The following is a 72,089-nucleotide window of genomic DNA, read 5'->3' as shown; positions in this document are numbered from 1 at the left end:
CCCCTCCTATTAGTATGTTCCCTTGCGTATTAGCTACCTTCAAAAAGATATCTTGCATAAACTTTTGATCTTCTTCGTTAGGTGAATATATATTAAGTAGATTCCAAAGCTCTGAATATATCTGACATTTTATCATAACATATCTCCCTGCTGGATCTATTATTTCCTCTTCTATTTTAAATGGCACATTTTTGCTAATTAATATAGCCACTCCTCTTGCTTTTGAATTATACGATGCTGCTGTTACATGTCCTACCCAATCTCTCTTTAATTTCTTGTGCTCCAATTCAGTTAAGTGTGTTTCTTGGACAAATGCTATATCTATTTTTTCCTTTTTCAGTAAATTTAGTAGTTTCTTCCTTTTAATTTGGTTATGTATTCCATTAATATTTAGAGTCATATAGTTCAGCGTAGCCATTTTATATTTTGTTTATCTTCTCTTTCCGTTTTTCCATCATTACCTTTCCTCTTTTTCCATTTCTGTTTTCTTATTTTCAACTTTTTACCAGACAACATTCCTACAACATCCAACATTTTCCTTATTCTCCTATTTCTATCTTCTTTATCCCCAATCTCCCCTTCCCCTCCTGAGTTGCCCTTTATCCCTTGTCGGACAACCACATCTCCCCTCTCCATTTGGATTTGCGAATCCACTCGCAAGCGTCAACTGATTTTGCAGTGACCGCTCTTTTCCCCCACCCAGCCCCCCCCAGAAAAGATTTCGTTTTTTATATGTCACAAAGGTCACTCTTTTAGTTCCCTCCTTATTCTCTCTATTCCATTACCTTCCCTTATTAATTTTTGTCTATACTCTCTATGTTTTCCTCTAATTACAGATACTTTCACATATGCCCATTGTCTCTATTCACTCTTATACCTCTTTACCCGCATACATATCAATCGTGGTCATTTTTACCCTCCTTACCCGTCTTCATCCCTCAGTCTATTTTTGTCTTTACCCACATACATATCAATCGTGATAATTTTTGCTCTCATTACCCGTCTTCATCCCTCAGTCTATTTTTGTAATTGTTCTGCAAATTTTCGTGCTTCTTCTGGATCCGAGAATAGTCTGTTTTGTTGTCCTGGAATAAATATTTTCAATACCGCAGGATGCTTCAGTGTAAATTTATATCCTTTCTTCCATAAAATCGCTTTTGCTGCATTGAACTCTTTTCTCTTCTTTAGGAGTTCAAAGCTTATATCTGGATAAATGAAGATTTTTTGCCCTTTATACTCCAGTGGTTTGTTGCCCTCTCTTACTTTTTCCATTGTCTTCTCCAGTACCTTTTCTCTTGTAGTATATCTTAGGAATTTTACTACAATAGATCTTGGTTTTTGTTGTGGTTGTGGTTTAGGGGCCAATGCTCTATGTGCCCTTTCTATTTCCATTTCTTGCTGTAGTTCTGGACATCCTAGGGCCTTAGGGATCCATTCTTTTATAAACTCCCTCATATTCTTGCCTTCTACATCTTCCTTAAGGCCCACTATCTTTATGTTATTTCTTCTGTTATAATTTTCCATTATATCTATTTTTTGGGCTAGTAATTCTTGTGTCTCTTTAGTTTTTTTATTAGATTCCTCCAATTTCTTTTTTAAGTCTTCTACCTCCATTTCTGCTGCTATTGCCCGTTCTTCCATCTTGTCCATTTTTTTCCCCATTTCTGTTAAGGTCATATCCATTTTATTTATTTTCTTTTCTGTGTTGTTTATTCTTCTTCTTAAATCATTGAATTCCTGTGTTTGCCATTCTTTAAATGACTCCATGTATCCTCTAACAAGAGCAAGTACCTCCTTTACCTTGCCTTTCTTTTCTTCTTCTATTTCCCTGTACTCTTCCTCTTCCTCTTCTTCTTCCTCTAGGTTGACCATCTGTTGTTTCTTTGCTGCCCTTTCCTCCTCTTCTTTCTTGTTTCCATTGTCTTCTGTGGTCTCTTCTTGCTGCAGGTGTTCTGCAGCTGTCGTTGCCGGCTGTGGAGATCGACTCCCCAGCTGGTCCCCCCTCCCGTCGGTGTGTTTTTTTTCATGCGCATGCGCGGTTGCGCACTTTTACTCGGCTCTGTGAGCCATTGTTGTAGTTCTCTTTCTACCGACCTGAGGTAGTGGGGTCTTCTCTCCACAGCGGGCCTCTTCGGACAGGTAAGGCCTTCACCTTTTTCCTCCGTTGTCTTCTCTTCCTCTCTTCTTTCCGTTGATTTTGATTTTTCTCCTTTTGTCTCCATCTTCTTTCCACCTTTATACTCACTTTTCTTTAACTTGTATTTCTGTGCCTTTGTATTTTCTCTTGTTTTTCCCGACTTTTCTGGAGAGGGCTGGAGTTCACCGTCCGGCCACTACTCCATCACGTGACTCCTCCGACCACTGCCTTCTTACCACATTCCTCACATTCATTTATGTTACTTCATCAAACTTGCTCAAACCTTTGTCCAAACACTGGACTCAGGTTAACTGAACCTTTTCTTTATGAAATGGCCATTCCAATTTTCTTCTTTTAACTATTGCTTTACTTTGTCCCTTCGATCTGTCCTTTGGGGATGGCAAGGAACGAGAACTCTGTAAGGGCTTCCCAGGTTACAGAAGCCCTGAGTTAGTGAAATGGGACTTTATGTAAATTTTCCAAGAAAGTTTGTAGCAGTTTTCAAGAGAGAAACGTTCATTGTAGAAATGCAAACATTGTCAGGGGCTACGGAAGCAGCCAGCTAATTAAAAAATAGCACGTTTTCCAAACTTCTGCTTTCATGTAACTGCCACATATGCACCATTGACTTCAACTTGGCATTCCACATGATCAGAGCTCAGAAGCTGGTGGATAAGCTGTCCTTACTGGGGCCCAACACTCCTCTCTGCAACCGGATTCTGGACTCCTTGACTGAAAGACAACAGTGAGTCTGGGTAGGTAGTAAAACTGATGCACTTTAGGTATGTTTAGCCCACTATTTTTAACACTGCTGACCCACAACTGCACTGCCAGGTTCAGGTCAAAGAGACTCGTCAAGTGTGCAGATGATGGTGTCATCGATAACAATGATGAGGTCTGCTTCCAAAGAGTAGGTTGAACGGCTCATAAAAAGGTACAAGAACAACAACCTGAGTCTCAACGTTGGCAATACAAAGGGGATGATTGTGGGCTTTGGGAGGATGAATTTCAACCATTCTTAATTACAACATCATTGATCCCATCATGGAGAGAATGGAGAGCACAATGTTCCTTTGCATATAAGGAAGGACCAATCTTGGACCCACAATACCTCTTCATTAGTCAGAAAGGCACAGCAGCTCCTAGACTTCCTAAAGAGGTTGAGGAGGGCAAGGTTACCGGCCCCCAATCTTGACAACCTTTCAGAGGGGCACAATTGAGAATGTCGGACCATAACTCAATGCAAAGGATCATCTAAAGAGCCCAGAAGATCACTGGGGTCTCACTTTCCTCTACTGAGGACATTTACTGAGACAGATGCTTAAATTGGGCTCAAAGAATTATTGAGGACCCTTTCCAACCAGCACACAGGTTCCTTAATCCAATACCATCAAGAAGGAGGTACATAAGGCTATAAGACAAAGGAGCAGAAATAAGCTTTTCAGCCCATTGAGTCTGTCCTGCCATTCAATCATGAGTTGATCCATTTTCCCTCTGTGGTGATATGTTTCCTCTATTGTATATAGTTATGATTGACTACTGTATATTTGGAGCTGGCCCGCCCACTGATGACTCATACCCCATGACTCCTCCCCCGTGGTCCTGGGCCATAAAGGTCGAGCCACCTCTCCCTTCCCTCCATTCCTATACCTGGATCAGGCCAGCAAGGTTCTTCTGGATATTAAAACCTATTGTTCCCTCAGCCTGATCTCTGTGGGTACTGGTAGTGCCTAACAGTCTCTCAACACCAATGCCCAGCCTTCACCTTTGATGCCCTTATTAATCAAGAACTTATCAATCTCTGTCTTAAATACAAGAGCATCAAAATCAGGACTGCCAGACTGGAAAGTAGTTTCTTTCCACAGGTTGTGAGATTGATGAGCAATATTCTGTAGTTGAGCAAATCATCCCAACATATTTATATATTTATTTTAAATGCCCTGTATGTGTGTGATTATAATGTACTAAGCACTGTGTGTGCATCATGGTCTGGAGAAACACTGTTTTGTAGGGTTGCATTGGTACAGTCAGATGATAATAGACAAGAACATGAACTTGAATGCATTGTCTTTTACAATGCACCTGCCAGTTGACAGCAGGGGGGTCAGAGATTTGCTTAGGCAACTTGACAAGGCATTGTCAACCAATGTAACATCCATTGATTCATTAGCCCATCAAAACTAGCCTGTGGGATATTCTGATTCTATACCATTGAAATGGCATGTGAAGACAATAAATAAATGTTCATGTTGATCAACTTTCATCAAAATTGTTTCTGACTGACAGAAAAATCAATTTACAGACAATTCTCAGGATCGAACCCCAGGAGGGGTTACCTGTATAATAGTTTGTAAAGTTTATGTTAGATAAATAGTCGAAGGATACGTATGACTTTGGTCATTTAGAATCATAAGTGGGAATAGGTTATTTGGCTTTTTATCTCTGCTCCACCATTCAATAAGATCATGGCTGATGTTTTATTTCAGTAATTTTTTTGCACTAATCCCATATGCTTTGATTTCCTTAAAATCGATCTAAAACCTATCAATTTCAAATTTACTCAGCAACTGAGCCTTTCAAGCCCTTTAGGATACAGAATCCCATAGAATAATATGCCTCTGAGTGGAAAAAGTCCTTCTCGTCTCCATCCTGAATAGCCAAGCACTTACTTTAAAACTATGACACAAGGGTCAGGAGAAATAATATCCCCGCATCTTTGTCAAGGCCTGGCTGATCATTTGTTTTTCTGAATTTCGTATGTAATTTAGAAAACCAAGGGAGAAAAGTGGAGGAGAGAAAAAAAATGCAATGGTCTCATGAACATTTAAAATTAAAATACAACTTCCTGACCCAAGCTGCAACCAAGGTAAAAATCTTTGAATTATTTCTGGTTAGAAGAACAAACTCAATAAAAATAATTAAAACATTCTTTATATGTGGCTTAATTGAATTGTACTATATTAATTACAGAAGTAATAAAATAAAACACAATTTGTGCCAATTAGAATTCTGGCAGCACCATGATCTCAGAAGAAAGCAGTTCAATTTAGAACAGCCTTTCGCAAACACGTCAAGAGTAAGTGTATTACAGACTGAGCTTCAACAGCTTAAATTAATTAATTCAAGACACTTCAAAACAATCAAGGTCATTCTTGAATGATTTTAAATCACTGCAGCCCAATGCGAGGTAGCACGCAGAACAAAAGGGGCTCTTCGGATATTTTTTCAAATAACTGAGATGCAATCCAGACTTTTAAACACTGTACATTGGACATTTTTTCTGCCATCGTGACAACGAATCCATATCAATTTATCAGAACCCGACCGTGACAGGAAACATTCTGAAAAGGTTCATTTTGCATGGGGAAATTTAGCCCAATCCGAGCAGAACACTAATTAAAAGAACTGTTTAGGGAAATTGGTTTGAATTTGTCAATAAATAATTCCTCATTGTAGTTGTTTTTGAAGTGATTTTGGTGCAAAAAGGGCCATGTTTCATTTTCTTCCTGGGATTTGAAAAAAAGCAGTCATTAAACAAATTATACATGTGTGCCCTTGACTTGCTATTTCATTAATCACACAGTTACAAACCTATGAGGATTACTTGCAAATGAAATCACGTATGTTCTGTCAAGTCAATATACAATCTTAAAGTATAGTGATGACTGACATCAGTAAATGTGGTGTTTATAGGTGTTAATAAATACCAATAAAAAGCTCGAATATAAATAACAATTCTCTTTCATTTTTGCATAAGATGTTACTATGAATTTTCCTGCTTAGATATTAATGAAAATCAAATATATATATGTAGTACAGGTAATACAGGTACATACAAAATGCAGCACATTAGGACATGACACATTTTAATTGGAATCTGTCACTTTTCTTGAGCTACTGTACCGCACTTCAGTGCAGACTTTTGAAGGAGGTGTTTGTAACGCATCCCTCTGTTGAAGTAAATTTTCACAGGAGGGTTCCTGCTTCTAAAGGTTAACTGCCTCAAAATCAAGGCTTTGCGCATTTTTGGAAAGGTCACACTCATCAACATTACCATAGAGACCGGTGGGCAGGGCTATGGTAAGTAACGAATGATTGCAAAATGCTCAAGCTTTCAATCCCTCCACTAATAATACCACCTCAATCACTGTCGGTGTCACCAAGGGATAAGCTGTTACTGAATGACCTGCACACACTTGCTCAAAATTTAATTTGTACCTGACTTGAATCTCCGACACTTTTTTTTTTCTTTTCTGTGCCTGGAAGCAGTTTCGAAAGCTTCTGCTTTGAAATACCCTGTGCATCAACTAGCAGCTTAATAGATGGGATAGATTTTGATTAATGTAACAAGCTTGAAAAAGACAATAATGTAATTCATATCCCAGCAGAAACAGTGGGCTTTATACACACTTGAATAAATAAAGCCATACTAGCAGAATGTGCTCAAGCACCATGAGGGGAATATGGAAGTATTTATCTAAAGAATTTCACCTCATTGAATATTAATATGTAATATCATCAAGAATGTGTTTAATCTTTAATATGTTATAAATATTTTAAACCTTAGTCTTGAGAAGGCTCTGCTCATACTTTATAAAATTATTCTCTCAGATTTTCTTTTATATTTATTTTCAAATATAGGTGTGATTGACAATAACTGGTGTTTATTGCCCCAGACAAGGTGGTGCTGTTGTGGTCTGGCACACTGACTTCCACCTTGCTGGGATCAGACAACACCTCTCAGGCACCTCCTCCTATCTACCCTACCACAGGACACCACCACCACATATCAAGCCACTGTCTCCCACACCATCTCCAACATCCTCACCTCTGGTCACCTCCCTCCCACGGCCACTAAACTCATTGTCTCCCATCCTCACACTCCTCATCTCTACCTTCTATCCAAGTCACAGAAACCCAACCATCTGGGCAGACCTATTGTTTCTGCCTGCTTTTGCCCCACCAAACTAGTTTAATCTTACCTTTATCTTTTCTCCGCTGGTCCAATCCGTCCCCACCTATATCCACAACACCTCACATGCCCTCCATCTCTTCAATGACTTCAGATTCCCTGAACAGGACCGCCTCATCTTCATGATGGATGCCCAATTCCTTTATATTCCATCCCCCATACAGAAAGTCTTAAAGCACTTCACTTCTTTCTGGACCAAAGACTCGACCAGTCACCTTCAACCCTCCTCCACCTGGCAAAGCTTCTCCTCACTCTAAATAACTTCTCTTTTAACTCATCTCATTTCATTAAATCAAAGGCGTAGTCATGGGTATGCATATGGGTTCCAGTTAAGCTTGCCCGTTTGAAGACTTTGTGATGCAAGCCTACACAGGCAAGACCTCTCAACTCTTCCTCAGGTATATCAATGACTACATCGGGGCTGCCTCTTGGATCCATGATGAGCTTGTCAAATTCATCTACTTCACAGCCAACTTCTACCCTGATCTCAAACTCACCTAGTCCATCTCCGTCAAACTCTTCCCTTCCTGGATTTCTCTGTCTCCATCTTGGGGGACAACCTTACCTCTGGCACATACTACAAACCCACTAACACTCACAACTACCTTGACTACACTTCATCATACCTTTCCCTGCAAGGATTCTATCCCCTTCTCTCAATTTCTTCATCACTGCTGCATCTGTTCACAAGATGAGGTCTTCCTGTCCATATTTTCCAAAATGTCTACTTTCTTCCACAAACATGGTTTCCCCTCTACCACCATCAACTCAGCTTTCATCCACACTTCCTCCATTTCCTGCTCGTCTGCCCTGCCCCCATCACCAGAAGCAACAAACATAGAGTCTTCCTTATCCTCACCTAGCACCCCACCAGCCTCCGCATCCAACACATTATCCTCCAGGATTTCCGACACTTACAACAGGATCTTCCCCTCTCCTCCCCTCACTGCCTTCCACAGGGACCACTCCCTCTGCGATTCCCTCGTGCACTCATCCCTCCCCACCAATCTTCCCCCAGCACCATCCCCTGTGGTCACAGGAGATGCAAAATTTGTGTCGACACCTCCCCCCTCACCACGGTTCATGGCCCCAAACAGGCCTTTCAAGTGAAGAACCACTTGTGTATTTGTAGGATTGATTTACTCCATCTGGTGCTGCCTTTGTGGCCTTCTCTACATCAGAGAAACTGGGCGCAGACTGGGAGATTGCTTGACTGAACAACTTCACTCCATCTACTACAATGACAACCATTTCAGTTCTGTGACACACTCCCATATTCACATGCCCATCCATGGCTTTATTTTTTTTTAACTTTATTTATTCATTCAAAGTACAGATAATAAGCAACATATATAACAATAAACCATAAACATGAATGTTACCCCAACCAACCAATTTTCCCATGCAACCGCTGCAACCGTATCTGCCTGTCCCGCATCGGACTTGTCAGCCACAAACGAGCCTGCAGCTGACGTGGACATTTTTACCCCCTCCATAAATCTTCGTCCGCGAAGCCAAGCCAAAGAAAGAAGAAGCAATATATATAAGAAAGAAAAGAAAAAGAGAACCCCCCCCCCCCTTCAGCCAACTCTCCTAAGGAGAGCCATAAAGAGAAAAAAAATCAAGAAAAAATTAAATATACATATTAAGAACTAATCAATGTAAATCAAAATGTAAATATTCTGAATATAGCAACCACTTGTTAATAAAGAAACTATAGTTATCATGTGAAACATATGTAATTTTTTCCATTATTAAACAATATTTCATCTCATTATGCCATCTATTAATATCAATCATATTCGTATCTTTCCACGTACTAGCAATACATTTTTTTGCTACCGCATGAAAAAAAGTTCCAACAGAGTTAACACATCTAAAACACAAATGATTCATGAAAACCATACCTTTTTAGTTTTTCTGGTGTGAAGTATAAAAGATGTAAAAAATTATAATTAATCACAGAAACCCAACCATCTGGGCAGACCTATTGTTTCTCCCTGCTTTTGCCCCACTGAACTAGTTTAATCTTACCTTTATCAGTCTACTTACACTATCATAACAAATATCTAACCAATCATCCTCAGAGAAAATAAAACCGATATCCACTTCCCATTTACCTTTGGATTTATCCCAACCATTTTTATCCATACAATCCTATAGTATTTGATACATAAATGAAATATACCCCTTCTCTGGTGCCTTCATAAGAAAAGTCTCAAATTTAGTCTTTCATATCTCTACCAAACACATGTTTTACCAAAGATCGAATATGATAATAAAGAAACAAAGAATTCTTATCAATACCATAACTGACCCTCATCTGATCAAAAGATAAAAATTTACCTTCTTTAAAACAATTTCCCAAATTTTCCACACCTTTAAATCTCAAATATAATAAACTTCGATTATGTACTGAGAAAGAAATAAGTTGATTATTGTACAACAGAGTCAAGGCTGATAATTCACCCCTAGAACCTATCATTTTCTTTTTCTTTCTCCATAACTTCATTAAATGTTTTAATATAGGCACATTATGTTGCTGTAACAAATTTACATTCCATTTAAACAAAAATTGATGTATTTCAAATTCAGAGATATTTGCCATCTCAATTTTGGCCCAGCTAGGGCCTCAATGAACTAATAAATTTAAGTTGGGCTGCTTCATAATAATTTTGAAAATGTGGTAAACGTAGTCCCCCTAAGTCATATTTCCAAGTTAATTTATTCAAGGCTACTCTTGAAAATTTACCTCTCCATAAAAACTCCCTAACCATTTTATTCAAATCTCAAAAAAAATATTTTCAAGTAAATATGGAATAGATTGAAATAAATATTGCATACATGGAAAAATATTCATCCTAATTATATTTATTCTACCCAATAAATGAATATTTTTCCATGTATGCAATATTTATTTCAATCTATTCCATATTTACTTGAAAATATTTTTTTTGAGATTTGAATAAAATGGTTAGGGAGTTTTTATGGAGAGGTAAATAGGTAAATCTTTCCATTTAATCAAATCAGTTTTAATGTTTTTATTAATGGAACATAATTTAAGTTATATAAGGATTGATAATTAACATCCATAATTATACCCAAATACTTAATTGGAACCGTCCATTTCAAATTAAGAATATTCTTATAAGCTGAATAATCTCCTTCATTCACCGGTGATATTTCGCTTTTTTCCCAATTTACTTTATATCCAGAAAGACATCCATATTGCATCAAACACTCATTGTGATTGAGCTGGATTTGTTAGATACATCGGCAAATAAATTAATTTTATATTCCTCATCTAAAACTTTCATACCTTGTATCTGTGTATTTTGTCTCATCAACTGTGCCAAAGGTTCGATCACTAATGCAAACAAAGGTGGTGATAAAGGATAACCTTGGTGAGTAGATCAGGTCAGTTTAAACGGTTCCGAAATCAAACCATTTGTCAGTACTCGAGCTATCGGTTTACTATATAAAGCCTTAATCCAACCAGTAAACAAAGGACCAAACTTAAATTTCTCCAAAACTTTGAACAGAAAATTCCACTCAACTCTATCAAACGCTTTTTCAGCATCTAAAGATATCATCATCGGATGATATAACGTAAAATATAATCTGAGGCATATCTATTCTTTATAAAACCTGTCTGATCGATATGAATCAACAGGTAAAAACTTAGCCAATCTATTCGCTAAAATTTTAGCTATAATTTTATAATCTACATTCAACAATGAAATCGGTCTATATGAGGATACTTTCAAAGGATCCCTATCTTTCTTTGGAATTACTGTAATTAAAGCACTAGAACAAGACTCAGGCAATTCATAATGTTCTCCAACCTGACATAATACATCTCCAAACACTAGAGAAGTCATCATAAAAAATTTTATAAAATTCGACCGAAAATCCATCATCACCAGGTGATTTACTGTTTGGCATTTTCATCATAGCCATTTTAATTTATGAGTCAGTAAATGGTGCTTCAAACTCCTGTATATATATACCCTCTAATGTCAGTAAATTCAACTGTGATAAAAAAAGATAAATCGATCCATTTTCTTGTGTTCCATCAGATGTATAGAACTTTTTATAAATTGAACAAAATTCATCATTAATCTTATGAGGTTTATACGTAATAAGCGAATTCCATCTAACAGCATTAATAGTCCTCGAAACCTGTTCTTTCTTTAATTGCCATGCCAATACCTTATGTGCTTTCTCTCCCCATTCATAATATCATTGTTTAGTCCTGTTAATCATACATTCAAATTGATAAGATTATAAATTATTATATTCCAGTTTCAACCTAGACAATTCTATTTTCTGATCTTCTGTAGCATCTCTCTGGAATTCCTTTTCTAACTCACTAATCCGTTTCTCTAATTCAAGACTATGATTTAATCGATTATTTTTTCTTTTAGAAGTATAACTAATTATTTGTCCTCTCAAATAAGCTTTCATAGCGTCCCATAATACAAACTTACTTTGAACAGTTAGAATTTAAAAAAAAAATTAATTTGTTTTTTCAAAAAATCAATAAATTCCATATTTTTTAATAACATTGTATTAAACCTCCAACGATAGGCCACTTGAATTTTCTCAGAAGTTGCATAGGTAAAATATAACAAAGAATGATCTGAAATCGCCCTACTTTTATATTCCGCTTGTTGTATTTTCCCCTGTAAGTGTGCCGATACTTAAAAAAAGTCAATCCTAGAAAACGATTCATGTCTAGTTGAATAAAAGGAGAAATCTTTCTCTGTCGGATTAAGACGTCTCCAAATATCTACTAAATTAAGATCTTTCATCAACGCCTGAACCTGAACTGCCATTTTAGATTTCTTAACTTTCTTCGGAAATTTATCTAATAAAGGTTTCAAAACACAATTAAAACCACCACCAACTAAAACATTATCATTAGCCTGACCTAGATATAAAAATGTATCAGAAATAAATGTTTCATCATCTTCATTTGGAGCATAAATATTAAGTAAAGTCCAAAATTCACTAAAAATCTTACAATTCAATTTAAGAATACATCCTGCCTTTTCCTCCATTGATTGTAATGCAAAAGATAAATTCTTATGTATCAAAATTGCTACACATTTAGCCCTGGAATTAAATGAAGAAGAATATACATGCTCTACATAGTCCCTCTTCAATTTCATACTTTCTTTGACATTTAAATGTGTTTCTTGTAAAAAAGCAACATCAATTTTCATTTTTTTAATATATGCCAAAATGCGCTTACACTTAATCGGACTTTTTAAACCTCTAACATTAAAAGTAGCAAACTTCAACTTTGACATATCTACTGATAACCTCTAACATTAAAAGTAGCAAACTTCAACTTTGACATATCTACTGATATTATTAAGAACTAATAATATCGTAATATAAAAACTCAAAGCCATGTAAATAGTCCCTCCAATAGGAGAAAGAAAAACCACAAATTAAAGACTAAATAAAGTGAAAATTAAAAAAAAAAGAAAAAAAAACAAAAAAAAACTACCAAAAGATAGTAACCCCTAAACAAAACATGGGTGTGGATCACCCACCAGTGGCTGATGACTAATAGAACTTAGAGCCAATCTCTCCCTCCCCAGCTGAACATCAAAATATCATAATGACATATAAAATAAGGTAAGAATAAGTAAATTCTTCTATTCATCCAAGAGATTCCAAACTTGGAGACCCCATTTCCAGAGAAGTTGGACTCTTTCCATTCCAATGTCTCCCATTTCTGCCATTTCTTCCATTTCCAGAACAACCAGATTCTTCTTTAGGGGACAATGGTAGACTACGTCTTTGTCCTCTTGCATCTGGCAATGAATCAGCAAAAATCATTGGTTCACGATCATTCTCAAAAAACCGAGATTAAAATTCTCCATAGAACACCTTCAACACTGCCGGATAGCGAAAAGTAGACTTATAGCCTTTATGCTACAAAACTTCTTTAACTGGATTAAATCGACGCCGGCGCTGAATAATCTGGATTAAAAAAAACTCTACTCTTCTGAATCTGGATTAAAAAAACTCTACTATTCTGAATCAATAACGGAGCCTGTCGTTGTCTCACATTTTGCACTGCAAGACGAAGTATTGTTTCTCTGTCCAAATAATTCAAACATCGAATTATCACAGGTCTCGGTGGTTAACCAGGTAGAGGTGTTCTTCTTAAAGCTCTATGAGCTCTTTCCAATACCAAGCCTCCAGAGAAAAATTCTTGTCCCAATACTTGTGGAATCCATTCTTTAAAAAAATGAAGAGGATCTTGTCCTTCCATCTTTCTTCTCTTCTTTGGCTTGGCTTCGCGGACGAAGATTTATGGAGGGGGTAAAAAGTCCACGTCAGCTGCAGGCTCGTTTGTGGCTGACAAGTCCGATGCGGGACAGGCAGACACGATTGCAGCGGTTGCAAGGGAAAATTGGTTGGTTGGGGTTGGGTGTTGGGTTTTTCCTCCTTTGCCTTTTGTCAGTGAGGTGGGCTCTGCGGTCTTCTTCAAAGGAGGTTGCTGCCCGCCAAACTGTGAGGCGCCAAGATGCACGGTTTGAGGCGTTATCAGCCCACTGGCGGTGGTCAATGTGGCAGGCACCAAGAGATTTCTTTAGGCAGTCCTTGTACCTTTTCTTTGGTGCACCTCTGTCACGGTGGCCAGTGGAGAGCTCGCCATATAACACGATCTTGGGAAGGCGATGGTCCTCCATTCTGGAGACGTGACCCATCCAGTGTAGCTGGATCTTCAGCAGCGTGGACTCGATGCTGTCGACCTCTGCCATCTCGAGTACTTCGACGTTAGGGGTGTAAGCGCTCCAATGGATGTTGAGGATGGAGCGGAGACAACGCTGGTGGAAGCGTTCTAGGAGCCGTAGGTGGTGCCGGTAGAGGACCCATGATTCGGAGCCGAACAGGAGTGTGGGTATGACAACGGCTCTGTATACGCTTATCTTTGTGAGGTTTTTCAGTTGGTTGTTTTTCCAGACTCTTTTGTGTAGTCTTCCAAAGGCGCTATTTGCCTTGGCGAGTCTGTTGTCTATCTCATTGTCGATCCTTGCATCTGATGAAATGGTGCAGCCGAGATAGGTAAACTGGTTGACCGTTTTGAGTTTTGTGTGCCCGATGGAGATGTGGGGGGGCTGGTAGTCATGGTGGGGAGCTGGCTGATGGAGGACCTCAGTTTTCTTCAGGCTGACTTCCAGGCCAAACATTTTGGCAGTTTCCGCAAAGCAGGACGTCAAGCGCTGAAGAGCTGGCTCTGAATGGGCAACTAAAGCGGCATCATCTGCAAAGAGTAGTTCACGGACAAGTTTCTCTTGTGTCTGCGCCTGCAAGCTCACACCAAGACACAAGAGCAACTTGTCCGTGAACTACTGTCCTTCCATACCTTCTGGCAAACCAACAATCTTCTTCCAAATGTTGAGCAGATGGTGCAGTAGTGGTGAATTCCTATGTTGCACCAGCTTTTCATCCCACTTATATAGTATATGCTCAGGTATCTTCTCCCCTATTTTATCTAGCTCTAATCTAGTCCAATCTGGTTTTTCCCTTGTTTGATAAAAATCTGATAGGTATCTTAATTGTGCTGCTCTATAATAATTCTTAAAGTTTGGTAGCTTTAAGCCCCCTTGTTTGTACCATTCTGTTAATTTATCTAGCGCTATCCTCGGTTTCCCCCATTTCCATAAGAATTTCCTTATTATTTTCTTTAGCTCCTTGAAGAATTTCTCTGTTAGGTGAATTGGTAACGTTTGAAATAGGTATTGTATCCTTGGGAATATATTCATTTTAATGCAATTTACCCTTCCTATCAGGGTTAGTGGTAAATCTTTCCAATGTTCTGTCATCTTGTAATTTCTTCATTCATGGCTGATAATTTAATTTGTATAGATATTTTACAACCTTGATGTCATATTTGATCCAGATGTGCTATGGCCTCACATATCTATCGCATCACTAAGAATGACACTGTGACATTGTCCATTTCTTTACTATTGTCCAATCTGCACCCTGCTCAGCTCATACTCTGTTGAAATATTCATTACTTGTAATCTGAGGAATAATTCTCTGCCAAACTCCTGCATATTTGAGTGTCAGGTATCTCCGAATTTAGCCAGCCTATGATGAGTGGTTTTACGCACACAGTCCAATGTCCAACGTGCTGTAATAACAGTCCCAAATCCTCGCCATTCTACTTCCTCTTTCAAGATGCTCCAGAAAACTTGCTTTTGACTAAACCTGGTCCTATGCATTTCTGATGGTTACTACATTTAACATTAATATGTTTGACACGGTAGGATTTCTAATTATGTTTTATTCTCTTTCCTATACCTAGTACAACATAATGGTTTTTATGATTACATTCTTTTAGAATTCAGGTCTTCAGATTTTCCACAATAGCATCATTTGCAAGATGGGCATGGAGTGCATTCAACTTCTCCTGTTTTCACACAGACGAGGTGAATTGGAACAGCTTAGTGACTGTATTATTCTTATTCCTTTGTAAAGCTCAGCTCCTCAGTAATGAAGCTTGCTGACCAACTTGGAGGTGGTGGGGGGGGGGTGGGGTGGGGGGAGGGCTGCATTCCTCTTTCTGAAACACTTGTGCCCTTTATTTCATACCCACATTCAGAGAAGAGCTTTGGTAATCCAATTGCCCCTTGATGCTTTTCTTAAAATAAGTTACATCCAATTGAAAAAAGTAGTTATTATCTCATGGGTTCTGCATTACAGAGTAGGAGACATTTCTTGTGTGAAGAAGGGAGCAAGGTAGCATGATGGAAATTGTAGGCCTGACGTCAGTGGTTGGAATGTTGTTGGAGCCGATTGTAAAGGAGTACTTGGAGGCACAATACAGAATAGGCCAGCAGGTTTTCCTTAAGGGAAAATCTTGCTTGAGAAACCTATTGGAATTCTCTGAGGAAGTGACAAGCAGGCTGGATAAGAGAGATGGAGTGAATGTTGTGTATTTGGATTTTCAGAAGATATTTGACAAGATAAGACTACTTAACAAGATAAGAGCCCATGGTAAAACAGGAAACATACTGGCATGGGTAGAGCATTGGCTGTTTTGTAGGCTCTTCTTAAGTTGCTTATTAATGATTTGGATGATGGAATGGATGGCAGGAGCAGGTTGTGTAGAGGAAACAGAGAGGCTGCAGAAAGTCTTAGACCGATTGGGCAAATGAAATTACAATGTCAGAAAAACTACAGTCATGCACTTTGGTCAAAAAAAAAATAAAAGGACAGACTATTTTATAAATGGGGAGAGAATTGAAAATACAGTGTAACCATTGTTATCCAGAATTCAAACAACTGGCAAAAAAAAGGAAAATAAATAAATAGACTGAAACCATTTAAACAATGGTTTAAAATTGTGAATGTTCTCTGAAGTTACACATAAATGTTTAGTGAAGGTGGGAGCAAATATTCAGCCAGTGGAGAGCCTTGTCCATCCTATGCTTGTGGCAGCTGTTTGAATAAAGTTGAGTTTAAATAAATGGTGTCGCCCAGTATGAAGAGCTGGTTGATGCTGCTCGCCTTTGGCGAGACTCTCAACTCTCTTAAAAGTGTCTCCTTATCCATGCTTAGTAGGAATTAGGAATGTTTATCTTTAGAAATATATTATTAGGTATATTAGTAAGGTTTTATCTGTAAACTTGGGGGAGGGGGTTAATTATCTACAATGTTATTCTTTGAACTGGAGAGGAGGGAACCTGGCAATGCAGCGAAGGTCAAATATTTTCAAAGAATGTAACTGAAAACAAAATAAAATGCTTTAAGGTTTATATATTCATGCAAGTGAACTTTGTTCAGTGTAAGGTCAGTATAGTATGTTTGTCTTTTAAACTATTAATTCTTAATGCAGGTATATTCATTAGGCATTATAAGACTGAGTCCCAAGTAACTGGAAGACTCACTTATCCAGCATCAACCAAAGAACCATAGAACCTTAGAACATTATAACACAGAAAACAGGCCATTCTGCCCTTCTAGTCTGTGCCAACCATCATTCTGCTAGTCCCATTGACCTGCTCCCATTCCATAACCCTCCAGACTTTTCCCATTCATGTATCTATTATCTAATTTATTCTTAAAACTTAAGATCGAGTCCGCATTCACATCAGATGGCAGCTCATTCCACACTCCCACCACTCTCTCAGTGAAAAACTTTCTCCTAATAGTCCCCCTAAACCTTTCCCCTTTCAGCTTAAAACTATATCCTCTCATAGTTATCTCCCCCAATCTAAGTGGAAAAATCCTACTCGCATCCACTCTGTCCATATCTTTCATAATGCTGTAAACCTCTATTAAATCTCCCCTCATTCTTCTTCACTCCAAGGAATAAAAACATAACCTTTCACCATAACTCAGCTCCTGAAGACCCGGCAAGAAATCTTCTCTTCTCTCTTTCAATCTGTAGTACGGTGACCAGAACTGCACACTATATTCTAAATTTGGCCTCACCAATGTCTTAAACAGCCTCAACATAACATCCCAACTCCTAGACTCAATACTTTGATTTATAATGGCTAAGATGCCAAAAGTTTTCTTTACAACCCTGCCCACCTGCAACACCACCTTCAGGGAACAATGTATCTGTACTCCCAGATCTCTCTGCTCCTCCACACTCCTCATTGCCACACCATTCACAGTGTATATCCTACCTGGGTTTGCCCCTTACAAAATGCAACAGCTCACACTTGTCTGCATTAAACTACATCTGTCATTTAATGGCCCATCCTCCCATTTGCTCCAGATCCCTCAGCAAGCTTTGAAAATCTTCCTCTCCTATCTTTGATTCATCAGCAAACTTGCTGATCCAATTTACCACATTATCATCTATATCATTGATATAGACAACAAACAACAACGGTCCCGGGGGCGTGGCAAGATGGCGTAGAGTCTAGACGTGTAATCTCTACCTCTCTGGCCAGACTTTTAAGAACCCGTTTTTAACTCTTTGTTTTCAGGTTTAAATTTTTTTAAACTTAGTTTAAAGTATCAAAGAATTGTTATGGCTATTAATGGTAAAAAGATTAAACCTCAAGTACAGACGAAACTACATTTTCGGAGTGTTGAAGATTTAGAGCCTAAACAGTCTGCTACAACGTCAAGTTTGCTTTCTTTCAAGCCTAAACCACAGAGATTGCCTGTGGGAGCTGAAAAAAATGACTACTACTCACCAGGAGAAGGACATGGCTGGAATTACCCTTTCTCAGGAGGAAGGTGCGTGTGCCCCCAATGTGGATCCTGATTCTCGCAGCCTGCTGACTTTAACGGAGGGGGCATGCAAGAGGACGACTCCATGGCTTGAAATGCCCCAGGAAATACTCCAATCTGAATATTTTGGTCTTTTTTGTGAGTTTTTGAAGCAACAATGAGTTGCGGGGGGGAGACCAGCGTCGACCCCCTGAGGAAGTCGGGGTGCCGTCGCTGGGAGTCCAGACCCGCAGTAAAATTGTTAAACTGCCTGTTGTTGAGATGCAGCAGAAGCTGCAGTTACCTGGTTCTGCCACTACGCAAGAGAAAGCAGGGCTGAGCTTTTCTGAATTACAATGTAAATAGCTAAGCCTTATCATTCAGCCTATGCGGAATGAAATGTCTCAGAGGCTCTGTTTGGAACTGGATACAGTTAAAATACGTGTGGAAGCATCTTGTGAGGATTTTAAACAATTTCAGGCTGCTCTTTTGAAATGTCAACAGCAAGTGGCTTCTAATACTGAAAAAGTGTTGGAGGTGGAAGAATCCGTTAAAAAATTGTGAGAACGTGAGAAGGAGTTAGAGAGGAAAGTAGATTATTTGGAGAATCAAAGTAGAAGGAATAATGTGAAGATTGTTGGATTGCCAGAAGGTATGGAAGATCAAGATCCTCTTCGTTTTTTTACCGAATGGATTCCAGAAATACTGGGGTAGGAATTTTTCTCTGGAGGCCTGGTATTGGAAAGAGCTCATAGAGCCTTAAGAAGAAGACCTCTGCCTGGTCAACCACCGATACCCGTGATAATTCGATGTTTGAATTATTTGGACAGAGAAACAAATCTTCGTTTAGCAGTGCAAAACGCGAGACAGCGACAAGCTCCGTTAATGATTCAGAATAGTAGAGTTTTTTTCTATCCTGATTTGAGTCAAGAGGTTATTCAGCTTCGGCATCAATTTAATCCAGTTAAAGAAGTTTTGTGGCGTAAAGGTTATAAGTCTACTTTTTGCTATCCGGCAGTGTTGAAGGTGTTTTGTGGAGACTTTAAATCTCGGTTTTTTGAGAATGAGTGTGAAGAAATGAGTTTTGCTGACTCATTGCCAGATGTAAGAGGACAAAGTCGTAGTCCACCATTGTCTCCTAAAGAAAAATCTGGTTGTTCTGGAAATGGAAGAAACGGCAGAAATGGGAGAAATGGGAATGGAAAGAGTCCGTTTCCTTGCAATGGGGTCACTGAGTCTGGAATTTCTTGGATGAATAGAAGAACTTTTTTATTTTTATTTTCTTTTTATGTCATTATGATATCTTGTTGATTTTTTTTTGGCTGGGGAGGGAGAAATTTGCTCTATGTTCTACTAGTCATCAGCCACTGGTGGATGATCCACACCCAACTTTAGTTTAGGGATTACTACCTTTTGGTAGTTTTTTTTGGGGGGAAGGGTTTTTTCTTTTTATCTTTTTTTCTTATTTTCATTTCATTTAGACTTTAATTTGTGGGGTTTTTTTTCTCCTATTGGAGGGCCTATTTACATTGATCTGAGTCTTTATATATTGATATTATTAGTTTTTAGTAATATTAGTAGATATGTCAAAGTTGAAGTTTGCTACTTTTAATGTTCGGGGTTTAAACAGTCCAATTAAGCGCAAGCGTATTTTTATCAAGTTCTATCTTTGGTAAAACATGTGTTCGGTAGAGATATGATTTTACCTGAAATTATTAAATTTGAGACTTTTGGCATAATGAGATGAAATATTGTTTAATAATGGAAAAATTACATATGTTTCGCAGATAACTATAGTTTTTTTTTATTAATAAGTGGTTGTTATATTCAGAATATTTACATTTTGATTTATATTGACTAGATTTTAATATGTATGCTTTACTTTTCTTTATTTTTATTTTCTTTATGGCTCTCCTTAGGAGAGTTGGTTGAAAGAGGAGGGGGTTTCTTTCCTTTTTTTTCTTTCTTTTTTTAATATATATAAAATATAATGTTCATGCTTTGTTTATTGTTATATATGTTACTTATTATCTGTATTTTGAATGAATAAATAAAGTTTAAAAAAAAAACAAAAATGGTCCTAATACAGATCCCTGAGCCACACCACTCGTCACAGGCCTCCAGTCTGAGAAGCAATCATCTACTACCACTCACTATCTTCTCCCACACAGCCAATTTCGAATCCAGTTTACAACCACTCCATGGTGCCTAATGTCTAAACCTTCTGAACTACCCTCCCATGTGGGTCCTTGTCAAAACCCTTACTAAAGTCCATGTAGACAACATTCACAACCTTTCCTTCATCTACTATCTTGGAAACCTCCTCGAATAACTCTACAAGATTCACTTAACACAACCTATCACACAAAAACCCATGCTGACTGTCCTTAATCAGCCCATAGCTGTCCAAATACCTTTAAATCCTATCTCTTAGATCTCCTTCTAATAATTTACCTACTACTGACATCAGGTTCACTAGCCTTTAATTACCTGGTTTATTTTTAGAGCCTTTTTTAAAACAATGGGACAACATGAGCTAACATCCAATCCTCTGTCGAAGGACATTTTGAATATATCTGCCAGGGGCCCTGCAATTTCTACACTAGTCTCCCTCAAGGTCCCTCTAGGTGCCAGATACCAAGGGTTTAACTGAAACCAGATCCAAAGGGACCTGGGAGTCCTCATGCCAAATAGCCTTAAGGTAAACTTACATGTTGGTGGTGAAGAAGGCATTCATTTCAAGTGGAATCAAATGTAAAAGCAGGCTTGTTGAGACTTTCTAAGGCACTAGTGAGACTCATTTGGAGTATTGTGAGCAGTTTTGGGCTACACATTTAAGAAAAGATGAGGTGACGTTGGAACAGGTTCAAGGAGGTTGACCAGGATAATTCCAGGAATGGAAAGGTTCTCATATGAGGAGCATTTGACAGCTCTTGGCCTGTATTAGTTGGGATTTAGGAGAATGAGGGGTGATTTCATTGAAACATTTCAAATGTTTAAAGGCTGGACAGAAAAGTTGTTTCCCATTGTAGGAGAGTCTAGGACAAGAGGGCACAATTTCAAGATTAAAGCCATCCGCTCCCCCATGTATACAAACCATAAACAAGTCCTGGACCATCAAAGATCTGTCTGTATAGCTGTCATATCACATTTGTTGCAGTAAATATTGCTGTAAAATGTATCTGTACATGACAATAAACTCTCATCAATCGTAGAAGATTGAGAGGGGACTTGATAGAGGTGTTTAAGATTTTAAAAGGGACAGGCAGAGTAAATGTGGATAGGCTTTTTCAATTAAGAAAGGGGGAGATTCAAACTAGTGGACATGGTTTAAGATTGAAGGGGGAAAATTATAAGGGGAACATGAGGGGAAATTTCTTTACGCAGAGGGTGGTGGGGATGTGGAATGAGCTTCCGGCAGACGTGGTCGAGGCGAGATCATTGGTTACATTTAAGGAAAGACTGGATCGTTACATGGATAGGAGGGGACTAGAGAGGTATGGGCCGGGTGCTGGTCAGTGGGACTAGGAGGGTGGGGATTTGCTACGGCATGGACTAGTAGGGCCAAACTGGCCTGTTCTGTGCTGTAAGTGGTTATATGGTTGTATGGTTACATTATATCTTTTGTCCCTCTATGTCTTGCCTGTCTGTTTCTTAAATGTGATCATTGTTTTGGATTCCATCCCCTCCTCTGTCAGCAAGTTCTAGGCTTCAGTCACTCTCTCCATGAAAACTCATCCCTCCAATTCTCTTTAAAACGCCTTCCTCTCATTTTAAAGCTTTGCCCTCTTATTGTGATATTCCTGTTGGAGGTAAAAGATTCTATCTACCCTTTCTCCACCTCTGACTATTTTATACCTCCTATCAAGTCATCTTTCAGTCTCCTTCATGCCAACAAAAACCAGCCTTGTCATCCATAACTAAAATCCTCTATTCTGGACTATATCTTGGTGAATCTCCTTTGCATTCTCTCCAGCATGCACACCCTTTTTCACGTGTCGTCCAAATATTCCAAATGCAATCTAACTGGTGCAACGTTATGTTCCAACTTTATATCCCACACCCCAAGCTATGAAGACAAGCATGTCTTCTACCTTCATCACCACCCTACCTTGCAGACAAGTCTGGATTTGAACTCAAAGGTTTCTCTGTTCAGCAGGCCTTCCATAGCACCCTACCTTTTGCTATACTGTATATGTCTTAACATTTCAAAAATTCAACAAAAAACATAAACATTTCAGCAGAGATTGTTCAGAATATTGTGCTCTGGGTTAGCAGGTTATTTTCTGAAACAATTTTTTTTTAATCTGCGGCAAAGTTTTCATTTGCACTCAGCAGAAGATCAATACCCCACACATTGATTTTTCAGTGGGAGAGTTGAGAATTAAACTGTATTCCCAAGTTCAGTTTGCCTGATTTCCTGCTCAGTATTAAACAGCTGAGACACCATGTTATAGACATGGAGAAAGAAGATGGGGTGCAGAGTATAAACCAGGGGCCAAATCCATTCACTGAGCACCAATCTTCTCACCTCCTATGTGACACTTGGCAGCATCTGTTTAAGAAGCCATCAGGATTTAATACACTACCATTTGAAATCATTATCATATTTCATTCTGTGCTTATTCAACTTGTCGTGGCAGAGAAGAAGCTTGTGTGGTCCTGAAATCCCGAGAGCGATGCAATCTGGAGTTGTGCTCCTGGTAGGGCAACACATGACGGTAAGGTTGAGGGTGAGGTCCCTGACAAAGAACAAAAGCAACTAAGACCTCAATGATGGAGCAGGTGGACGAAGTATGGAGGGTTTTGGTGAGAATGCAGGTCAGTGGGACTAGGAGAGTATAAGTGTTTCGGCACGGAAAAGAAGGGCAGTGATGGCCTGTTTCTGTGCTATAATTGTTATATGGTTATATGGAACTCAATGGTTGTGAAGGCGGACGAAGGCTACAACAAATCCATCAGCTCCAACTGCCGTGGTTTCCATGCCTTTGGACTAAGTTGATTGATTTGTGAAATATCGAGTGCTTCTTGGAGTGCAACATCAAGTAAACATTAAACAAACATACATACAGGCTCTGTTGTTCAACAGAACGAAGGCCATCATCCTCGACCTCAGGGGATAGCCACGAAAAAGTTTCAAAGCAAGGATGAAACACTCTGCAGGATTACGTTTTGGTTCACGGTAAACAAAAGATGGTCCAGTTTCCATGCTAAGAGAGCTCAGGAGTATATTTATTTAAATGATGAAAGGCTTCAAATGCGGTGCTATAATGAAAAATAACTGTCAATAAAAGGATTTTATTCAAAAAATTGTAACAGAATAGCAATGCCTAATGCGGAACATCAAACAATCAAAGCTCTCATACAGGTACATTGGAGCTGAGATATCAAAGGTGTTTATAAATTCACTTCCTTTATAACTTTATGAAGGTAATTTTGTGCCAGAAGCACAATGGAAGCAAATTGTTTTCATTATTCATATATCAAAAGGAAGGGATTGCATTCATTATGTTGTGCGATTGCAATATTAGGTCTAATTTCTTGACAAGTTGCACAGCTCCTCGTCTTTCAGTAGATATAAGTTATCTGTGCATGGTTTTAAACACCAAATACACTTCTAGCGCATTGTTATTGAATTAATATTTGAATAATTTGTTGCTCATTTATTGGCATTTTCTTTTACTCCTGGAGAGAAATCCTGCTTCGAGGCCCTGAATTGTGACCCTTTTCTCGAGATCTGAGTGGTGGTTAGTGGCAGGTTTTCTCACGTAATCCTTGGCTCCAATTTGCCTCAGGTCATCTGCTTCTGTTACTTTGACGCTTAGCTCTTCTAGTGCACTGCTTGCTAGCCTCCTGTTTTCAATGTTCCATGATCTTAAAATTCCAAATAGGCCAGGCTCCCATGATCCAATCACTGCCCACTTCTGACGCAGCTGAACTGCAATTTTAAAATTCACTTTGTTCTGAGTTCCTCTCTGTCTCACATCCCATGTTCAAATTCAAGTTTATTTATTCATTTGATTATATAACCTGACCAAATAGTATTCTTCGGTTCTCAGTGCAACACACTGCAAACACACATATAGACAAATGATACATATGCACAGTACTTATATACAATATTGAAATAAATAAATATTATTGTTAAATAGTTGAGTCATGAAGGGTTTGTATGAGCAGACTCACCGCCCATGGGAAGAAGCTATTTCTCAGCCTGGTGATTCCTGCTCTACTACTCCTGCATCTCTTTCCCACAGGAGTAATTAACAGATCCTGTTCATGGGTGGTAGGAGTCCTCTGTGATTTTATGAGTCCTCTTTAGACAACGATCCTGGTAAATCCCATCGATGGGGGGAAAGTGATCCTCTCTGCTGCTCTTACTGTCCTGTGGATTAACCTCCGATCTGATGCTTTAGAGCGACGGTACCACGTGCAGCTGGCCAGGATAGTCTCATTAGAGCTCTGGTAGAAAGTTGACAGGATGGTAGCCAGCAGCTCAATCTTCTCAGAAAGTGTAGTTGTTGTTGTGCCTTCCTGAGAAGGGAGGAGATGGTTTGCATCCAGGATAGGTCACTACTTAAGTGGAGTCCAAGGAACCTAGTGCCCTCTACTCTCTTCACCTCCAAGCCATTAATGTCTAGAGAAGGATGGTGAACTCTGGCCCTCCTGAAATCCACATCATTGCCTTCATCTTGTCCACATCGAGACTCAGGTTTCACGGGATTTTGTGCATCTCTTCTCTATAGTGCAGCTCATCGTTGTTGCTAAGGAGGCCAACTACTGTCGTGTTACCTGCAAACTTGATGACACTGTTGGGGCTGGATCTGGCACTGCAGTCATAGGTCAGTAGTATGAACAAGAGCAAGCTGAGCCTAAAGCCCTGAGATGTAACCTCCATTAATTTCACGTCTCCAAGAAGCAAATGCTGCTCAGTTTCACCCTCTCACATTTAAGTGTTGCACCAGAGGTATCGGCCTTCACCCTTAATCTTCTCCCATTCAGGAATTCCCCAAACTTCTTTGTCTCTTTGCCTCCTTCAATATTTTATGAGGCCCATAAATCTACCTCTTTTGGCCAAATGTTTTTCAACTCCCTCCCCTGCTATCTCCATAGATGGTTTGTCTGAAACATTCTTTGTTCATTCATTTTCGAGATCTGAGCATCAATGAAAAGGCCAGTATTTATTGGCCATCCTTAATTGACTCTGATAGTGAGCTTCCTGGTGAAGGTAGTCCTCCAGTGTAATGGTGAAAGGAATTCCCAGTTTTAGAAAGATGAGTGACATATTTCTATGTCAGGATAACGTTTGGCCGGAAATGAAACTTGGTGTTGGCATGCATCTGAACATAGAATAGAGCACACATTGCTGCATAAGAACAGACCCTCCAGCCCACAACGTCTGCACTGAACCTGCTGCTCTTGTCCTTCTTGTTATTCATTTCCTGACATTTCAGGGCCATATATGTTATTTATCATTGATGAGCCTTCAGCCACATTGTAAGGCACTACCAGTAACCACAGAGACAAGGCTGAGGGAATGATAGGCTTTATTATACAGAAGAACCTTGCTGGCCTGGATTCCTTAGGAATGGAGGGAAGGGAGAGGTTGCTCGACCTTTATGGCCCAGGACCACGGGGGAAGAGTCATGGGGTATGAGTCATCAGTGGGCGAGCCAGCTCTATATATACAGTAGTTAACAATAGCTATATACAATGGAGGAAACATATCACCACACACATTTTATCTGTTTCATTTGCAATGAAATTGAACACTTTATAATGATCAACAAATACCCTCCTTTCTGACCTTATGATGAAAGGAAGGTCACTGTTGAAACAGCAAAGGATGGTTGGGTCCAGGACAATAACCTGAGCAACTCTAGCTATGGATTTGAGATGATCTCTGGCATCCGCAACTACATTAAAGGTCTAATATTAATCTATTGTTCATTTCAGTGCCTTTCAGTGCATGGATTTAAAATCAGTTAAAATGTAGTCCTACCTAAATGTACAACTGTTTTTTGCTTTCTTTGGTAAAATCCAGCAATTTGGTTCTAGATTATCTGCAAACAGTGAATAACGGTGGGTCTAACCAAGACCACCAGCCGCATTCTATCCACTGACTGTAGATCCGTCATTTCCCCTGCTCCTTCACTCAGCCAGTTTTCTGGTCTGTATTCCCTGACTACTGTATTAACTTGTCATCCCAGATGATGGTCTGAAATCTCTGGTGTGAGACGTAAACCTAATAATACCTCTGACTGAGAAACCAGATTACTACCAAGGACTCATATTTATGGGCAGAATATGAACTCATGATTAAGATCTTTAGCAACAAGGGACGATATTGTATCTTTCTCAGCCTAGGCCAGGAAGTCTCAAACCCTTCAAATTATATGCTTGCAATGTATTTTTAAACAGTGATAAAGAAATTGAGTCATGTGTATTGTTATCTGCTTGGTCTGCTTAATTGGCCAGGAAAAACAGAAGTGATATAATAAAAGCATGGCTGCATTGAAGGGTGCTTGCCAAATGCACAGCAGGATGTTTCAGGTCTGCCCCCTGCTTGAAACCTCACCACCGCACCCAGTCCCAAATTTTAGCCAATTAAAATTCATCCATTCATCTCTGTAGGTCCACAGAGAGTGGAGAGAGGGAAAGTTTGCATACTTCTGAATAATTATATTTTGTAATATAAAAGAATGTAAAATTTTAGTGTCATTAATTCCACGAAATTACCAGGCTGTCATAAACTCCCATCTGGTACATTAATATTCTTTCGGGTCAGAAATCTGCTCTTTCCCTGAGCTGTGTAACTCCAGACTTAGAGCAATGAGGTTCAATCCTAACTGTCCTTCAAAATTGCTTAGCAAGTCACTTGGTTCAAAAGCAATTAGGCATGATTTCCCAATGACACTAAATAGGGTGGGTTTCTGATTTGTGATGAGTAGCATGAAAGAATTTGACTTTCCTTCAAAACTAGCCACCAAATGCAAATGTTGTAGGTCCAGAGGGTAGTTAAGAAGCCTCTGGTTTTTATAGAGAAAGATTTCCAAGCAAAATAATTTGGGTACAGTGAACACACTCTGTACAATTCTACTTTCCTTATGTAAGAAAGTACATAATTGTCCGAGAAGAAGTGCAATGAAAGATTACCAGATTGATTCTTGAGCTGGTGAGTCTGCTGAATGAGGAGACATTAATTCAATTAGGTATCTATTCATTGGAGCTTAAGGAATGAAAGAATCAATTGAAACTTAGAAAATTATGACAGGACTCGAGAGATTATAAGTGGGGAGGATGTTTCCTCTGGTTGGGTTGTGGCGAATAAGGGGTCATAAACTCAGGTTAATGGCAAGAGATTTAGGATTGAGAAAGGAGAAATGACTTTAATCAGACTGCCGTGAACCAATGGAATTCATTACTATTAATGGCTATGAAGGCTATCGGTTAATATTTTAAAGAAAGATATAGATAAAATTTGATCTGCAAAATACATCAAGGAATATGGGAAGAGTGTAGGAATGTGGTATTGAGAAAAATAATTAACCATGATCATACTGAATGGCGGAGAAAGTTCAGAAGGTTGAAAGGCCTCCTCCTGTTCCTATGTTCTATGCTTCTAAGATAATAAATAATGGCCTTATTTACATAATGAGTAATAAAAGTTTATTGTCATATACACGAGTACAATGCTCAGAAATTCTTACTTGTTGCAGCTAAGTAGGTGATATTCCTACAACAATAGTGTCAATAAATTACCACAATATGCCAATACAGAAAAAGAGATAATAAATATCAAAGGATAAATAAACAAATATTCACTGCACAGCAAAAAAAAACAATTAGACAGAATGGGATTTAATTTTGAAATCGCTACAATTTTTCATGAAAATTCCAGTCTAAATAATATTTAATCTGAACTCAAACCCAGCTGAGTATTTGTGCACCTACTAACAATTATTAAAAATATTATCCTACAAAATCCAAAATGACACAACAATACATAATAGACAATGGAACCTATTGGACATCTATGTCAAAAGAGGGTCCCAACTCAAAGCAATCTTTTTCAATCTTTTTATTAATCATATTATATGTAAATAATACAGGAGGAGAATAGGAGAACATAGAGATTACAGAGTATTTTTTGTATAAATGGAATAATGGGTTCTTGATGAAAAAAAGCAGAAGTACCAATAATTAAAGCACTTCCTTTAAGGTATGGAGGAATTAAAAACCATCAAATACCAAAGATGTTGTTAAAACAAAATCAGCTTATTCCTTTTACTTTTTGAGTAATCCTTTTTTTTGATATTTTGTATAGTAAAGGTGTACAGAGAATGAATTTTTTTATGGCTTTTGAACAAATGAAAGAGAAATATGACATACCAAAAATACAGTTTTTACATACTCTCAGCTTGGAATATATTTAAAAGGGAAATTAGGTGCGAGTTTAAGACTGCAGGAACAGAGTCAATTTGAATATTTAATTACAGATACATTTATTGAGAAAGTTATTCCAACTCAAAGCATTGATCACTATATCCCTCCGTGAATGTATTCTGAGCTCTGCCAGCAGTTTATTTTTGGGCATCTATTTATTGGTTTCATCCTGGGAACCTTGTTAATAAGAACACTGTGAGTTGACCAAAAACATTGAATCATGGACTTTTCCTTTAGCACACCCAAGCAGGTCTCCAGGGTCTGCTTAATATAGTACAACTCCGATTATACAAAATCAGATTCTCCAAAATTCTCTTTTATCTGAAATTTTTCTGGAGCCGAACTGACCAGGGATGTTGGGCTCCTGGCGCCAGCAGCAGTGGACCTTGGGCTCCTGGGCAGGAGCAAGACCTACTTGGGGAGGTGTCAATGAACAGCTGTGGCCAGCATTTTTTCTTTTGGTGAGAATCAAACATTATTTTAAGCATTAAAATGATTTCCTGTTGCTACTGGGCTGTTTTTAAAAAATGACAGGTTCTCCAAAAAAAAAACGTTTATCCGAAATAGGTCCAGTCCAGTTATCCATTTCAGATAATCGGAGTTGTACTGTACGCTCAATAAAATGTGAGCCTGTGGAACAGAAAACAAAGACCTCACTATTTGGTTTATTGTGAATAATACCTGATTAATCGATAATGTTCACAATAATGATGGCATAAGAGTTAGCGTAAAGTTATTAAAGCACCAGCAGCCCAGGCTTGAATCCGCCATGTCTTTCAGAAGACATTCTTCCCATGACCATGTGGGTTTCCTCCGGTGTTCCATCTCCTCCCATGTTCCAAAGACACGGACCATCATTGGGCAGCGTGGGCTCGTGAGCCAGGATTTCTAAAGTAAATTTTAAAAATTAACTCTAGTTTTGGTATATGTCAAAACAATATTTTTTGATCTTGTTACTGTTTTAGGTCAATAATCATCTACAACATGAAGAGGTTATTAGGGATATTCACAAAAGGCAAGACAAAGCCAATCAATCAAGCTCATTTCCACCCAATTTGTACATGAGCAAAGTGATTGGTGATGTCATCTACTATCCTGTCACAGAGTTTGTACCAGAATGAGTTTGTGCTAGAATGAGTCTTAGTGGAGGGCATTAGGGGAACCAGGAGGGCACAGCCTAACAGTCGAAAACTCACTCAGTCAGAGGTGGGGGGAGGGGGGAGTGCTGGTGGTAGTACCTACCTGCCAAACGTGAATGATCTCTGACATTGCAGATGAACGTGCTGCTTGCTTTATGTTGAGAGCCTCTAGCATCACTAGCGTGAGTCAAGCGTCGTTAGCAGAGGGGGGGACGTTATGTGATGCCATGAGGGACGACATGTTACCTCACAACTCCCGTGGGATTAGTTTAAAAAGTACTTATTTAGACAAGTTTTTTTTTAAAAGAAAATTACTTTAAAGTTAGTATAGAGCATCTATCTAAACATTGGGGATGTCACCTAAGGGAAAAAAAAAATGTTTAAATGAGCTCCTAGTAAAAAGTCCGGAGAAGAAAGAAAAAGAAACTGGGCCTACCTTAGCATCGAGGTAGTCCCCGTATCCAGGAGAGGGACCTTCCTCCGGAACCTTTTTCCTGTCGATTCATTAAAATGGCGCCGGAGGAAAAACTAAAACTGCATCGCGCATGCGCGAGAAGTCGGGTATGCGCGGTGCAGTAGAAAAGGTCTCTTAAAGGGGCAGACTGGTGTGTCAACATCAAAACATGAAGGAGATACAAGCCCAGTGGAAGAAGCCTCTGAAGAGTATGAAAGTGAAGAAGATGCGTCAAGTTCAGAAGAGGAACAGACCAGATGGAAGAAAGAAACAAGTAGGATTGAATCAAAAATTGATGAACTTCAAATAAAAATTAATTTGTCTTTGGAAAATAGTTTTAAATTGTTGACTGAAGAATTGAAGCAAGTTAAAACAGATTTGCCGGTTAAAAAGGATAAGCGTCGCTACCGGCTAGTGACACAGGTGGGAGTGGGTCTGACGGTAGTCAGGGGGCGCAAACAGGTCTGACAATGGTCTGAGGTCAGGGGGGGTTACAATACCTCATTTGGGGGGGGTCGATGGCCACAAGCATGTGAGAGGGGATCACAATACCTCTTTCAGTGGGAGCCATGTCCACTACTGCCTCTGCCCATTGGTGCTAACTCTGCTTACCAGATCACATTATTCAATTGAGATTGCACCCAGCATATCGTGGTTCCAGAAATTTTCACTCCCGAACTGGTCCTGAAAAATGGATTTAAGAACTAAATTTCACAGGTAAGGTGAGCAACTGCCCATTAAAACAAGGTTCCGTGTAAATGAGTCACATCTGGGGAGCAGGGTCAAATTGAATTTGGTGGGGTTGAATCTCAGACAAAAGAAGGTAGCATCAATTGTTACAAATAAATCATCCTGCTCAGAGGATTTATTAGTTCCTCAGCCAAGTGTATTGGCCAAATCATCTTCATCAATGACCTTCCTTCCATCATAAGTGAAGGTGTATACACATAATTATGCAATTCCATTCCCAATTCTTTGGCCAATGAAGCAGTCCACAAGTTTCATGGAATAAGACCCGGACCACATTCATGCACAGGATGATCAGTGGAAAGTTACATTTATGCCATGGGAAAATCAGATAATCTCCATGGAGAGAACCCAACTAGTTACCTTAGTCAGCAGTGGCAAAACCATCAACAAGTATTCAACCATCCAAATCCTGAGACTGGGGATCATCTTTGGCAGAAATTCAATGAGACCAACCACATAAATACATTGGCAACAAGAGCAAGTGAGACATTGATGAATGAATCACTTCCTGTCATTCAAAAGGATGTAATTGTATTCACATCAAAACGGTCAACCAATTTACCTACCTCGGCTGCACCATTTCATCAGATGCAAGGATCGACAACGAGATAGACAACAGACTCGCCAAGGCAAATAGCACCTTTGGAAGACTACACAAAAGAGTCTGGAAAAACAACCAACTGAAAAACCTCACAAAGATAAGCATATACAGAGCCGTTGTCATACCCACACACATGTTCGGCTCCGAATCTTGGGTCCTCTACCGGCATCACCTACGGCTCCTAGAACGCTTCCACCAGTGTTGTCTCCGCTCCATCCTCAAAATTCATTGGAGCGACTTCATCCCTAACATCGAAGTACTCAAGATGGCAGAGGCCGACAGCATCGAGTCCACGCTGCTGAAGATCCAGCTGCGCTGGGTGGGTTACGTCTCCAGAATGGAGGACTATCGCCTTCCCAAGATCATGTTATATGGCGAGCTCTCCACAGGCCACCGTGATAGAGGTGCACCAAAGAAGAGGTACAAGGACTGCTTAAAGAAATCTCTTGGTGCCTGCCACATTGACCACCGCCAGTGGGCTGATATCACCTCAAACCGTGCATCTTGGCGCCTCACAGTTCGGCGGGCAGCAACCTCCTTTGAAGAAGACCACAGAGCCCACCTCACTGACAAAAGACAAAGGAGGAAAAACCCAACACCCAACCCCAACCAACCAATTTTCCCCTGCAACTGCTGCAACCGTGTCTGTCTGTCCCGCATCGGACTTGTCAGCCACAATCGAGCCTGCAGCTGACGTGGACTTTTACCCCCTCCATAAATCTTCGTCCGCGAAGCCAAGCCAAAGAATTGTATTCACATCATTGAAAACAGCTTCAGTTACACTCAAACACCTCCACCCTATTCAGGTCAAAGTAACTCACTAAATCTACCACCCTAAATATTCATTCAATTCACTACTGGTACATCTGAGTACAATTTCTAAGATGTACTGCAGTGACTCATTTAGGGTACTTTAAAAACACCTCCCAAATTATTGAAATCTATCCCCAAGCAGAACAATGGCAGTAGACATACCATTATCATTTTTTTTATTGTTTGGTCTAAATCCTGGATATCCTGCCCCAACATTGCAGAAGTATTTTACTGAAAGCTCTGCACCATCACTACCTGAAGCACAGGATGGCCAAGAGATCCCGGCCTTTGCAGTAGTGTCCAGGTCTCCTAAGGTAGATAGATAGATAGATAGATAGATAGATAGATAGATAGATAGATAGATAGATAGATAGATAGATAGGGTGAAATCATATGAGAACCATTGTTGAACACTACCAGTTGCCCCAATAATTACAGAGACAATGGCTGAGGGGAACAATAGGCTTTATTACACACAAGACTGCTGGCCCGGGTCCAAGCTAGGGAAGAGAAGGGAAGGAAGAGGTGGCTCGACCTTTTTGGCCTGGGTCACAGGGGAGGAGTCCAGGGAGGAGTCTAGGAGAGGATGTCATCAGGAGGGCGGGCCAGCCCGTGCCTGTACTGGTCAGTACATACAACCCTATCATTACAACCATACAATCAATGCAATAATTCATATTATCGTTTCTGCCTAATTAAAAGCCATTACCTAATCGTCATACAAATTTCCTAAGTACACACTTCACATTAAGACATTTCGCTCAGTAATGGTAGTTCAAGCCAAACTTTTCTCATAAAAACCCTACAACATTGCGCTCAATGTCACTAAAATCAACGAGCAGATTGTGGGCTTTACAAATGAAAAACCAGAGGTGTATAAGTCAGTGATCATTGGGCGATCAGAGGTGGAGAGGGTGAGTGAATTTAAATTTCTGGGAGTCACTCTCGGAGGAAGATTCCTGGACCCAACACATTTAATGTCATCGTGAAGAGAGCCCGTCAGTGCCTATAATTTCTCAGGAATTAGAGGAAGTTGGGCTCGACATTGGCAAGCTTCAACGGATGTGTAATGGGAAGTGTCCAACCGGCTGCATCATGGATTGGTGTAGGTGACCAATGGTTCTGATTGGAAAGCCCTGCAAATCTCCCCATCATTGAGAAAATCTATATGGAACACTGTCATCGGAGAGCAGCAGCAACGATCAAGGATCCACTCCGCCCAGGACGTGCTCTTTTCTCGTTGCTGCCATCAGGACAGGTATCGGTGCCACAATATATGTACCACCAGGTTCAGGAACAGCTGCTACCCCTCCACCATCAGACTCCTCAACAGCAAACTCAATCAAGGACTCATTTAAGGGCTCTTACTTTGCACATTATTTATTACTGAATATTTTTTCTGTACTGCACAGTCTGTTTGTTTACATGTTTCTCTTTTGTATACATATATTTTCTTGAGTACAGTTGTTTTGCATTACCGATAAATAAAAATTTTGCCACGCCCACAGGAGAGAGAAATCTTGTTTTCAGATTTATCCTTTCAGCCTAATCGCATTTTATTAAGATAACAGTAGGTAATTTCTCTCTGAGTTTACCTTCAACCACTTGATTACATGCTAAAAACATACGTAAGAATTATACTTTTTAAAAAAATTTAAATTAAAAATGAAAAACCCTGGGTTTCCTTTTATTCAGAGCTTCAAAAATAACGAGTTAAAATAAAACAGCTCCCTTTTATTAGCCATTTAATTTATATGTACATAGTGATCATGGATGAAGACTAAATGAGTGATAAGCACACAACTTCCTATCCAAATAATTACCTGATGTCATTTTATGACTTATCATGGGGGGATGTTGCATTACAGAATCAACATATTCTGTCATGTTTGAGTGTTTGACATGAAATCAGCTTAAAGTCTATGTTAAGGTCATGTGTTATCATGTAGTTCAGCTCTTAGTCAAATGCTGTGATATACTTAATGTTTGACTTTTTGCACAGTGGATGTATCTTCATTATCAGTGCTAGTGGCAGTGTAGATTTCATTGGTTTTAGTCATATTGAGCAAATAAGTTTTTTTTTAATTTATGGTGCCAGGCTGGGGCTGTGTCTTCTGCAAGGCTGCAGCAGAATATAAAAAGTACTTCTGTTCCAGACAGTCACTGTGTCAGTTAGTGATAGATCCTTTGTGCAAAAATTGAGGTTAAATAAATTGAGATGATGAAAGTTTCCTTGTGCAGCATTACAGTTGGAAAGGCATCAGCACCCTCCTGAAAACCCATGAAATCCATTGTACTGCTGTTTATAAATCAAACCTCTGCACCATTTGTACACAAAGTTATTTGCTTAAATCATCGACATTGTAAATACAGAAATCTTAAAGGATCATCTGGTCAGCGGGGAGCCTGATGGATTTAATATTGTAGTTAATGTGCTGTGGTCTTTCTGATTATATTCAATCAGATTTGCTTCTTTAAAAAAAATGTTTATTAAAACAGACAGAAACACAATGCACATAGCAACAAAAAAAACTCCTGCTTTTATGTCAAGAGCGGTCCTTTGTTGCAACATTTAATGCAGAAAAAAAATTATATATGTTGGTACTTTGGCCAAAATAAGATATTGGTAGTTCTTACTTCCAGGAAAACATATTTAGTTATTCAATTAAGTACCCCTAATTTTCACATTTTCAAATATAAATTGTTTGGGAATGATCAAAGGAGATATCGGAAGACTAAAAATGGATATCATTCCCATGTTTCAAAAGTGATCTCCATAAAATGGCTGTTAGATAGAATGACGTTATGAACTCCCATACGGTTCAGTGGATAAACACACTGCTTGCATTCCTAGGCAACACAGACTCCAAAGGCTATTCAATCAATCTTTTCTCATTCAAAGCTCTGATTGGGTATTTGCCGGGAGGTGGATGGAGAGCCACATTTGGCCTCAGTATCCTTGGGCAACATGCAAGCATGTAATTGGAGTTTTCTGTTTCAACCACTTGAAAACTATGTCCCATCTTAGGCTACATCATTTTAGTTTCAGAAGGAAATCATTGAAAAATAACCTTTGACTCTTCATGTCGCTTTCTGCACTCATTCAAATTGAAAGTAAAACTCAGCCATGATCCATTCACTAAAATTTCTGATACGAGTAAAACATGAAAGTCTGCAGACACGTGGTTGAAGTAAAAACACAACGCAGGTCAAGAGTCTACTTTACAAAGCAAAGATAAAGATACATAACTAACATTTTGGGCTTGAGCCCATCATATGCCTTGATGAAGGGCTCAAGCCCGAGACGTAGGTTATGTATCTTTATCAGTAAAGGACACTGTTGGACCTGCTGAGTTTCTCCAGCATTGTGTTTTTGAATATTTGATCCCATGTAAGCTTCACTGACGTTACAGTGGTTTGTACATTCTCCCCATGTCTGTGTGAGTTTCCTGCGGGTACTCCGGTTTTCTCCCACCCTTCAAAGGTGTATGGGGTTTGTAGGTTAATTGGTGTATTTAAAGTATACGCTCATGAGTCAAAAGGACAAGTTTCCACGCTGCATTTAATATTTCTAGCAACCAAGGAAACAAGACAGTGCAATGACACAACTAGTTGACCTGCAGCCTCACAGCTCCAGTTGTGTCTGAACGTGGCGTCTGCACCTTCTCTCTCTGGGTCCTCCAGTTTCCTGCCACAGCCCAAAGACATGTGAGTTTGTTGGATAATAAGTCTTGTAAATTGACCTGAGAGCACAAGGTGATCAACTATGAAGAGAAAACGAGTGAAGGGGATGAGTTTGCTTTGTGAGCCAACGTAGACTTGATGAGCCAGAATAGGCCACAATGGAGCAGCTGGTAGTTCTGGCTATGCCGAGATATCCCTGTGCTCTCCTTGTGAATATATGGGTGCTCAGACTTCCTCCCACATCCCAAAAAACGTGCGGGTTGTTGAATTAAGTGGCCACTATCAATTGTTTAGGTGAGTGGTAGGTTGTTGGAGGAAGTACAGTGAAACCTCAATTTAGCAAGACCTGATTTAATGCAAAATCGGATATAACGTGATGAGTCATTGGACTCAGGCATCAGGCTCCGGGCAGGAGCGGATGCGTCAGATTCCTGGCAGGAGTGGGGATGTCGGGCTCCCGGATTGATTTAAAATGCATAGTGAATAACTGGGATGGTCCAAATAAAGGAGAAATGGACATGATGTAGGTAGGTATGCAAATGGAAAAATACAGTGAAACCCCGATTTAGTGTGACCCCACTTTTTTTCACGATGAGAATTTATGGACCCCAACGATCGCATTATAACGGGTTTTACTGTAGATGGGATGCAGGGAGAGGCTGATGTGGGGAAATGGGGTTTTGTCGAAGATGCACCCTGCATCCAGATTAGACCGCCAGTCAGAGAAGTGAATTTTTAAGGTGCCAGTCAGATAACATGCTTGGTAATATCACTCCATTGAGTGTGGGAGCTAGGACCAAAAGTAGCAGCAGGAGCAGGTTATCAGTCCGACTTGCCTGGCCAGCTGTTTAATTGGGTGATTGTCATATTCCTCAAGTTCACTTTCCTTTCCTTCTCTTTATTGAATAAACTCTATCTTTCTCAGCCTTGCATGTACCTAAGGCTCTGCACTTACTCTGTGGCAGCGAATTCCTGTGTTGGAATTATCTGACAAAAGAAATTCTCTCTCACCTCATTCCATTGCTGAATATAGTTACCCACACCTAGAAGTATGTGCTTTTCGACCTCCGCTGTAATGACGCCCGGAGTAGTCCTGGCAAAACCCAAATGGGTCACTGGTGAGCAAGTAATTAGAATGTAAATGTAATCCTGCTAAAGACATCTTCCATCATTTTTACTGATGATCAAAAGTAGCCTGGTCTGTATAATTCAGCCCAAAATTGCATTGGATTTATTTTTCTTGCAGATGCAATTGGAGGGCAATGTTTCACGTTTCAAATAAGATGCCAGAATTGCAGCTGTTTCTGGAACAGCCTTTATGAAGAGATCAAGAATATGCATTATGATCAGGATGCTTTTGAGACCCATTGCCTTGTGGCATTTGGGTGTACTCAGTCATTCCTTGATGTTACATGGGGAAAGTTTAATTGATTGAAAGAAAAATAGGGAGTTATGGGTGTGTGGTCAGGGAGTGTTAGATTGTTGTGGAGTAGGTTTTTAGAAGCACAACAACGTGGGCAACGTGGTGTAATGTTCAACGCTCTGTGAAAAATCCAATGCTGAAGATAGCTCAGATGAATCATCTACTCAGTACCTCTGGGCAACAATAATGGCAAACCCTACAGCTTGTGAATATGTTGGGTACTGCCAACAGTGCAGATGGTGATGTTAATGGAACTCTCTTCTCTTCCTATTGATTGTATAATTGTTCATCGCCATAACCACCATAATTATTCATAACTGGATGTGGCTGGATGCCAGATCTTTTGTTGTTGATTGAGGATCACTTAGCTCTAGTTCAAGCAGGCCGCTTAAAGTGCTTATATTGAATGTAGTCCTGTCGTTTAATTTCCTCGGGCATTGGCATGACATTTTCAAATAGGCCTGGTATATCTTTTGACTTCCTTCCCCAGAAGCCTTAATGAAGCACTGATGATTATCAAGCTAGAATGTAAAGTGAGGAATGTTGGGTATAGGGAACATATTGTGGAGGAACACGACTCTCCTGCGGCTGAGGGCCACAACTTTGCTTGATTCTGAAAATAGCCAACACCACAAGATAGTTTCAGTGGCATGCTAGGAGTTTACTTCAACTGAAGCTCTGTGTAGACCAGACCTAGCAGTCACACCCGGGACAGATATATCACAGACAAATGGAAACATTGGAGTGAATGCTAAAATTCAATGTCATTATTTCTTTCACCAGCCTTCAGAGTTTGGCAACTGTGTCCTTTATAGTTCACGCTGCTCCAGGTTCTACTAAGTTATGCTTCATAATGGATCTCGTAAGCTCCTTGTTCCACGATAGTTTCCGTGCCTTTGCTGCGCTTGACGCTTATTCCATGTTCAAAATCTGAATACGTTGAGAGGTAATATGAGCAACATGGGTTTCCCTTCACTTCTTTGTCAAGAGGTGATAATCAGCAGGGAATTTCCTTTCCTGCATTTTATATGATGTCCAAAGTCTTGTGGAGTCTTTATTAAGGAATTCCAGGGACATCGCGTCTGACCTTGTTTGAGGTTGGTGAAGGAGGAGTTTTAGATACTGGTAGATTTAGTTCTGTAAATATGCTCATGTCAATCTATTGTCTGACTAATCTGTGCACCAGTTCCTCCAATTTAGCAAGGAGATCTTACAGCATTCACTCGGTCAGGTACGCCATTGTCCAATGACTAAGTCAATTTGTGTTACAATTAAACAAAACTTCATGATGACAGAGCTTGCATAGCACATTTGTTGGAAAGCAGAGCATTGGAATACTTTTCTACCAGCTGTCTAAAAGGCCAATGAGAATTGCAGAACCTTCCGTTCCATTGCTGTCAAACAAAGCACAAGGAGTATTGTTTCCTTTGTAAAACAATGATTGGATAACCTTCAGACGTCCCCCTCTCATGATCAGACAACCGATGAATTTCAGGCTTACAGATGTATGCTTATGCTCAAATGTGCCACGTCTGTTCATGCTGCATATTGAAGATCGTATAAAACTGGGAGCAGTGGTCTCCTGCCACACTCCAAACCTGGGAGCAGTGGTCTCCTGCCACACTCCAAACCTGGGAGCAGTGGTCTCCTGCCACACTCCAAACCTGGGAGCAGTGGTCTCCTGCCACACTCCAAAACTGGGAGAGTCTACTTTGAGACTGAGACCTCTATTTTAATAAAAACTGAAACCTGATATTGCACTGACCTAAAAATATATAATCATAGAAATAAATAGATTTTTTTTCTTTAAACAGCAGACAAAATATGTGATTATCACAGAAGCTTTGTAAAGTTAATTATGCTTGGCTGCAAGGCTGCAACTGAAAAACCTGTTTGATCCTTGACTAAATTAATTCCACAGCGTTTGAAACCTTAGGTTTTGCCAAGAGACTTCGTCCCCCGAGCCACCAATTATCTGCTATCAACTGGCAGATCTCTGAGTTGAGTTGATTTTTTTTCATTTAGATTTGCTAGTGTAGTCCGGTGACATTAAATGTTTCTCAGCAGGCAAATGATATCTTGCTGTTGACATGGTGGAATGAGAAAAAGAAAGAGGCCCAGGTTAAAAAGAGTTCAAGCTTCTACAGCGAGTTTTGAAAGAAGATTTGGGGTTTAATCTCAGCCTCTTAAAAGACAGTTCTCCAGTTACAGGTTGCATGATAACATGGCAGCCACTGCTATCTATCGATATGTGGATAATTTGATATCCATATTTAGGTAATTGAACTATCGTTTTGGAAATAAAATGTGAGTTATGAATTAGTCCCTTAGCCATGTAATATCAATCCCCATATGATATATCCAATTTTTTTTTTAGTTGTGTTTGTAGACTGGTAAACATAAACCAATGTAGAACGAGTGTATTTTGATTGCAACCCTTGCTAGTGAATGGTACAGATATTCATATAAAACATTTGCACACCTAAATTATATTATGGCTGTGTTTAATATTTATTTTACTAAATGGGTACATGGGTATAATTTTTCTATCGATATTTGGAGTTTTGACTCCGCAGAATCATGGATAATACCTGAGGTGGAGTTAGGGTAGGCAATTTTAAGCTGAAGTTCAAGCTTATTCTCATCTTATTGCACTTATACAACCCAATGAAACAACGTATCTCCGTACCATAGTGCACCACACAGACAAACAGTTTGCCATACATCCAAACGATATATATAAATAATATTCGGGCTTCTAGGATTGATCAACAGTCTCACCACCTGCGGGAAGAAGCTGTTTCCTGGTTTTTATGCTCCTGTATGTCTTCCTTGAAGATACTGCAAGCTGGATGATTAGAGTCCTCAATGATTCACTGAGCTCTTTCAACATATGACAGAAATACCAACTTTATGATCCAGCTGTTCTAAAGAATTGTATATGCATAGAACATAACAGCATCGAAACAGGCCCTTCGGCCTGTCTAGTCTGTGCTAAACTATTATTCTGCCTCATCCCACTGGCCTTCACCCAGTCCATATCCATCCATACTCCTCCCATCCATGTACTTGTCCAAATTTTTCTTAAATGTTAAAATTGAGTCCACATTCACCACTTCAGCTGGCAGCTCGTTCCACACTCCCACCACTCTCTGTGTGGAGTTTCCTCTAATTTTGCCCATGAACTTTTCCCCTTTCACCCTTTACCCATGTCCTCTGTTTATATCTCATCTATTGTCAGTGGGAAAAAAGGCTAATGCATTTACTGTAAACCTCTCATAATATGGTAAACCTCTATCAAATCTCTCCTCTTTCTCCTAAGATCCAGGGAATAAAGACGTAACCTGTTTAACCTTTCCCTGTAACTTAGTTCCTCAATCTTGGCAACATTCTAGTAAATCTTCTCTGCACTCTTTCAATCGTGTTGATACCTTTCCCGTAGTTAGTTGACCAAAACTGTACCCAGGTTCATTGATGACCTGTTGTCTCTTTACAGTAATGGTGGACCATTTTTAATTGAATAATGTTGAAACATGAAGATGGTAGTTATTAGACAATTTGATAATTGATTGTATATCAGTTTGGACTGTGATGTTGAACATGAAGTCATTGACACAAAAAGTTGATTCAAAAATGGATCACCCATTTGTTGTCACCAGTTTTTCAACATGGCCAAAATTCGAAAGAATCTACCTTTCTTAAAAGCAATTTTTTTGTGTGTTGATATAACCAACTGGCAAATGCATTGTCTGGCTACATTGAAGTATGAACAACAAAATAATCCCCTGTATTTGAATTGCTTTGGAACATACCTAAGTGCATTAAAAATACAGATTACAGTAGATATTTCTATTTAAAACTACGGTGAAGATTATTACAAATAAGCTTTATAACTGATGTTCTTATCCACAAACATAAGATATATCATTCAGTGCCAGACGGAGAACATTTGTAAATTGGAGGAACAACGTGTCATATTCCATCTGAGGGCTTCCCAACCGGGTGGCATTAACATTGACCTCCTCTTTCAGTTAGCTCCCACCTCCATCTTCCCCTATGTCTCCTTTCCTCTCCCTCTCTCTCTCTAACTCTCTCTAGCTCTTTCTCTCACATCCCTTTTCCCTCTATTTCCTTTCACAGAACCAAAAACTATCCCCCAACCCCCCCCCCCCCCCCTCACCTTCCTTCTCTCCTGTCCTCTTATCCAATTCACTCCTTTTGTCAGTTGGCCTCCCTCTTCCATTCTTCCCTTTTCACCAGCCTTTTAATTTGGATGCCTTGGCTGTTTTTTTACTCCTACTTGAGGAAGGGCTCGGGCCTGAAACGTTAGTAACATATCTTCACCTCCTACTGATGCTGTGAGATCTGCTGAGTTCTTCCAGCATTTCTCTGTTTTTACTTTATTTATGGACATGTTTTATCCAATTCTATCAATGCAGAAATGCACATAATGAAACAAATTAATTAGCTGCATTTTTACTGTAACTGAATATACAATTACGATATTTATTGCCAAAATGATTTTACATGTAATAAAAGCAGGGAATTTATGCAAGCAGAAGCTCCCCTATTGCTCAAGAGATCACAGGAAACATACAGACACTCCAGTCAACCAAGTCTGGTCGTTGTCTCACTACATTGGTAAAACAAGTCATGTTTTCTGCTGTTGAATGTTTTGGTGTAAACTTCACCTACTTGGTTAATTTCTGCTTAAGCTGTGGAAAGAAAAAAAATGAACCTTTAATTTTCAATTAATTTATTTTCCCAGAGATCAGTAAATACTCTTTGGCCCAGATATGAAGTGCTGTTTTCCTTACACAGGTTAGTATTCTGTGTTGTAATTATCCCTGTTGTTGTTCATATTTACTCAAGGCTTTTACAGGAAATGCAGATCTAAAAATTCTGAGAAGCGCATTCAGGATGTTTGTCTAAAACTGTTTATAGCTGCATTTACCTGATCTGGCTAAAAGTCTACACACAAATCAAAGAGCCACGAATGCATTTGGTCTGCTCTATTGGTATCATTCTATTTCAGAAAAATTATGTAGTTTCAAAAGAGAACAATTCTTAGAGGAATTTTCTATTGAAATCACATTGTCTAATTTGAAAATCAAGGTCAGAATTTTATTCAGTACTAATTCACTTCAAGTTTCTGTGGTGATGTACACAAATTCTCATTCCAAGACTCTGAGTAGAGAGAATGGAATTCATGAATAAGCCTATCTTAGCTGCAACATTTACAAGTTGTATCTTTTGGAAATGTTGTTCGGTTTATAGTAGCATTCCTTCCAGGGGTAATAAAAGCTGTTAGTTGGATTATTTATGAAAGGTTAGTGATAACAGCTGTGAGGAGGGAATATGCTATCAGGAAATGTTTCTTTCTAGAGATAAAGAAATAGGTCACATGTAAGGCCATGGACTGAGAGAAAGCATTTATTTTAGGTTACTAGATATGAGAAAAGCAAATATAATGGAGAGCAGCTGTAAATGTGATGCAAGAACTGGGCATAACCTCAGTGTTAATTAAAACTACTCTAAAATCCTACTCAATATAGAGCCATGGTCTTAAACTATTAATTTCTTATGACGAATTGGTCATTGATAGTTATTATCTTTTAAATAAGAACCATCAATCACACAATTTTATTTTCATGCCTTACATAATGAGCATCAGTTCAGAGTATAAAAACATTTCAGCCAATCAATAAGTATTCTGAAAAGCCTGTGATAGAACAAGAAATTTCAAAGTGATTTGAGGAAAATGAATTTTAACCATATTTGGTGTGTCTGCGTGGTAATATTAACAATTGGGACACAATAGAAAATGGTGCTTAAGCTGTTAAATTGTTACTCTCTTCTGTTGAACTTGCATTATAAATTGCCATTTAAGGCCACTTACTTTAAAAATGTGATGAATTCTATGTGGATTAAACTCAGTACCAAAATTGTTGACTTACCATGAAATAAGAGTTGTTTCCTTGAAAGCTGGGGCTTTGTTCCACAGCCTTTTGAGTCTTCAGAAGGAGTATCCATTTTTCCTGTGTAAAATGAAAAGATAAAAGCAACAAGATAAGAGTGTTACAATGTTCTAGAGACAAGAACAAATTGGCAGCAATATCAAAATACTAAAATCCTTGAGGCCCCAGGCATTTCCATTGATTGTTCTGGCCTTGCATACTTAATGTGAAGAACAAAAGAAAATCAGGGCAGGAAGAGGATGCTCAAACCCTCCGGCCTGCTCCCACATTAATATGACCATGGCTCATCTGCCCCAATCCTTTCCTCTGTGAAAAAGTCGAAACAAGCAACTCATTGAGGAACTTGGGGGGACATCCGAGGCGCTCTAGTATTTGCCAAAGCTTATGGCTCTTGTAGGATGGGTAAATAGTCTGCTTCTCTTGGCATATTGGCACAAGGTCACGCTGGGTTTAAACATTAATTTAAAAAAGGTGATTGATGCCTTGAACTCTAGAGCAGTGAACTCACCCTGCTTGTTACTCATTTTTCAGGATGCAGATGTCATTCACAAGGCCAGCATTTTCTTCTTATCTCTCTTCTTCTTTGGCTTGGCTTCGCGGACGAAGATTCATGGAGGGGTATGTCCATGTCTGCTGCAGGCTCGTTGATGACTTACAAGTCTGATGCGGGACAGGCAGGCACGGTTCCAGCGGTTGCAAGGGAAAATTGGTCGGTTGGGGTTTGGTGTTGGGTTTTTCCTCCTTTCTCTTTTGTCAGTGAGGTGGGCTCTGCGGTCTTCAAAGGAGGTTGCTGCCTGCCGAACTGTGAGGCACCAAGATGCACGGTTGGAGGCGATATCAGCCCACTGGCGGTGGTCAATGCAGGCACCAAGAGATTTCTTTAGGCAGTCCTTGTACCTCTTCTTTGGTGCACCTCTGTCTCGGTGGCCAGTGGAGAGCTCACCATATAACACGATCTTGGGAAGGCGATGGTCCTCCATTCTAGAGACGTGACCTACCCAGCAAAGTTGGGTCTTCAGCAGCGTGGATTCGATGCTTGCGGACTCTGCCAACTCAAGCACTTTGATGTTGGTGATGAAGACATTCCAATGAATGTTGAGGATGGAGCGGAGACAGCGCTGATGGAAGCGTTCTAGGAGCCGTAGGTGATGTCGGTAGAGGACCCATGATTTGGAGCCGAACAGGAGTGTGGGTATGACAACGGCTCTGTACACACTGATCTTTGTGTGTTTCTTCAGGTGGTTGTTTTTGCAGACTTTTTTGTGTAGTCTTCCAAAGGCGCTATTTGCCTTGGCGAGACTGTTGTCTATCTCTTTGTCGATCCTTGCATCAGATAATATGGTGCAGCCAAGGTAGGTAAACTAGTTGACCGTTTTGAGTTCTGTGTGCCCGATGGAGATGTGGGGGGGCTGGTGGTTATGGTGGGAAGCTGGCTGATGGAGGACCTCAGTTTTCTTCAGGCTGACTTCCAGGCCAAACATTTTGGCAGTTTCCGCAAAGCAGGACGTCAAGCGCTGAAGAGCTGGCTCTGAATGGGCAACTAAAGCGGCATCATCTGCAAAGAGTAGTTCACGGACAAGTTGTTCTTGTGCCTTGGTGTGAGCTTGCAGGCGCCTCAAATTGAAGAGACTGCCATCCGTGCGGTACCGGATGTAAACAGCGTCTTCATTGTGGAGGTCTTTCATGGGTTGTTTCAGCATCATGCTGAAGAAGATTGAAAAGAGGGTTGGTGTGAGAACGCAGCCTTGCTTCACGCCATTGTTAATGGAGAAGGGTTCAGAGAGCTCATTGCTGTATCTGACCCGACCTTTTTGGTTTTCGTGCAGTTGGATAACCATGTTGAGGAATTTGGGGGGGCAACCGAGGCGCTCTAGTATTTGCCAAAGCCCTATCCTGCTCACGGTCTCAGAGGCTTTGGTGAGATCAACAAAGGTGATGTAGAATCCTTTGTTTTGTTCTCTGCACTTTTCTTGGATCAGATGAAAACAGCCATACTGCAATCCATTGAAGAGGTATTGGGCTTCTCTTCCATGAAAAACAAGGACTGGTTTGACGAAAACAACCAGGAAATCCAGGAGCTGCTGGCAAAGAAGCGATCTGCCCACCAGGCTCACCTTGAAAGCCTTCCTGGCCAGAGAAAAAAGGAGCCTTCCGTCTCGCATGCAGCCACCTTCAGTGCAAACTCCGGGAGATCCAAAATGAGTGGTGGACTAGCCTCGCCAAACGAACCCAGCTTAGCGCCGACATTGGCGACTTCAGGGGTTTTTATGAGACACTAAAGGCGGTGTATGGCCCCTCACCCCAAGTCCAAAGCCCTCTGCACAGCTCAGATGGTGAAGTCCTCTTCAGTGACAAGATCTCCATCTTCAATCGATGGTCAGAACACTTCCAATCCCTTTTCAGTGCCAACCGCTCAGTCCAAGAATCTACCCTGCCCCAGCTCCCTCAACAACCCTTGAGGCTAGAGCTGGATAAGGACCTTACCCGGGAAGAGACATATAAGGCAATTGAACAACTGAAAAGTGGCAAAGCAGCAGGTATGGATGGAATCCCCCCAGAGGTCTGGAATCCTGGCGGCAAAGCTCTGCATACCAAACTGCATGAGTTTTTCATGCTCTGCTGGGACCAAGGAAAGCTGCCTCAGGACCTTCGTGATGCCATCATCATCACCCTGTCCAAAAACAAAGGAGAGAAATCAGACTGCTCAAACTACAGGGGAATCACGCTGCACTCCATTGCAGGCAAAATCTTCACTAAGATTCTCTTTAATAGACTAATACCTAGTGTCGCCGAAAATGTCCTCCCAGAATCACAGTGTGGCTTTTGCACAAACAGAGGAACTACTGACATGGTCTTCTTATCTCTAATTTCCCTTGAAAATCTGGTTGGGCGGCACTGATTTTAACTGCCACAGTTCTTCTGGTGAAGAGTCTCCCTCAAACCTTTTAATCTGAGAGTTCCACGAACTAATAAGGATGTAGTTCCAAACCATGATAGGAACATTTAGATGGCGGTGTTCTTAGTCACGTATTTCCGTTGTCTATCTTGGGCCTAGAGGTTAACAGGTTTGGGAGTTGCTGCCTGAGTAGGCTAGATAAGTAACTGTGATACTCCAGATTCTATCACCAATGTGTATATGTACAGATGGTAGTGTAGAATGACTGTGATTGGCTGAGAGTGTAGCCACACCTACTGGCAAGTCTTAAAGGATTGCTGCTAGCCAGACCAGGTCATTCTGGAGTGGATGACCTACTTGTGATTTGCTCCAGTCTTTTAGTTAATAAAAGCCTTGGTTTGGATCAACAAGTCTTTGGTTCTTTCGACGCGCACTACAGTAACTACAGTGTATTTTGTAGATGAAGCACACTGCAGACACTATGCTTCAGTTGTGAAAAGAATAAATGTTTAATGTGGCTCATATGCTCAATGAGGCATCTCTCAAATTCCTTGCTTTATCCAAGAGGCTGTTGAGCTTCTTGGCTGCTTTATGGAGTATTAGTCTTCATGACAACTCAACAGTATTCCATCAAACGTTATCATCAAGGGGAGCAGCATATAGAATTCTGCTCTGTAGTCTCAAGAGAGAATCATTCTTGTGTAAATGTTAATGATCCAAATGATGACCCAGTTGAAGTTGTTGCCCATTGATGCCACTGACTTCATTTTAATGAAGATAAAATGAGTGTATTTGGTCACACACGTAAAGTACAATTTACATCGACATCAAAATACTTCCTTTCTGCAGCCAAACAGGTATTTTTACACAGAGAATTATTCCAAAGAAAATTAACATGTCCCGATGAGGTCGTTTACACAGGGGCATTTTTACACAGCCTTCCTATGTTGCAGAGTTTATTGGAGGGAGAAGCGTCATATTCATTAGGCCTGTATCTTACGGAGTGGCTGCAATCAATTTACAATGCAGCCGCTCTATAAAAATGTGTAGGGGTCCCAGTGGAAAAATTATGGGACGGAATTTACATAATAAATTCCGTCTCAACATTTTTACACTGCCACCGGAGCAGAACATTTCAGGAAATGTTCTGCTCTACAGCGCCTGTGTAAAAGTGCCTACTGCTACAAAAACAATCACAGTAGTATACACAAATTACCCCAGTCAGAAATTAGACAATAAATATGAATGATTGTTAGATATGAAATATTCACAGTTACAGATAGTGCAAGAAAAAAATTCAGTAAATGCAATACAGTAGTGCAATGGTGCAGACAGGTCATTTTGCAGTCCTGAAGTAGTTTATGATTAAGGCAGAAAGGGGAGGTTGAAGACCCTGGCAGTCAATGAAAAAAAACTTTTCTTGAACCGAGCAGTGTTGATCTTCAGGCTTTGAAAGATAGCAGAGAAGAGGTGATGGTGTTCCTGCATTTTATTTGCTTTCTTCTTGAGGCAGTGCCTCACATAAATGACTTCAATGGACGGGAGGTCAGAGCCTGTGATAAAAACTAGCTCTGTTTGCTGCTTTCTGCAACCTCCTGCATTTCTGATCACTCAACAACCAGGCCATGATGCAACCAGTCAGTATTTTTTTGCCACAGTGAACCTGTAGATAACAGTGGTTCTCAATCTTTACCTTTCCACTCACATACCGCTTTAAGTAATCCCTATGTCATCGATGCTCTGTGATTTGTAAGGGATTGCTTAAGGTGGTATGTAAGTTGGAAGGGAAGGTTGAGAATCACTGGTCTAGATCCAGTTGTTACTGAAATACTTTGCTTGAGAAAAATTGTCATTGGCCCATTTCCTTTGGAGTTCTGAAACCGTGCACATAACGAGTCAATGAGGTACGATTATAACAGTGATTTTCAAACTTTTTCTTTTGACTCCCATACCACTTTAAGTAATCCCTTATTAATCACAGATATGACATATGAATTGCTTAAAGTGGTATGGGAGTGGAAATAAAAAGGTTGGGAACCACAGGTTTGAGAGAGAATTTGATGACCACCCAAAACTCTTCAGAAAGTGAAGGCGTTGGTGCACCTTCTTCATGGTTGCCTCAATGTGCTGGGTCCAGGGGAGGTCCTTTGATATGTTTTCTTCCATCTTCCATCTATATGGTCTCCCTTTCCTAAAATCCACAAGAAGATCCTTGTTTTTGTTAATATTGAGTGCAAGGTTGTTGCTCTGTTACCACAATACCTAAACACTATATATAGTCAATGCCTTAATGTCATCTCTTTGGTACATGAAGCATGACCATGATGAATTTTGGACCTATTTGCTTTTTAATTGTCCACCCCCATTCATGCCAAGGTGCTGAAGAGATTTTAATCCGATTCATTGCTTGTGTCATCATTTATCGCTGTTTATTGCTTGCTGCGTTTAATGTTCAATCTGCCCATCATCCTCTGAGGTAGGTCGGGAATCTGGTTATATTCTGACAGGGTTGACCGGGTCGAACCATTTCTAACTGCCAACTAACTGGGCTGCTAACTGGGCAAATTGCCCGGTTAACCCCATTTTACACGGCAGTTTGAAAGGGCCTAGTGAGTCACAGGGACAATTCTCAGTGGTCATGGTTCCAAAGTCATAACCTTCCTCTCCTGCAGAGCTTTCCTGGAGGAAAAAAAAACATCTGTGGAGTTACTCAGAATCATTTGTCGCGTCCATAGTGAATTCTTTTAAGATGGAATGCCATGAGTCTCATTGACAGCAGAGCCAGAAAATAAGCTCCTATTTTTCTGTTACACTAAGTTTTCTGATCTCTGAGCTATCAGAGAAATTGTATTAAAATGAAATAACCGCATTGAAACAAGCATAACAATTTCCAAAGCCGGAGGAATGTTGCAGGAACCAATAAAAAAAATCCATTAATGGACAATGAGCAGGCAGACAGCGCAACGGAAACCTACAGGCTGGTGAAAGATCAGATGCAGTAATAAAAGTGCAGCAATAAATTGAGACGTCAATAACATGTTCCTAGAACTAATTGGATTGTTGCTATAACTCCACAGAGTTTTTGATCCTGGTACCTTTACATAACTGATTATGTACATTGTAGCTTGATAGTCAAATTTGCAAAAGGGAAACTAGATTTGATTCTCCATCTATTAATTTGAGGAAGTACACTGCAGCCTCGCTGGATGAATGCTGGGAGGCAGGCACGATTAAATAGAGTACAGTATCATTTGCTGGTCAAGTCCTTTTATCCCCAGTAGCATCATTCGAATTATGCATGCTGTTTACTTGAAGAAAATGCAAAGTATACAAATCCACAGAAAATGAATACTTTGTCACTTGCGCATCTTCTGTATATTTTAATGACTTTGATCACATTACCAAAGGTGTGCCACTAAGCACCAGTAAAATGCCAAAATAATATAGTTTTGAATCATGAGATCAGGAGCAGGAGGAGGGCATCGGGCCTTGATCCTGCTCTGCCTTTCAATATGATCGTGGCGAATCTGGCTGTGGATTCAGCTACCTGTCTTTTTTTCTCCCCTAGAACCCTTAATTCCCCTTCGAGGCAAAAATCTACTTGTGTCATGAATATATTCACAGAGGCAGCCTCGACCACTTTCTTGGGCAGATGCACATCTTTCTGGGAAACGCACTTCCTCTTGGAAGAGATTTGGCAGTTCTATCCCAGTGTTCACCGAATTCCCACTGCAAAGAAGTGCTGGTAAAAATATTCTAAGTTAGAAAATAAACAATGGAAAAATCAATGTTACAAAATCTTATTTAAATAGTAGATGCACTGTGTTTCCCCAGGAAAGATTGGTGGTAATTCTATCTGGATGTCATAATCAGTCACACTAATCTCCAGCAGGGGTGTGGTGCAGCCAGAGCTCACTGGAGTGCCGCTCTTGCACCTTGTGAGACCAGACTGTTGAGTATTATTCTGGACATACAAGGAGCCTGTTTCTTCCACAACCTCATTCCTCATCCTACTGTTCCCTCTCAATTATACAACACCAACATGGCGGCCAGGTCACGCGAGACCACCTTGACGCCATTTCTGGTGAGCTCCAACACCTAAAGAGTTAAAATTGCATCCTCTCGAGGAGTATAAACTCTCCAGTCTTGTAGGGCTTCCTCCTTTGCAATTCAGAATCCAAAACCCAGATCGTTTTTAGAATTATACAGTCTATTCATTCAGCTTCATAGGCCATCATCTCATTCCCCAACATCTTGGACTGACATCCATCATGCACACTAACAACTGTGTAGAAGTGTACAATCATACCAGTTCATGACAAACCTTTAACATCATCTTTGTTTTTCCTCACATTTCAAAATGATTAAACATTTCATAACTCTCAACAATCAATGATTCACTTTCTGAAATCAACACTTGGACAGTAAAGTGGTCATTATATTTATAAGGCCAACTCAGATTCAGATTTCAGATTTATTGTCAGAGAACATACATTACATCACATACAACCCTGAGATTCTTTTTACTGTGGCAGAATTACCATTTATTGGTAGTACAAAAAAAAACTGTACACAGTGTATACATGTAAATAAAGAATTGTAAACAGATAACAAATGTAAGCAAATTGACTGTCCAATATAGAGACAATAAAGAAAACTCAATAAATTGCACAAGTAAGAATCCTAAAATCAATTCTGATTGAGTTTGTCATTGAGGATTCTGATGATGGAGAGGTAGCAACTGTTCCTGAATCTAATGGTGCTCTCTGACAGCAGCATTCCAGAGAACCTGTAGATGTTCTCGATAGTGAGGAGAGTCTTGCTTGTGATGTCCTGGGCTGTATCCACTACCTTTTGGAGGGCTTATGCTCAGGGATATTGGTGTTTCCATACCAGACTGTGATGCAGCCAGTCAGCACACTTTCCACCACACCTCTGTAGAAATGTTCCAGGGTTTCTGGTGTCATATCAAATCTCCGCAAACTCCTGAGGAAGTCAAGGTGCTGACGTGCTTTTTTCATGATGCCATTAGTGTGTTGGGTCCAGGAAAGATCCTCCGAGATAGTGATTCCCAAGAACATATATTTGCTCACCCTCCCCAATGATCACTGGATTGTACACCTCTGGCTTTCCTTTCCTGAAGTCAACAATCAGCTCCTTAGTTTTGGTGACATTGAGTGCAAGTTTGTTGTTAGTGCACCATTCAGCCAAGTTTTCAGTCTCCCTTCTGTATACTGACTCATCACTTTCCCTTATACAATCCACTACAGTGGTATCGTCGGCAAATTTGTAGATAGTGTTATTGTCGTACCAAGCCACACAGTCATAAGTATAAAGTGAATAGAGCAGGAGACTAAGAACACAGGCTCCAGTACTGATGGAGATTATGGAGAAGGAGGTCTTACCAATCCTCACTGATTGTGGTCTGGAGGTAAGGAAATCCAGGATCCAATTACACAGTGGGGTGTTAACCCTCAGGTCTTGGAGTTTGCTGATCAGTTTTGAATCACCAGGTATGGTATGTTCCCACTGTGGTGGGAACATGAATCATTTGGTGTAATAGATCATTAGAGTCAAAAGGTTAATAGACTTTTCTCTTTGGCTTGGCTTCACGGACGAAGATTTATGGAGGGGGTAAATGTCCACGTCAGCTGCAGGCTCGTTTGTGGCCGACAAGTCCGATGCAGGACAGGCAGACACGGTTGCAGCGGTTGCAGGGGAAAATTGGTTTGTTGGGGTTGGGCGTTGGGTTTTTCCTCCTTTGAATACACCCTGAAGTAGCGGTAGCTACAATGACTGAAACACACCACAGGTCAGTACAGGTTTCAGTTGAACTGCTTTATTTGAATCTTCGCGCGTGCCCTTTAAGGGCCAGTGTGAGCTCCGCCCAGCTCTGGCGGAGACGTCACCACACTGCCTCGAGCCACACGCTGTGGCCTAAGCCATAAGGCACTGTTGAACCCCCAATGACGCCATCTTCACACTAGCGTGCTGTTAAATGTAGAGCTGGTTCGCCAGCGATCGATGTGCGACGCCACACTGAATTAATTACATGGCAAATAGATACTATAATAAGCCAAGGAGAAAATGAGGGACATTGAGACATTTAATCCATTCCCCAAAAGAGAAAGACACAAAAAAGTGATTCCATCAGAAGCATTTTTCTTTTTCAGATATAAAACGTTTGTTGCATTCTTCGATCATCAGGGATCCTTTGACTTTCTTTCATAATTCATCATGCACAGTTTTATATCCTTTGCAAATTAGAATTCAATCTTATTTAAAAACATTTATTTCTAATGGAAGATGGACTGGGGACTGATGTTCATTATTCTGGTATGTATTTATTTGCATAATTTTCAGAAGCCATAGGAACCAGTCCCTTTAAAATTAATCTTTATAATACCCACAACACCATGATCTACCTCAAATGTGCCAAAGACTTCCAATTCTCCTGTGTTTTTCTTTCAATCGACCCAGCCACGATATCTTATTGCATTCAACAATAAATTTTCCTTCCTTTGTCTTTCCCTTCTTAAATATTGCTCCTCCTCTAATCTTCCTTATGCTGACATATCATCCATATTGCTTCAAAGGTTGATCATTGATCCACATTTAAAGTGCATATCTTCCAGCTTCTCAAAACCAGCATTGTCAACAAGTTCCACAGTCTGACAGTGAATCACAGGCCTTTCGTTCGTTTTATTTCTTTATTAACATTTATTAATTGAGTTCACAGATCAATTCATGAGTCAAAGGGAAATAATTGAGAAAAGCCATTCAGACATTATCATTCACAACTTAGTCTCAGTGCAAGGCCCAATAGCCTATCCAGCACTTCTTGACGAAAGATCTTGGTCCTGACAGCATTTGGTAGAGGTACAATAAAAGTGACTTGACGAGAAAAGGCTTTTAGCAGAGGCGTAGTTTTATCGTATTGGCAGTAAATAGGACAGCAGAATCATTAAACTCAACATGACACAAAAATGGAATAGAGGTTATACAAGGCTTACCATCTTAACAGATACAAAACTATGTGGAATGAGGAGGAAATAATTATATTAATATAAAAAGTAGGACAGATTGACTAACCTAAGTCATTACACTTAGCTAGATAAATATGATATTGACAATAATGTATTCAGTTTAATATTGGACTCGTGTTATTGCTAAATCGAGTAGCAATCACACATTATGCATCAGTCTGCAAGGTTATGCATCAGTCTGGAACTTTAGGCACCAAGGTATTAAGATAGCAACATACATTTTAGGTATACACTCTCAGTGAAGAAGTCATGGCACTCCAGAGCATGCTAGGGATTTACAGAACACTGCCAGGACTGGAGAATTTTAATGATGTAGAGAGTTTAGATGTGTTGTTATTTATAGAATATAGGAGACTCCGAGAAGGGGTGTGTGAAGTAATTATGAGAATCGAGATAGGTTGAGTAGGAAGAACCTTTCACTTTCTGTGATCAATAGCTTAGCTTTAAAGGAGCAGGTAAAAGAATTAGAGACGAGATTTTTTCTGGCGGAAAGGTTATTGGGCTTTCCCTCTCCTTATATATTTGCAAGATGTGAATTCTGTTGCAATGTCAGCACGCATTAACCATTCCTGGTTGTCCTTGAGGTAAGAAAGAAATGAAACACGAGGTGCTTTCATATTGCAACAGCCAGGTAGCCCTCCTAGGACCCAGGTGAGATTACTGGGTAGAATGTGTCTAATAATTAACTGCACAGGTCTCCAGACGAGATGATGACGACAGATTGCCTTTCCTGAGGGATAGATGTGAACTTGATGAGTATTTTTACATGACAGTCATTTTCATTTTTAAAATTTAAAATTTAGACATTTCTGCCCACGAGTCCGTACCTCCCAATTTACACCCCATTAACCTACAACCCCCGGTATTTTTTGATAACTATTACTGAGAGCAAAGATTATTTAAATTGCTGGGTTACTTAGCTACTTGAATTTAAATTTTTCAGCTAATCACTGGTGAAACTTGCCGCTTGAAACTGCCATCATATTTGAACAGTACCTGGATAAGCAATTGATGTGATATAGCCTGCAGGATCTCAAGTAAAGAGATCGGAAATGGGATTCATCTAAATGGTTCTTTTTAAGATGGCTTTAATGGTGGGATAAACAGTTTCCTGTAAGATATGTACTGTAAGTTTTCCTTTTCACCTTTTGGATTTCTCTCACAGTTTACTCCATAGTTCATATGACAATGGGTCTTTATAAGTTCATTGTCAGCGTCTTGTGCCTTTGCACCAGAATCTAATTAAAATTAGTGCATAGAGCAAGTTAAACCAGGACATACTGTTTTAATGCAGTCCTTTGTATTCTTTCCTTATCCTTATGCAGGATTTTATCATATTTTTTTTGTTAAATAGAAATAGTTAAAATAATATGAAATGTTATGCACAGTTGTTTGGAGGCCAGGGCCCAGTGACTTGATCTCACTAAAACCATGCGTTTAATAGTGACGTGCAAGTGATTTAAACAGGTTAACCCAGTGCCACTTGCACATTCAGTCATGACGGGAGCCTTCATTACTCTGTCGTGCGCATCACGCATGTACAAGGAGAATTAATTCCGGTCGGTATCCATGGATAGTTCAATTTACCAAGAAACCTACATCTCTGAAATGGAAATGCTAACGACCCATGATCATGACTGGAAATAACTCAAGAGGGACTATTTAGAAAGTCACAGTAAACAAAGTGAGCTTCACAGTTCTCAATCAGCAGGGAACAACTTAAATGTACGTGGGTAAAGGAGGAGATTAAATCCAGAGGGATTGAGAGCTCAGGAATCCAGGTAACCCCCGCACTGGGAGACCTCCGGCACAAGGAACCATCCAGCACAGTGAACCCACCAACATATGGAACCTTCCAAAACTGGGAAACCTACAGAACAGGGAAACTCCCCCCCTCTCCACCGCACCCCCCACCCCCCCCCCCCCCCGCCCAGTAGAGGGAACCTTCCGGAACAGGGAACACTCCAGTACAGGGAACCCTCCAACACAGGGAACCCTCCAGCACAGGGAACCCAACACACGGAACCCTCCAGTACAGTGAACCCACCAGTTCAGGGAACATCCAGGAACAGGGAACCTTCCAGAACAGGGAACCCTCCAACACAGGAAACCCTCTAGTACAGGGAACACTCCAGTGCAGGGAACTCTTCAACACAGGGAACCCTCCAATACAGGGAACCCTCCAGTACAGGGAACCCTCCAACACAAGGAACCCACCAGTACAGGGAACCTTCCAACACAAGGAACCCTCCAGTACAGGGAACCCTCCAACACAGGGCACCCTCCAGTACAGGGAACCCTCCAACACAAGGAACCCTCCAGTACAGGGAACCCTCCAACACAAGGAGCACAGGGAACCTGCCAGAAGAAGGAACCCACTAGTACAGGGAACACTCCAGCAAAGGGAAACCACCAAAAGGGAGAACCTTCCAACACAAGGAACCCTCTAGTACAGGGAACCATCCAACACAAGGAACCCCTCCAGTACAGGGAACCCTCCAGATCAGGGAACCCTCCAGTACAGGGAACCTTACAGTACAGGGAACCCTACAACACAGAGAACCCTCCAACACAGGGAACCCTCCAACACAGGGAACCCTCCAGTACAAGGAACCGTCCAACACAAGGAACACTCCAGTACAGGGAACCCTCCAACACAGGGCACCCTCCAGTACAGGGAACCCTCCAACACAGGGAACCCTCCAACACAGGGCACCCCCCAGCACAGGAAACACTCCAACCAGGGAACCCTCCAGTACAGGGAACCCTCCAAAACAGGAAGCACAGGGAACCCGCCAGAAGAAGGAACCCACTAGTACAGGGAACACTCCAGCAAAGGGAAACCTCCAAAAGGGAAAACCTTCCAACACAAGGAACCCTCTAGTACAGGGAACCATCCAACACAAGGAACCCCTCCAGTACAGGGAACCCTCCAGATCAGGGAACCCTCCAGTACAGGGAACCTTACAGTACAGGGAACCCTCCAACACAGGAAACCCCCCAGCACAGGGAACCCTCCAACACAGAGAACCCTAAAACACAGGGAACCCTCCAACACAGGAAACCCCTCAGCACAGGGAACCCTACAACACAGGGAGCCCTCCAGTACAAGGAACCGTCCAACACAAGGAACACTCCAGTACAGGGAACCCTCCAACACAGGGCACCCTCCAGTACAGGGAACCCTCCAACACAAGGAACCCTCCAGTACAGGGAACCCTCCAACACAGGGAGCACAGGGAACCCGCCAGAAGAAGGAACCCACTAGTACAGGGAACACTCCAGCAAAGGGAAACCTCCAAAAGGGAGAACCTTCCAACACAAGGAACCCTCTAGTACAAGGAACCATCCAATACAAGGAACCCCTCCAGTACAGGGAACCCTCCAGATCAGGGAACCCTCCAGTACAGGGAACCATACAGTACAGGGAACCCTCCAACACAGGAAACCCCCCCAGCACAGGGAACCCTCCAACACAGAGAACCCTAAAACACAGGGAACCCTCCAACACAGGAAAACCCTCAGAACAGGGAACCCTACAACACAGAGAACCCTCCAACACAGGGAACCCTCCAACACAGGGAACCCTCCAGTACAAGGAACCCTCCAACACAAGGAACCCTCCAGTACAGGGAACCCTCCAACACAGGGCACCCCCCAGCACAGGGAACACTCCAACCAGGGAACCCTCCAGTACAGGGAACCCTCCAAAACAGGAAGCACAGGGAACCCGCCAGAAGAAGGAACCCACTAGTACAGGGAACACTCCAGCAAAGGGAAACCTCCAAAAGGGAAAACCTTCCAACACAAGGAACTCTCTAGTACAGGGAACCATCCAACACAAGGAACCCCTCCAGTACAGGGAACCCTCCAGATCAGGGAACCTTCCAGTACAGGGAACCTTACAGTACAGGGAACCCTCCAACACAGAGAACCCTAAAACACAGGGAACCCTCCAACACAGGGAACCCTCCAACACAAGGAACCCTCCAGTAAAGGGAACACTCCAATGTGACAGGAATTGATAAGTGGAGAAGATTACTAAAGAGGTTAACAATGGCAGCAAAAACACAAAAATGCTGGAAGAACTCAGCAGGTCTTGCAGTGCCCACAGGAGGTAAAGATCTATAACCAATGCTCCAGACCTGAGCCCTTCTTCAAGATGTGAGTGGAATGAAAAAAAAATGAGCCAGGGCTGGGGGAAAAGGGAAGAAATATTGGGGGAGGAGCACAGGCCAACAGACAGAAGGGAATAATTGAATCTGCATCAGCGGACAGGAGAAGACAGTGAGAATTGATCTGGGGAGGGGGTGGCTCCATGAATGTAGAGCTGAATGAAAGGAGAAATAGGAATAGGGGACTTGGGGAAGTGGAGAGACAGGGGATCGCTGGGGTAATGGAAACCAGAGATGTCGCTGTTAATGCTGTCCGGTTGGTGGGTGCCCAGACGCAATATGAAGGATGCTACCCCAAGTTGCAGGTGGTCTCAGTCTGACAGTGCACGAGACTACAGACAGACATGTCGGCCATGAAACGGGATGGGCAATAGAAATGGGATGCCACCGGGAGATCCCCGCTACTGCGGCAGGCTGAGCTAGGGCGCTGAGCGAAGCAATATCTCAGAAACCTCCAGTAGATTAAATCTGAACGCCATTACTGTCAGCCACAGCAGACTGACAGCTTCTATCTAGCTCTCGGCCTACTGGTCTAGAGGAAAGGGTATAAAAAGATATGGGTCAGGTGACCATGGAAGCTATGACCCACAAGATTGCAAGGATTGCTTACGATGATATGTTCAAACTATTTCTATTCTCACTTCCCGTTTCACCTCCAAGATATGCTCTGTCCTGATTTACAAGATTGTTTCAACAGTCCCTTTTATTTGGCCTATCATGCTTAAGTATTTCTATTTTTTTAACTGAACGGAATTTCCACTGCCTATCCGATAAGCGACAAGAAAATACTCAAAAATGCTGGAGAAGCTCAGCATGGGAAGTAGAGGATAACCAAAGTTTCAGGCTTGAGTTCTTCATCAAGCTATGAGCAAAGAGTGGGCAGGTGCCTGAACAATGGCCCTACCTGCTCACAGCTCTGACTGCGGTGCATTGCATCCCACACAGACTAGTCCTGATACAGGATCTGCATGTAATCTGCTGTCAGACCAGAGGAAAGTCCTTGGAGGATGAGGCTACCTCATTCTATACTGGAGGACTCACATGAACACCATGATGGACGAGGCAAAGGGCCATTGAGAGGCTGCTTGAAAATGTGTATGAAATATTTAAGAGCATCAACTTTACACGTGGCTCTGCAAGGAACTTGAATCTCACCTGGTCATTGGCATTACCTGCTGATCCAGTCATGAGCTCTTTTTCCACTGGCGTCCCAGTTCATTGGCCAGGCAGTGTCCCGGTTAATGGAGCCGTTTTGGCTGATCCCACTGGGCCATTTTTAACCGGGACACAAACTGCTTTCCTGCTGACCACAAGTCACCCCCAGGGATAGGAGTGTCTACCTTCAACAATAGTCCAGGGATGCAATTTATCGTTTTCCCACTGCCTTCGTCAGCCCGCTGGCATCAGCTGACGCTGGGGATGTGAGTAGGGGTCGAGGCCGTCAATCCCCGGCATGGGTTTACACCATTTGATGCTGGCGTGCTGATGGTTTCCATTTGCCACTTGAGCCTTAACTGTTAATTTGGGTGTCAATTCCTGGGACAAAGTTCTAGTGAAAAAGGGGCAGTAGTGTAGGGCCTGATGGCTGGGCTCAGCATCCACTGCAGAGGAGGAAAAGGCCAATCAATGTGCAAGTTCTACAGTGGAAACACAGGTATTTGCCATTACGTCTATTTGCCATGCAGTTTCAGGCTGCCACCATCACGACGAACTTTGCAGGGGATTTAAGGGATCATCGCACTCCACTAATCTTTCCTGCAAAAGAATGAAAGAATCACAGGCTTGCTGCCCCAATGGAGAGTCAGAAACTTGATGGAATATAAATTAGTTTCCCCTTTTCATGATCTCACAGCTTCAACACCAACAAGGAATTCAACTGCCCCTCAAGGTGAGATAATGCAGGGTATTTAGGTTGAGATTCCATCCCTTACCCCTGCCTGGCAGTTTCCTCCACTGCAAGGGGTCAGATCTCTCCCAGCTTGGTAGCAGATACCAAGGGAGCACTGGGGTTTAATAGGCAGACAGGTGAAGGCACACAGAAGAGACCAGAAAGTGGCTGCATCTTGATTAATTGACACTTGTTGGGATTTATTATTCAGATTTTGGCATATTGTTTCGCTTTGTTCTCAATTTGTGATTTGACATTAAATGGACACACAAATGTTTAGTAACAGGAGGATACTTAAATGGGAACAGTGTTTAAACCTACTGCACATCAATCTAACCCATCCCTCCCTCACAGACCTCCATTTCCTTCCATCCACATGCCTCTTTTTAATGTGTCTATTGGACCATCTCCCCCTGTAATGCATTCCAGGGACCCACCACTCTCTCAGTAAAAATACTTCTGACATCTCCCCCAAAACTTTCCTCCACTTACCTCAACATCTGTCATCTGGTATTGGCACATTGGGAAGAAGATGGTGGCTGTCCCACTTATCTATGCCTCTCATCATCTTATGCGAATCTGTTAAGTTGCCTCGCATGCTCCATTGCTCCAATATGAAAAGCCCTGGCTCACTCAACCTGTCTGCATATGACATATTCTCTAATCCAGACAACGTCCTGTTGGATCTTCTCTAAAACTTTCACTTCCTTACTATGATGAGGCGGCCACAACTAACCAGCATTTTACAGAGCTGCAGCATTACCTTGAAGCTCTTGAACTCAGCCTCCTAACGAATGAAGGCCAGCACACTATTTGCCTTCTTAACCTGGCAATCTTGGTCCCAAAAATCCCTCCCTTTCTCCACACAACTAATGTTCCTGTACTTCAAGTTTGATCTTCCAAAGTGGAAAAACTGACCTGGGATTATAAATTGGGAGGGTTAAAACTACCTGATTTTAAGAAATTGCGGCAACCCATCGCCGCGGAGGTCGAGCCAGTGCTCTAGGTGGCAAGCACAACCAAAGGCCAGCAGCACTCGCCTCAATAAGAGAACCGGCAGGTGAACGGCAAGGGCAGCTTAAAGGCCAATGACCCCAAAATGGCACTGGCATTGCTGCGCAGCCAACAGACAGGGACAGCACATGGGGAGGAAGGGCATTGCTATGCAGAAAAGTACCTGCATGCAGGAAGCCCGCTGTTGTAATGCACGTTGTGACGTCAGCCAAGGGGGGCCATGGCGGGAACAGCGCAAGTATAAAAGTCAGGCCTGAGTCCTAATAAAATCCAGACATTAACCTGAATAGGCCAAGTGCATGAGTGCGTGAGTGTGTGTGTGTGTGTGTGTGTGTGTGTGTGTGTGTGTGTGTGTGTGTGTGTGTGTGTGTGTGTGTGTGTGTGTGTATGTGCCCACCTGTGAGTGTGTTTGTGAGTGAGTGTGTGTGTGTGTGTGTGTGTGTGTGTGTGTGTGTGTGTGTGTGTGTGTGTGTGTTCTTTTGAGTAGTGTGAGGCTACAAAATATTATTTCGCTGCACAGACTGGATTTGTTTCTTCCTTTTTTAATCAGATGGCCAGTTCTTCCAGGGTTACAATTGTTTGCGCATGGTAGGAGAAGAGATGGCAGAAGAATTTTTTAAGTAATTTGTATATAAATGGGAGTCTAAATTAATCAGAGGAAAAAACAAATAATCCTCTATTGAGGCGTGTATTTTATCTCTGGGGCAAGATCAAACAATTTATGGCACTAAAAGAGGGATTATCCTCAAAGACGCCTTCATTTCAAAATAATATAATACTCATGACTTTGGGGAATAACATTTTAAACACCTGCTACCATTTTGGTAGCAGGTGTATGGAGGATTGTTACAATCAACACAGGTAATTCATGTATTTTGAGAAACTAAAAAAATAAATATAATTTGATGAATGGAACATTCTTCTGCCATCTGCAATTATGACCTCTTTTAAGGGATAAGTTGGGTCCATCATTTGCCCTATTAATGTGCACAGACGTGGAGGTTCTAATTCAAAAAGGGATCGCAATTCCATTTATTTCTACTGTATCTTTCCTACTCCAGGACCAAAGCCCAAAAATTGGGTGACATAAATCTCAGGAATCAGATTTGGGCATTGTAATTGATCAACAATAGTAGTCAAATTTATGGCTAGATAGTATATGACAGCTCTTAATAATTCAAGATCTAGAATGATACATTCCAATTTTTTTTACATCAACTAGATCTCCTTGTATGTCCAGGGTGGCAACGGCAGCACTGAGCGGGGTTGGGGGGAGGGGGGAATGCATGGTGGGTAGTGGCAACAGTGCGGGAGTGGTGGCAGTGGCACTGAGTGGGGGTTGGCAGCGCTGAGTGTGAGTGGTGGAGGTGGCACTGAGTGAGGGGTGGCGGTGGTGACGCTAAATGGGGGGATGGCAGCAGCAGTGCTGAGTGTGAGTGGCAGAGGTGCGCTGAGTGGGGGAATGGTGGCCACGATGCTGAGTTGGGGATGGCGGTGGCAGTGGCGGTGCTGAGCAGGGGAGAGCATTGGTGGGGGGAGCTCTGAAAGGAGCATATTAGAAGGTTCATAAAGTACATTAGCGTAGAGTTTTAGCCTTGAAGATATATTGATACATGTAAGTTGGACTAACAAAAAAATGTTTTTGTTGTTATAACTAGCTACAGGGATATTTTATAGAAAAAATAATAAATTTCGGCTGAAACACTGCACAAAAAATTTATAAACAGCCATTTTGGTTTCCACCCCATGATGGTGTCACCCAGTACAGTCCATCCCCCCGTGCCTCCCCTTGTGATGTCTGTGCCCTGGTGAACACTGAAGTAAATTATTAATTAAGGACTTCCCCTACCTCCGCCCCATCCAGGCAAATGTTCCCGTTATCCCTGAGTGGTCCTTCCCTCAGTCTAGTCATTTCACATATGAGTAGAACATCCCTAACGTCGAAGTACTCGAGATGGCAGAGGTCGACAGCATCGAGTCCACGCTGCTGAAGATCCAGCTGCGCTGGGTGGGTCACGTCTCCAGAATGGAGGACCATCGCCTTCCCAAGATCCTGTTATATGGCGAGCTCTCCACTGGCCACCGTGACAGAGGTGCACCAAAGAAAAGGTACAAGGACTGCCTAAAGAAATCTCTTGGTGCCTGCCACATTGACCACCGCCAGTGGGCTGATATCGCCTCAAACCGTGCATCTTGGCGCCTCACAGTTTGGCGGGCAGCAACCTCTTTTGAAGAAGACCGCAGAGCCCACCTCATTGACAAAAGGCAAAGGAGGAAAAACCCAACACCCAACCCCAACCAAACAATTTTCCTCTGCAGCCACTGCAACCGTGTCTGCCTGTCCCGCATTGGACTTGTCAGCCACAAACGAGCCTGCAGCTGACGTGGATTTTTACCCCCTCCATAAATCTTCGTCCGCGAAGCGAAGCCAAAGAGAGAGAGAGAGAAGAGAACATCTTGAGAGTTTCCTTAATCCTACTTTCAGTGTCTTCCTTATGACCCTTTCTTGCTCTTCATTCTGTTCCTTCCCGGCTACCTTATAATTCCCATGACCTGCACTTGTTTTTGGTTCCTAACCCTTACGTAACCTTTTTGCCTCTTGACAAACAGTTCCTCTCTTGTAAAGCATGATTCATTTATCCTACCATCCTTTCCCAGCCTCAGTGGGATAAATCTATCCAGGACCCCAGGCAAATGGCCCCTAAACATCCTCCACATTTCTGCAGTGCATTTCCCTGAGAACATGTGTTCCCGATTTACTCCCAAGTTCCTGTCTAATACCATTGTAATTAGCCCTTCCACAATTAAGCAATTTTCCATTTCAGCTGCTCTTGTGGCTGTGCTGAAGGTCACAGAGTTGTGGTCACCATCTCCACAGTGATCCCCCACCAAGAGGTCCGTCACCTGATCAGGTTAATTAACCAGCACTAGATCCTGTATGGCCTACCCTCTTGTCAGCCTGTCCATATACCATGTCAGGAACTCTTCTTGGGCACACCTAACATTTTAACCTTTTGAACTAAGAAGGTGCCAATCAATATTAGGGAAGTTGAAGTCACCCATGGCAATAACCCAGTTATTTTTGCCCTTTTCCAAAATCTGCCTAGTATCCCTCCTCAGTGACCTGGAGATTATTGGGCAGCCAATAGAATTTTTTATTTAATTTTAATGGTTTAGCACAGTAGAAGCCCCTTACGGCCCATGAACCCCATGCCACCCAATTAATCTACAAGCCCCATAGGCTTTGGAGGATGGTAGGAAACAGTACACGTGGAGAAACCACACGCCAGTCTTAGGGACAATGTACAGACAGCGATAAATTCGCACGAGGGTTGCTGATGTTGTAATGACATTGTGCCAACCGCTACACTAACCATAATGTGTCCAATAGAGTGATTGCTCGCTTCCTGTTTCTGATTTCCTCCCACACTGATTTAGTAGACGATCCCTCCATGACATCCATTGTTGGAATGCTGGCATATAATGACATCACAAACTATCACTGAAGGGCAAGAGAAGCCATAAACCTGACTTGCTGTGCTGCCTGTGGTGTAGAACTTTCAAATTATAGCCTGATGACTGCAGAGGAAGTGCAATATGTCTTTCCAATCCAGGATTGGAGATCTTTGCAACTGGTGCAATTATTCAATCCAATGTTGATTGAATCTTGCTATCCTTTGAAAATCAAGGCTTCTCCATGCTGCTGTAGAAGTCTCGATCAGCACCTGCCAAGCATTTTCTAAATGGTGAACAGACTTGGTAGCTAGTGATAGAGATCGAAAATTCAAGGAAGATCAAGAAGTTTAACTTGCAATGGTTGTGGTAGCTCAGAGAAACGAAGGTCTGGAAAAGATTGTGAAGACGGGGGGAGCGATTTCACAGCAGAATTTGAAATCTAGGATCAGAAATTTAAGTCAAGGAACCATTTCATGGACAGAAAATGTAGATCAGAATGCACTGGATGTGATGTGAATGGTTCTGAGTTTGCGTCAGGACATGGGCAGCTGAGCTCTGAATGACCCAAGGTTTATGGAGGCAGAAAGAAGGAGTGCACTGGATAGAGTTAGGAAAGTCATCGGTCTAGGTTTCAACAGCCAGTGAACTCATGCAGGGGAAAAGCTTGTGCAATGTCTTACAGGGGCGCAGCTAGAGGGGGAGCTGAGCACACTCTTGAAAAGTGGTGCTTTCCCCCCACCCCTCACCCAGTCCAACACCACTCCGACCCCCCCAGTTCCGATGCCGCTGCCACCTCCCCCTCCCAGGTCTGATGCCGCCGAAAAATCAGTGCGGCCCACCATTCAACCACAGACTCACCATATTGGTCTGCGTCGTGGCACCTTTTTCAATCAGCTCGCTCTTCCTAACTTTAGAATGTGGCTATGCCCCCATTTGCGCATTGCGGTGACATCGGCAAGAATTAAGTATTTAAATAGAAATTTAAAAATTTAAACAATGAAAGGCAGAAAAAAAAATCCATTCTAGGGGGAAAATCTCTAAAGATAAATAAATTGTAAAGGAATGTGCATTTCCCATGAATCAAGCAAAAATAACAGAAACAAATATACATGCTCAGAGGCATTCATCTTAGTTATACCAGTTACTTAGTTTACTTTTATCTTGGTTACAGATAAATTCAACTTTCAATACATACAATGACATTTACTTCATAACAGAATTGGTTCAAAATAAGTAAAAGACGACAGTTTTCTCTCTGTTTTACTGATTTTAACTTGTGAGATAAAAATACCTATACTTGCAATTTGCTCTCATAATGTCTCTCAGACCAAATTAAGCAGTGATTTTCAGTTTGTGTTACCGCTGAAATGGTTTACTTTTTGAAAAGCTTTAACCCTCACTGACCTTTTCAGATAACACAGAATAAAAACAGGGAAAAAAATGCCTAGGGCTTTGCACAATGAATCTGAAGGAAAAAAGAGCGTGTGTGAAAAAGCAAAGTTTTTTTAAATTATTTTCCATGCAGCCAAACATTTAATATTACAAGCAGCCACACATATACTTTCTTCCTATGTGCCCATGAGAGTTTGGAGTTGACAACAGTGTTTGTAAATTAACAAATCAGGCCGTGACATGGCCTTCCACTGAGAAAGCCTTTCTGAAACAAAAGTGACGTTTTCTATGAAAACATTTCAGTGAGAGCCATTCATCACAGCAAACAGCTTCTGGCAGATGACCAGCTCCTTTCAGAGTGAGGTTTTAGAGAAAGGCATTTCCCTGTCACACTTTCTGATTCTAAACTCTTCACAATACTGAAAGTACGAAGTCGGGCATTTTTTTCCAGCTGCAGCATTGTAGCAAACCACCATTCGTTTCATACATTGCCATCCCTGGTAACCTCTTGCACCGTTAGACGGATGGCTGAAGAGGTCAAACATGTCTTGTTATTTTTTTTAAATATCCTCTTCATTAGCTTTTACTTCCTTTCATCTGAATGTTAGATCCTTCCTGAAAGCAGCTGAATATAGTTTCTGCCAATAATGATAGCAAAAATATGCTTTTGCCTACTCTCGCACAGTTGCTCGCCACCTTTTTATTTCCACTCACGTCCCACTTTAAGTAATCCCTGTGCCATCGGTGCTCTGTGATTAGTAAGGGACTGCTTGAAGTGGGGTGTGAGTGGGAAGGGAAGTTTGAGAACCACTGCTCTAGACCCAATTGTCCCTGAAATATTTTGCTGGAGAAAAATGGTCATTGGCCCATTTCCTTTGGAGTTCTGAAACCGTGCACAGAACGAGTCAATGAGGTACAATTAAAACAGAGCTTTCTTTCCACCCACATCCCACCTTAAGCAATCCCTTACTAATCACAGAGCACCGATGGCATAGGGACGACTTAAAGTGGAAAGAAAAAGGTTGAGAACCGCTGCTCTTGCAGAAGAGATTTGTTCCCCTCCCCCAGCTATGCTGTATGTCTGTGAATTTGTAAGTGTTAAATGATCTGAGATCCCCCCCCCCCACTTTCCTCCCCGCCTCCCCTGGTTTTCAGCAGGAAGATGATTGTAAACAGGACTTGTTGTTATGTCTAATCTCCTGGTCTGTGATTCAGGGAGTTTATAGGTCAACCCAAATCAGAATCAGAATTTATTGTCATGACCAAGTCACGAAATCTGGTGTTTTGCAGCAACACCATGGTGCAAACATTCATATTATAGCCATAGCTCATGAACTGGCTTTTACACATTCTATTCTTTTGCCTTTTGCTCCCAGAGGGAATCTCCAGCACATTGTCGGTCTTATGCAAGAGGAAGAGGAATAAAAATCAGGGAAAATAATAAATGAAAGAGACACAGACTGGAAAAGTACTACATTTATGTAACATGTTCAATGATTTGAAAATAACACAGGAGTAAGAATAGAAATGTAGAAATATTACAAAATAGGCCATTGATAAGATCACAGCTATTTGGAAATTTGAAAACCTGTTTTGAAGAAACATGATTGCACTATTTATGGATTTGCTATGAATGTGGTGACATTTAATTGCAGAACCCATCAACTTGCTGTGTCGACACTGAATTCCTAATGAGGTATTCTGACAATTAAAGAACTTCAAATTCTCGAAGGACAACATCTTTGAAGATCTACCCTGGGGTAGATGCCATCATGAAGAAGGCTCGCCGGCGGCTATATTTCGTTAGGAGTTTGAGGAAATTTAATGTGTCACCAAAGGCTCTGGTGAATTTCTACAGGTGTAACGTCGAGAGCAATCTGGCTGGTTGCATCGCCATCTGGTATGGAAGTGCCAATGCACTGCACAGGGAAAGGGTGCAGAGGGTGGTGAACTCAGCCAGCCTACCATCGGCATTCATTTTCACTCCATTAAAGAGAAAGCAGCCTCTATCCTCACCACCCAGGCCATGCCCTCTTCTCACTGGTACCATCAGGAAGGAGGTACAAGAGCCCGAGGATGAACACCCACCGTTACAAACACAGCTTCTTCCCCTCCGCCATCAGATTTCTGAATGGACAATGAACCACAGACACCCCCTCGCCATTTTTGTCTTCTTTTGCACTAATTTTTTTAAATTGTGTATTTACAGAAATGCAATTTATAGCAATTTGCACACTATTGCTGCTGCAAAACAACACATTTCGAGACGCATGTTCATGATAATAAATCTGATTCTGATTCTCTAGAGCATTTAAAGTGTACCCAGAACAAATAATCCACAAAAAGGAATCAGTTCTTTCATCCTCATTTTACAAAGTACTATATCACATGACATTACAGAGTTGGGCGTTTATTTTTGAAGCTATTGCTTCCATTAACTATATGGTAAGATTACCAGAGATAGCCACAGATGCAATGATTTATTTCCATCAATTGACAGGTGGCTATAATGTTCTCTCTCCACTGAGCATTTTTGCAATTAATTTGTCAATCTTGTTTGAGTTCTGAATAGTTTCTGAAGGATAAATGGTCAAAAAAAATGAAATGGACCTTCTTAAGGAAGGCAAGTGTGTCTTCCATTTTGAATATTGGCCATAATAACCCTATAGGTTTAATTCTAATTTCCTGTCTTGTTTTGACTATTTGGCCTCAGCCGGGGAATCAGATTCAGAATCAGAATCAGGATCAGAATTTGTTGTCATGAACGTGCCACAAAATTCGTTGCTTTGCAGTGTAATTATTGCGATAAATTACATAAATAAACAGTTCAAGAAAATAAGAGAAAGTGGTGTCAAGAGTTCATTGTCTATTCAGAAATCTGATGGCAGAGGGGAAGAAGTGGCCCTTATGCTGCTGGATGCTCGTCTTCAGGCTCCTCTACCCCCTCCCTGATGGTACTAGTGTGAAGAGGGCATGGTCTGGATCGTGAGGGTTTTTGAGAATAGAGGCTGCTTTCTTAAGACATCACCTCTTGCACATTCCCTCGATGGACTGACTGATGCCTGTGATGTCGTAGGCTGAGGTAACAACTCTCTGGAGTTTTTTTTTCTGGCCTGTGCATTGGCACCACCATACTAGACTGTGATGCATCCTGATAGAATGCTGTCCATGGTACACCTGTAGACATTTTCAAGAGCCTTTGGTGACATCCCTAATCTCCTCCATTCCAAAAATAGCCACTCACAACCCTTTATCATTATATCAACGTGGAGGCCCCAGGACAGATCCTTAGAGATGCTGACACCGAGACATTTGAAGATGTTGACACCCAGGAATTAAACAAGTATAACAATTCATTCATTCATCCACTCATAAATATTTTCAAAAAAAATAGGCAGAGTTGGAAAATACTCCCAGGGAGAAGCCGTTAAAAGTGTAGGTCAACAGCCTTTCATTGGTACTGAAAAAGTGAGAAAAATGTGTGTTTCAAATTGTAGAGAGGGGTTTAAGAGAACAAAGGGAACATCATTGATAGGTGGGACCAGGATTATTCAAGCAACACAAAGGGTTCAAGTACTGTAAACAAGAGGGTGGTGACCTAGTTGATTTTTTTTTACATAGAACAGGTTTTGTTCTGTTCTGAAGTGTCTCCCTACCTAAGTGGCCGATCACACAGGAACGACCAAAACTCTGAATATCTGTATCACACCGCGAGTTTAGACAAAATACCCAAAGTGCGTCCTATTCATTAGCCTGTTGTTTGTAGATCGCCTCCAATTCAGTTTAGGCTGCAGGCAATCCCTGATAATAACCTGGGGTCACTGAGGTAACATTTCGGACTGGGAATTCCCGTTACAAGCTTCTTACACCGACTACATTCCGTAAAATTGGGAATAATTTCCTGGAATGCAGCAGTTGTGTAAAAGAAAACATAGTTGATTTCAGATTATTTTTCTGAAGGAGTGCAAATAGCATGAAATGAGTGCAGTCAGTAAAGAGAAAAAATAATGCTGGGGTAGTGAGATGCAAAATACATAAGATGCTCTATATCTGAATTATAAGAGATTGATGGAAACCACATCGTTTCTTTGGAGATTAATAAAAGAGGTTAATATTTTTTTTGTTTTGTTTTGTGTACTATCCAGCCAAGTCAGCCCATACTTAACAACATCAGGTCATACAAAATAAAAGGGCAGAGTATGGGGTGAGAGAGGAAAGTTCAGTTAAAACAACACATGGGGTGTGATGAGGTAGGGTTTGTGAGAAAACTTTTTTATTGATTTTCACATTTGAGCAATATTTGGACAGGTACATGGATGGGAGGGGTATGACTGGGTGCAAGTCAGTGGGATGAGGCAGAATAATACTTTGACACAGTCTAGAACGGCCAAAGGCCTATTTTCTGTGCTGTAATGTTCTAATATCCGTTTAAGTGATCTGATAACCTGTTGGGATATATTCCAGCTCATGTACGTAAAATAATTGTAAGTATCACACCAGTGGCATGACAATACATCAATCTGACCTCCAAATATTACTTATTCTGGCTGTTTGAAGGGGGAGATAAATGGAAGTCTGCGGATATTGCGATGGTAGTAAAAACACTGAAATGCTGGAAGAATTGAGCAGGCCTTGCAGTGTCCAAAGAATGTACTGAATTAGTAACATTTCAGGCCTGAGACCTTCTTAAAGTATTAGTCGCAGCACCATGACAAACAAATCTGCTACTCTCACAAGATGATAGTATCTACATCTCAGACTTCAAGTTATCAGTCACAACTTGATCCAAACTATTCCTTTCAATATGGGACAGTATTGCAGAAACCCACCAGAATTGTTTTGTTACAAGATGAGGCCAAGGCACTCACATAAAGAAAGGGAATACACACCCAGGGTTAATTTCAGGTTGTGTATGACATTGCATCATTTCATTCATTATTTTTGTTTGAAATTTCACTTTCAGGCTGGCTTTGATTTTTCACATTGTGAACAAACAGTTTGTGGGGCAAATTAGGAAGGACAATAAATGTCGGACTGTCAGCAACTTCCACGTCCTGAAAATAAATAAATGAGAAAAAAAGGACAGAGCTACATGGTGATTCACATAATGTTCTCTTTGTATTGCATACTTCCTTCAGATATGAGCTGTGCACATTTTTGTCAAGGTTTCACCGAACGAGCTTCATGTCAGAGACATGGCAAACTTCATTTTGGAACCAAAGACACACTTACAGTGTCTAAAACTGAAACACTGCCAAGACCAATTTCTCGCCCACGGGGGCTAGTGAGTGATTTTCAAGGTTTATCTTTGAAATATACCTTGAGCCCTGAGGGAGCTTTTGTGTGAATTTGACACTTCTCACTCTATCTACTTCTGACAACACCTTTAAAGGATTTATGGAAATATGATCTGACAGAAAGCTTTACTGAATTCACCATTGAATATTTGTTAATCCTGCTCTCACTGATAGCCCAGGGAGAAAGAACAGCCTTCAAACCAAGATAAATTCTGGTCTTTCAAAAGATTATCATCAACTATAATCAACTTTGTCCCGCAGCCAAACAACCTAAGACTGGTAACTTATGAGTGATGCAGGTAAACTTGGGGACAGAAAATGAAAATCTCTCTTGCATTCTCTGCAGAATCTTGGAAGAATCTTGGCGAACATATGTGGCCGATTTTCATTAGGTGAATGTCCACTAACTGAGGCCTATCATGTTGCAGTGACTTAAAGTGGCAAAGATTAACTTTTGTGGAAAACAGAATCAGGCTGATAGATCGTCACTTTATGAATTTGCCGTCTTAGAAAAACTGAATGTCAGCATAAGGCAATTTCACAGTAAAAACTGTCTGAATGGAGCCTTTTTTTCACCTGGGTTCTAAACAAAGGGCAAAATAAGCATCTCCATCTCTTAAATACTTAAATTAAATACATACCTCTTTCACGCTGTCTATTTTGTAAAAAAAATCAATTTAAATGAATCATACACTTTAAATTATCTCTGGATCATACGAATATAAATGGATTACTCGTGTATACTTAAAACGAGGAAAGACTTTTTGATTCACATTGCCTCAAAATATATTACATTTCCTTTGGGTTCAAGGTCATTAACTTAAAATCTCCTTTGATTTCTTTCAAGTCATTCAGGAAAATATTCTAAATTCCATCTACAACAGAAATTCCGTGGTTGCATATTTCATAAACATACAAATGGTAAGATGGAATCATTTATATTAAGATATTGAAGTGAGTATCATGGAATTGGATTGGTTTTGGTTTTGTAGCTCTGGTTATTTGACAACGTTTTGTCAAACACAAAACAAAACAAATTGGACACAACAAACAACAATTATTCATGAAGGGATAAACTTGGGTTAAATGTTCCCATGCAACAAAATCTTAGCACAACTTAATCTTGCATTAATCCAGTGGTTTCAAACAAAACCTGAAACAGAATAACATGGGAAAATGTGGACAGTCTTTTTTTTTTGGTAAACGAAGTACCTGTTCGACAGCAGCCAGTCAGAATTTTGGTGCATATGCACGCACTTGTGTGTATGAAAATAAAGTAATTATCTTATCTTAACTACTTGGAAATTAGTTCAATCCTTGAAT

General features: G+C 40.9%; 1 long non-coding RNA gene across 2 annotated transcripts; it reads right to left on the bottom strand.

Moving 5' to 3' along the window:
• Positions 1-28,432: 28,432 nt before the first annotated feature.
• LOC138750916 (uncharacterized) lies at positions 28,433-71,493 on the bottom strand. 2 transcript variants are annotated; one of them, XR_011349626.1, is made up of 4 exons: positions 71,408-71,493; positions 43,582-43,662; positions 30,966-31,037; positions 28,433-29,648 (listed from the first exon to the last, which is right to left on the bottom strand). It is a non-coding gene; the product is annotated as an uncharacterized lncRNA (long non-coding RNA). The 2 variants fall into 2 exon arrangements; XR_011349648.1 differs by lacking the exons at positions 43,582-43,662; positions 71,408-71,493 and adding an exon at positions 32,680-32,897.
• Positions 71,494-72,089: the final 596 nt, after the last annotated feature.

Source organism: Narcine bancroftii, chromosome 1 (assembly GCF_036971445.1).
Source record: "Narcine bancroftii isolate sNarBan1 chromosome 1, sNarBan1.hap1, whole genome shotgun sequence".
NCBI classification, from domain to species: Eukaryota; Metazoa; Chordata; class Chondrichthyes; order Torpediniformes; family Narcinidae; genus Narcine; species Narcine bancroftii.
Note: the sequence above shows the minus strand (reverse complement) of the source record. Positions and strands in the feature narration are given on the sequence as shown.